At 39.4% G+C, this 72,089-nt stretch overlaps 2 protein-coding genes across 2 annotated transcripts; one reads left to right on the top strand and one right to left on the bottom strand.

Moving 5' to 3' along the window:
• Positions 1–40,940: 40,940 nt before the first annotated feature.
• On the top strand, positions 40,941–48,812 carry LOC131637672 (uncharacterized). Its single transcript, XM_058908273.1, has 2 exons — positions 40,941–41,119; positions 45,388–48,812. Exons 1-2 carry the CDS (start codon positions 41,005–41,007, stop codon positions 48,726–48,728), a joined length of 3,456 nt encoding a protein of 1,151 aa, XP_058764256.1. The 5' UTR covers positions 40,941–41,004; the 3' UTR covers positions 48,729–48,812.
• An 18,817-nt stretch (positions 48,813–67,629) lies between these two features.
• Positions 67,630–70,056, bottom strand: LOC131637674 (uncharacterized). The gene has a single exon (XM_058908276.1). The coding sequence runs from the start codon at positions 70,054–70,056 to the stop codon at positions 67,630–67,632; it is 2,427 nt and encodes an 808-aa protein (XP_058764259.1).
• Positions 70,057–72,089: the final 2,033 nt, after the last annotated feature.

Here is a 72,089-nt window from a genome sequence, read left to right as displayed (position 1 = left end):
TGGTACGGTGGTATATCTCCTTAATACCTTCAGTGGAACGTTGGTATGTGTTATCGTCAGTGGTACGGCGGTACATCTCTTTCATCGTCAGTGGTACGTCGATGAATTATCTCCTTATATCATCAGTGGTACGGTGGTATATCTCCTTAATACCTTCAGTGGAACGTGGGTATGTGTTATCGTCAGTGTTACGGCGATACATCTCTTTCATCGTCAGTGGTACGTCGATGAATCTTTTCCTTCTATATCATCAGTGGTACGGTGGTATATCTCCTTAATACCTTCAGTGGAACGTGGGTATGTGTTATCGTCAGTGGTACGGCGGTACATCTCTTTCATCGTCAGTGGTACGTCGATGAATTATCTCCTTATATCATCAGTGGTACGGTGGTATATCTCCTTAGTACCTTCAGTGGAACGTTGGTATGTGTTATCGTCAGTGGTACGGCGGTACATCTCTTTCATCGTCAGTGGTACGTCGATGAATTATCTCCTTATATCATCAGTGGTACGGTGGTATATCTCCTTAATACCTTCAGTGGAACGTTGGTATGTGTTATCGTCAGTGGTACGGCGGTACATCTCTTTCATCGTCAGTGGTACGTCGATGAATTATCTCCTTATATCATCAGTGGTACGGTGGTATATCTCCTTAATACCTTCAGTGGAACGTGGGTATGTGTTATCATCAGTGGTACGGTGGTATATCTCCTTAATACCTTCAGTGGAACGTGGGTATGTGTTATCGTCAGTGGTACGGCGATACATCTCTTTCATCGTCAGTGGTACGTCGATGAATTATCTCCTTATATCATCAGTGGTACGGTGGTATATCTCCTTAATACCTTCAGTGGAACGTTGGTATGTGTTATCGTCAGTGGTACGGCGGTACATCTCTTTCATCGTCAGTGGTACGTCGATGAATTATCTCCTTATATCATCAGTGGTACGGTGGTATATCTCCTTAATACCTTCAGTGGAACGTTGGTATGTGTTATCGTCAGTGGTACGGCGGTACATCTCTTTCATCGTCAGTGGTACGTCGATGAATTATCTCCTTATATCATCAGTGGTACGGTGGTATATCTCCTTAATACCTTCAGTGGAACGTGGGTATGTGTTATCGTCAGTGGTACGGCGGTACATCTCTTTCATCGTCAGTGGTACGTCGATGAATTATCTCCTTATATCATCAATGGTTTGGTGGTATATCTCCTTAGTACCTTCAGTGGAACGTTGGTATGTGTTATCGTCAGTGGTACGGCGGTACATCTCTTTCATCGTCAGTGGTACGTCGATGAATTATCTCCTTATATCATCAGTGGTACGGTGGTATATCTCCTTAATACCTTCAGTGGAACGTTGGTATGTGTTATCGTCAGTGGTACGGCGGTACATCTCTTTCATCGTCAGTGGTACGTCGATGAATTACATCTCCTTATATCATCAGTGGTACGGTGGTATATCTCCTTAATACCTTCAGTGGAACGTGGGTATGTGTTATCGTCAGTGTTACGGCGATACATCTCTTTCATCGTCAGTGGTACGTCGATGAATCTTTTCCTTCTATATCATCAGTGGTACGGTGGTATATCTCCTTAATACCTTCAGTGGAACGTGGGTATGTGTTATCGTCAGTGGTACGGCGGTACATCTCTTTCATCGTCAGTGGTACGTCGATGAATTATCTCCTTATATCATCAGTGGTACGGTGGTATATCTCCTTAGTACCTTCAGTGGAACGTTGGTATGTGTTATCGTCAGTGGTACGGCGGTACATCTCTTTCATCGTCAGTGGTACGTCGATGAATTATCTCCTTATATCATCAGTGGTACGGTGGTATATCTCCTTAATACCTTCAGTGGAACGTTGGTATGTGTTATCGTCAGTGGTACGGCGGTACATCTCTTTCATCGTCAGTGGTACGTCGATGAATTATCTCCTTATATCATCAGTGGTACGGTGGTATATCTCCTTAATACCTTCAGTGGAACGTGGGTATGTGTTATCATCAGTGGTACGGTGGTATATCTCCTTAATACCTTCAGTGGAACGTGGGTATGTGTTATCGTCAGTGGTACGGCGATACATCTCTTTCATCGTCAGTGGTACGTCGATGAATTATCTCCTTATATCATCAGTGGTACGGTGGTATATCTCCTTAATACCTTCAGTGGAACGTTGGTATGTGTTATCGTCAGTGGTACGGCGGTACATCTCTTTCATCGTCAGTGGTACGTCGATGAATTATCTCCTTATATCATCAGTGGTACGGTGGTATATCTCCTTAATACCTTCAGTGGAACGTTGGTATGTGTTATCGTCAGTGGTACGGCGGTACATCTCTTTCATCGTCAGTGGTACGTCGATGAATTATCTCCTTATATCATCAGTGGTACGGTGGTATATCTCCTTAATACCTTCAGTGGAACGTGGGTATGTGTTATCGTCAGTGGTACGGCGGTACATCTCTTTCATCGTCAGTGGTACGTCGATGAATTATCTCCTTATATCATCAGTGGTTTGGTGGTATATCTCCTTAGTACCTTCAGTGGAACGTTGGTATGTGTTATCGTCAGTGGTACGGCGGTACATCTCTTTCATCGTCAGTGGTACGTCGATGAATTATCTCCTTATATCATCAGTGGTACGGTGGTATATCTCCTTAATACCTTCAGTGGAACGTTGGTATGTGTTATCGTCAGTGGTACGGCGGTACATCTCTTTCATCGTCAGTGGTACGTCGATGAATTACATCTCCTTATATCATCAGTGGTACGGTGGTATATATCTCTTTCATGCCTCCAGTGGAACGTTGGTATGTGTTATCGTCAGTGGTACGTCGATGAATATCATCTCCTTATATCATCAGTGGTACGGTGGTATATATCTCTTTCATGCCTCCAGTGGAACGTTGGTATGTGTTATCGTCAGTGGTACGTCGATGAATCATTTCCTTCTATATCATCAGTGGTACGGTGGTATATATCTCTTCATGCCTTCATTGGAACGTTGGTATGTGTTGTCGTCAGTGGTACGGCGGTACATCTCTTCATCAGTGGTACGATGGTCTGATTTCTGTTAACAGATGATGGGTTTTCAGATACATACTTTCTCATCCCCAGTGAAAGAGGATGACCCCTTTTCTCATCCCCAGTGAAAGAGGATGCTATAACCTCTCTGACGCGAAGTGTTTCCCCCAGAGAAATTTCTTTTCCCACTAAAGTTTCGTCTCCAACAAAGTCTTGCCTTCCCCAGAGGAGTTCCTACTTGCAGGACATTTGTTTCCCCAGCGGAGTTATATCAAGACATTTGTTTTCCCCAGTGGATCACTTGTTACTCCCCAGTGTTGTCATGCTTTATTATCATCACATGCATTCATTAACATTGCATTGCATCTTAGGATCAAAAATTGTGTTTTATATATTTAAGTCTCTTCGATTTTTGTCAAAAACGAAGATTTCCAATCATCGTATTTCCAAATCGAAGAAACTTAAATAGGGGCATCTGTCATACCCCAATTTTTGACCCTAAGATCCTATATCATTCATATCACAATCACTAATCAAGAGCTTCACTTGGAAGTTTTGTTTACGGTGTTGTACTCACCTCATCAATGAGAGGGACCATCAAGCACCAATGATTGTGTATCTTGTATGCTTATTATACTAACCCAAATACCAAAAATATTGCTTTGTTTCTTTGTAGGCTTTTGTTTTGTAGGTACCAAGCCAAGACATGCAATAAACAAGGCATTTTTCACATTTTTGACTGATGAAATCGATTTCCCTACTGGGTAAATCGATTTCCCTGCAGCAATCTTCATCAAAATCACATTCTGGACAGCATGAAATCGATTTCCCTCCTGGGTAAATCGATTTCCCTAGTGTATTTTGCGCCAATTTCTCTTCTGGAACAGAGTGAAATCGATTTCACCCCTGGGGAAATCGATTTCCTTCAGGCAAAATTCAAAAAATATAAGGAGGGAAGCTTGACATCATTTTGGCACCTTTTTATTTGATCATTTTACCAATTTTCCACCTCATCAAAATTAATCCCTTCATTAAACCCACTTAAACCTCATTTTACCATTTCTTACCATTTAAACACCACTTTAATCATCAATTAAACACAAGCTAATTACCAAACACAAAATGACCAAATTGCCACTACTCTTGCTCCAATTCTATAAATAGAGGCCTTGCCTCTCTCATTTCTGAAGCTTTGAGAGCCAACAAATCCCTTGCAATTTCTCTCCTCATCCCTACCAAATTCACCAAAGCTCTTTTTCTTTCATAAAGTTTGTGAGTCACATCTTGAACCTCACAAACTTTGAGCTAAACCACCATCCATTTCACTCTTTTTTTCTTCAATTGTTGAGAGATCAAGATTTGTGTTGGTGATTCTTGAAGTAGATCCAAGTTTGTGCAAGAATTGGTAATTTTTCTTCATCCTTTTTGTGTATCATGATGTAGATCCTTTGTGATTTGTGTTCAATGCATCTTTGATGCTATATTGGTGCTATTTGTTGTTGATTTGATGGAAAATTCGTGCTCCAATTGATGTGTGATCATAAGGTGTTTGTATGTTTGTTCAAGTCAAGTTTTATGCCTCTAAATGCTGTTTTTGCTGGATTTTGCACTGAGGAAATCAATTTCCTTAAGGCTGAAATCGATTTCCTGTTGAGCGTGACTTGTTTTTTTTGAAAACTGCACTATGGAAATCGATTTCCCCCTGCATGAAATCGATTTCCTGCTGGCAGAATGTGGTTTTTTGCCTCTTTTATGCTTGTTTTGGTTTCCTACTTCCTCCACTTCATTAATATCATTGGATCTAGGATGTTGATAGGTTTGAAATGACCTAATCCATAATATTAGATGAATGATATTAATGATAGTGTGAGTTGATTATCTTTTATGTTTTCATTCTTATTTTCATCTTATCTTTCTTTTGATCGATGAAAGTCTTGACATCTTGAGAATTCTATGAATTCTTGATAAAGACTAGATCAATTTGTTTCTATTCTTATCTTTTTCATCTTGTTTTCTTTTGATCGATGAAAGTCTTAACATCTTGAGAATTCTATGGATTCTTGATGAAGACTAGATCAATTTGTGTTCATTCTTATCTCTTCATCTTATCTTTCTTTGATCATTGAAAGTCTTAACATCTTGAGAATTCTATGGATTCTTGATGAAGACTAGATCAATTTGTTTTCATTCTTATGATTATCTTTTGTGAATTTTATTCTTCTTCCTCCATTTCATTAATATCATTGGATCTAGGATGTTGATAGGTTTGAAAGAGCCAAATCCATAATATTAGATGAATGATATTAATGATAGTGTGAGTTGATTATCTTTATGCATTTTATCTTCTCCTTCTCCTTTTTTTCTTTTGATCGATGAAAGTCTTAATACTTTGAGAATTCTTATGGATTCTTAGTAAAGACTAGATCGTTACCTATTTTCTTTTCGTGCGGTATTGCTTTCGGAAGGCGATCTACATATCGTTCTTCTCGCATGCATTAGCACATAAAGTTTTGACCGGCCTCGTTGTAGGGTGATTTCTACATAAATCACTTGGCGATCTGCTTAACATAGCGCAATATTTCGTGTCCCGAATAAAAAGATCAAACATGGAAGAGAATTGTATGCGGTTGATTTAAGACTTGTGGAGGTTTTTATCGTGTAGTCGCTATGATTTTATCAAGCTTCTGATAAGCCCCATTGAATTTAAATCCGAGTACATCATTCACTCACCATAGATCTTCCTACTAACTTTGATAACATACTTGACAAGTTTCAAGATGGTTATCTTTAACATTTAACAACTAACTTTAATTTCCGCTCTTTACATTACCGCTCTTTATATTACCGCTCTTTATATTTCTCGCTTTATCATTTCATCATATTTACTTTCCGCCATTTTCCCTTTGTCCACTTGGACATATGTTTATGCTTCCGTCATTTTTTCTTTGTCCACTTGGACCATACTTTACTTTTATGCTAAAACACTAATAAATAACCAAAATCTAAAAAATACATAAGGCTCTCTTTGGACTATCGGTTACTATCCCTAGCATTGTGGAGATTCGGACTTATGGACCTAGTACCTCTGGACCCATTCTATTATTACTCTGTGAATGTTCTGTCTGTCTGGCATTGTTCTGTGGTATGTTTATGCGTGCAGGTATTTCCTTGAAAGCCCTTGATGGTTAATTCCAAGGCATTGATATAAGGATTTTACCCGAAAACAGCCGTTACTCTGCCCGATTTTCGTCAGAACCTTAATGTGCTTAATGCAAAGTGGTGCTAAGACAATAAGTTCATCTGGATCCCCAAGTGTTAATGTGTTGGTATTGATAAATCCAAAGGATGGGAAAACTACCTTGGCTCTTAATGTCAAGTGTTGGCTTCTTATTTGGTTAGACCGTTTCTTTCCTTAGCTTTTATTTTATGCACTAGGTTAGCCTCTTCATCTCCTCCCATTCTTAAATTTTCAAAATCTTCTCTCTTTTTCCAAAACATTCTTATGTTTGCAAACCTTTTCAAAACCTTTTTTCTCAAAAAATATCTTTCGCCCTTAGTGGCTTTTCTTCAAAAGTTTAGACACCGTTAACTGTCAAAACGAGTGGTTATACCCCACGATTTTGAAATTGATTGATAATAACGAGATCTTTTCCGCGTGAGAGAGCTAGTGGCATACTCGTTGATTTTATCCGAGTTGGAGCCCTTCTTTCATTTGCGATGCAAAGAACTTGTTTGTTCTCATGCTCAAGATCAATGGCTGAATATTTCTCTCTAACGACACCAAAGTGTTTATTCGTTTTTAAAAACGTTTTTCCCAAAAGCGGAACTACATTAGCTCTGACTTCTCCATTGCACCGAGGAGGTATGTAGGCCCAAAGCTTAACGCTTTGCCGAGCTTATTTTAAAAATAAAACAAACCGTTTTTTTAGCACACACACACACAGATTTTCAAAAAGGTTCCCGTGGAGTACCACGGATATGAGGGGTGCTTTAAACCTTCCCCTCATATAATCAACACCCGAACCTGAGTTCTCTTTCTTGTTTTTAAAACAAAACTTTGGGTTTTACGTTCTTTTCCCTTTTCCTTTGAAAAAATAAAGCGCGGTGGCGATTTCAAAACGGAATATTAATTCGAGTCAATCCCATGGCTTCGATGTCAGATTTTCCCCACTACAGCGTGGCAGGATTTATTGATGTTTGAACTAATCCTTATAGCAATCAAGCCAATGGGAATTCGAGTCTATACCCTAAAATTTAGCTGGGACATTGATTCATTTTTTCATAGATTAGAACCACCCACCTTGCACATCTCACGGTAAGTTGAGTAAATATTTAATCCGTATAAATACGGAAGTCTAAACAAATTTAGGTATACTTATGAGTTTTATGGCTGATTTTAAAATTATCTAAGAATTGAATTCATTAAAAAAATTTACAATATTTTGAAAGGTGCTAATTTACAATATTAAAAAAATTCATTAAATTCGTTGGGAAAAGTGTAGAATACTTTGAATTGAAATTTCATGAGATGTTAAGGGATTTACAAGATAATTGATGATATATATTTAAAGTTTTGAAAAACTTGAGTTTGTTTCGGATTAGGAGTAAATTTCAAAAATTAAGTATCCGCCCATTTATTTTTGGTGGAAACGCTTATTGATAGAGAAAAAAGTTAAGTAGTTGTCATTTCAATGAGAGTCACAATCATGACAGTTAATTTGTTAGGTTATTATCAACAAATCATATACTATACGTGGACACATGCTCAAAAATTATTCTTCGTTGCTTTTTTCTTGTAGAATGTAATATTTGATATTAGGCATGGCAACAAAACCCATACCCGCGGGTACCCACCCGAACCCGCCCCAAAGTTGACGGGGAAAACCCGCTTTGAATGGGTTTGGGTTCGGGTTTGGGTTTTCCCCGATTATAAAATATGGGGACGGGGCGGGTAATGGGGACACTAGTACCCACCCCGAACCCGTCCCCGAACCCGTCCCGTTTATTTCATTGTATATATTATTATATATTTTTCATAATTTAGAATATTAAATATGTGGCTAATGTATTTATGTCTTGATTTGTATTTATTATTTAGAATATTTGAAATGTATGTATGAATTTTTTTGAAATTGTTTTATTTTATTATTTATAAAGTAATTTAATTTTGAAAAAAAATAAGTATTTCTATTAAAAAAATTGATTTCACTAAATGGATGGTGGCGGGGCGGGGATACCCGAACCCACCCCGAACCCGTTTGGGTCGGGTTTGGGTTTTAATTCTCCATCCCCGATTGGGTTTGGGGCGGGGAACGGGGATTGTTTGGGGATTCGGGTTTGGGTTTGGGGAAGGTAATAACCGTCCCCGACCCGCCCCGTTGCCATCCCTATTTGATATGATACATGTTCGAAATTTCTTTTATATATATATTAATAGAAAATCGGTTGAGACTCTTGGTATTACACAAATGCGTCTTATAAGTTATCTTCTCTTTGATTTCACTATTATCTTCAAATTCATCTATGTTTTTTCTAAAAATTTAGATGCTATATTGACTTAGGACTCTCTTTGATAAAATTGAAATTTTGTTTGTAAGAATATATATTAAACAACGATAATATTGAACAACAAATTTATTTTTAAAAAAAAGTTTTGTGTAAAAATATAAATTTTAATAACAAATTTAATTATATTTCTAAATATATATAATGATGCACATTTTAGTATGATCTATGGCTGTATGTAGTGGTGCGGTCATCCTATATCAAATATCAAGGAAAATTCTTTGGCCACCTCCCAACCTTCTAGGCCACCTTTGGTGAAAAACTCAAACTACTCCTGACTTCGGAAATGCATTTCCGAAATGCAAGAAAAAGGTGTTTTCGGAGATGCATCTCCGAAAGCGCCATTTTTTTTTGAAAAAATTGTCTTATTTCGGAAGTTCATTTCCAAAAACAGTATTTCGGAAGTTCATTTCCGAAATACTGCGCGTTTTGCAGATTAAGCAAAACAACCCCCCTCCCCCATTCATTTACCCTAATCTTCTTCCAAACTCATCCTCTTTCAAAATTTCTGCAACAAGCAAGTGTGAAGTCAAATAGATTGCCAAAGTCTTCTTCCAATCTCAAGCTAAATAATCTCAAACACTAATTGGTAAGTTTATCATTTTATTTCAATTTTTAGATCCATTATTCATTACTCTATTAGGGTGTTTAGAAATTGAAAAAATCACATTAAGATAGGTTGGTACTGATATTAGGTTGTTTAGTAGGCATAAAAGTAGTTTTGATTTAGGATTTTGGGGTCTGCCATTGGAGGTTGCAGAGAACTTCTGCGCAGGGGTGTTTCGGAAGTTCATTTCCGAAAACACCTCCATTCCCAATTTCGGAAATGAACTTCCGAATTGTATCAGAAGTGTAATTTTTTTAGTTTTTTCTGTTGTCTCGCATATTAATCGATTTCAATTGTTTACAGGAACATGTCAGGCAACCAACCAGCACGCATCAGACAGGGTAGAGAGACCCAGACTGCATCGGCTAGACGCGAGCGGGCGGCGGCGCAGCTGGCATCGACACAGGGACAGGGGCAGGGCCGGAGACGACGTGTGCGATTTCCCGTGGAGATGGGCAAGGGTACCTCTACATCTGGATCTAGGAGTAGGCTGGCTCGGGTATCTTCTTCCCGCCAGTGAGAGGAGGAGGAGGAGAAGGTGGCAGTGCCATACCACGAGGCGGAGGGGGTACCGGATGTTGACCCTCCACCCGGAGAGGAGGATGAGCAGGAGGACAGCTACCCGGGAGGGCCCTTTGACACTTCCGTGCTGATTACCTACCACGATCACGTCGCTCGACGTATCTGGGAGGGAGAGGTATTTTTTATAATTTGTCCGACTACATTATTTAACCGTTTATAATTTAGACGTTTATTCGATATTTTCTTAACGGTCTATTTAACATACGCTTTTATTTGTTTTTTTTGTAACAGGAGAGAGAGCCGTTCAAAATGGTGAACCACGCCCGGAAGATTTTCAGTCTGTTTAAACCGACTGCTGAGTGGTTTAACGACTCGGTGAGAGCTTGAGGGCTTAGTGGGCTCTGCATGACGGGGTATACCACCATCAGCCACGACATGCAGGGGGCCTTTGTGGAGCGCTGGCACAAGGAGACGTCTTCTTTCCACTTGCCGGTTGGGGAGATGACGATCACCTTGTATGACGTGCAGTGTCTTCTCCACCTGCCGATCAGGGGTCCGCTGTTGACCCACTCCCGGATCCAGAGGGTCGAAGCCAGTCAGTGGATGGCGCTCTATTTGGGCATGGAGCCCGAAGCTGCTGACTACGAGTGCATCACGACATCTGGGCCTCATATCTGGTTCACCACACTGAGCCGCTATTTCGAGCACCACCTGGACGCGGCGGCCGATGCCGAGGAGGCGGGTGACGAGCTATTTACACAGTATCACCGTGGCTGCGCTCTCCGGTGTTGGTACATGCATGTGGTAGGCGCTGCAGTCTTTGTGGACAAGAGTGCGAGGTACGTCGACGTGACCTACCTCTGCTACTTCATGGACCTGACTACCGTTCACCAGTGGAACTGGGGGGCAGTTGCTCTAGCATACCTATACCAGAAGCTGAATGAGGCCGAGGCAGTTGGTCGAATCCTGCACACTACTTACGGTACTGTTAGCTGAAGATTTCGTTTTATGTTGTTTATCCTTCGAAGGAGTTGAGAATCGAAGAAAAGATGGTTACTGATGGCCATCCCTTAAAAAGTAAAAGAATGGCTACTGATGGTCATGCTTCGAAAAATAAAGACTTCTAAGTTCGATGAAGATAAGTAAACGCTGAAAGATTAATGAAAGCATATGTCTTCGGGACTTAGACAAAATTCATAGAATATGTATTCAAGTATTACTACTTAGCGTGTTTTTTAGTAGTGTTTGTTTAATACACTGCCACGCGTCGAAGATGGACTCAGGCGGGAAGATTTGAAATTCGAAGACGGTTTCGTAACCGTTCAACAACAGATGGCTTCGCTGGAGGTTCTGATGAGAAACGTGGCAGCAAATTAGTATCGGACCGTTAAGGTCGAAACTAGTATAAATAGGAGTCTTAGTGTTAGGATTCTGTGTGTTCATTTTGTACAAATCACTCACATATTTACTCAAGTATCAAGCGTTAAGAGAAAGAGTTCGCTGAGAAAATGTACGTATGACACCACCATTTTAATACATGTGTATTATCTTTTTGTTTTTATCTTTCAGAATTACTGCATTTCGTTTACTTCTTGCCATTTACGTTTCTGCATCTTTACTTTAACGTCATTTACTTTCGAATTACTTTCATGCTATTTACTTTCAAAGTCTTTTATATTTCTACAGTTTAAGATTCTTTACGTTTCAATTGTCCTTTTAATTTTTTATGTGATGTCACTTCGTTGAAGTCACATTTGTATGTAACAAAGTGATAATCAAGACTATTTGTCCTGTTAATCGAACAACGCTTATTGAAGAAGACAAATAATGAATATGGTTCAAACAAACATTGATAACAATCTTCTTGACTATGTGTCCTAGGATCAATCTAGTCGATCCTGCAAGTAACCAAATCATATTTTGGAAGACTAGCGGTTGTTTACCGGAAATCACCGTAAACAAATTGGCACGCCCAGTGGGACAGTGTCAAGCAGATTGTTTTAATCAATTGCTTTATTTTTGTCTAGACAATATCAAGATCTTGTATGAACCTTAGGAACGGTAAATTAAAGAACAGTGCACAACCGATTCCCAAACGAAGGTACAATAGGAAAATGGTCGTTACGGCCAGTGCAGGGGGTAATCAAGATCCCCCACACGGTTCAGGATCAGGAGCGGCAAATTCGACTTCTACTCAAGAAACACGAGATGCAACGGGTCCAAATGGATCGAGACCTGCAGATAATTCCCAGACTATGCCTGAAAATAATACTGCACCCTCAGGGACTGTTCCGGTTTCAGTGTCAACAACCGCACCCTCATCCACAAGCGCAGAGGACGTATTGTTTGCCTTGACGAATGCTGCAAACAATTTATTTGGTCAAGGCACGAACTCCGCTTTCGAATGGAGACCAAATAATCCATACGGAATGCCATACCCATATGGAACAGGCGTACGAGGGGCAGGACATATATATGCCCCAACTAACAATGCGACATTTTCACCAAATGTTAGTTCAGTGGGTCGAAGTGCACATAACACTAGTTTCTCTACCCAGATGCCTCACTTTACCACAAATAACCAAGCAGCATTTCGACAAGAAATGGATGCAAGCAACCATGATATGGTAGGGGTTTTGGCCAGAGAATTGACTTCAGTTTTAAGCCCACTAATGGCAAATGTTACTACTACGAATAGAGAAAACATGGAGACTTTCCAAAAGATATCATCTCAGATGAATCGAATGGCAGAATTCATGGGAGTAACGCCACCTAAAAGGAAAGACAAACAGCCTTCGAATCAGGAAGAGAGGCCCATTTTAGAACGTGTACAAGACATAGTTCCATCATCTAGGACGGCTACTAGGGATGTAGGCCCCTCACGAAGAACAGAGGTGTTCGAAGGAACTTCAATAATTAACTTAGAAGCTTCAAATCAAAGAACTGTCCCCGTCCGACAAGAAACGGAGGAGGAGCAACCCAGATTAAGGATTGTGGGTAGGAACGAACACCCAGATGAGATTGTTCAAAGAGTCAGAAGAGAAAATCTGGCTACAGAAAATAACTTAACTGCCATGATAGAAAGGGTTATGGCCAACAATGGCCTTAGTACTGGACTTAGACGTCCAAACTATACATCCCCTATATCAGATTATATCATGCAAACAGAATTGCCTAGGGGCACTAAGGTACCCAAATTTACAAAATTTTCAGGCGAAACGAACGAGTCAACGGTGGAACATATTGCTAGATATTTGACGGAAGCAGGAGACTTAGCGGGAAACGAGGATTTAAGGATCAAATATTTCCCTAGTTCACTGACAAAAAATGCCTTCATTTGGTTTACTACTTTGCCACCAAATTCGATAGATGCATGGGCATACTTGGAAAGACTTTTCCATGAGCAATTCTACATGGGCCAAACTAAGATAAGTTTGAAAGAATTGGCCAGTGTTAAAAGAAAATTCACAGAAACAATTGATGATTATTTAAATAGGTTCCGTCTGTTGAAATCAAGGTGTTTTACAACAGTCCCAGAGCATGAACTTGTTGAAATGGCTGCAGGTGGTCTAGATTATTCAATAAGAAAGAAACTAGATACCCAATACCTTAGGGACATGGCCCAATTAGCAGATAGGGTTCGACAAGTCGAACGCCTGAAGGCAGAAAAAGCTAGGGCAAATAAAAGTTATAAGAAAGAAAGAGTGGCATACGTCGAAGCCAAGGATGCTGAGAATGAGTCTTTCGATGACTCATATAGCCCTGAAGAAGTCGAAATAGACTTGGCTGAATTAAAAGAAGCGCCACCTTATGCTTGCAAACTGCTAAATCCTGCCAATGGAAAAAATCCAGTAGAAAACGATAAGAATGATAGGTTCCCTAAGAAAACTTATACATTCGACATTACCAAGTGTGATGAAATATTTGATTTATTGGTAAAAGATGGCCAAATGATACTACCTCCAAATTCAAAAATTCCTCCGTTGGAACAACGGAAGAAAAGAGGTTTTTGTAAATATCATGGGTTTTTAGGCCATAAAACTTCTCAATGTTTTTTTTTCAGGGATCTAATTCAAAATGCTCTCAATGATGGAAGGTTGAAGTTTGCTGACAAGACCAAGAGTCATATGAGGGTCGATACCAATCCCCTAAACATTGCTGACGCCAGCCTCTGCGAGGTAGAAGATATCAACATGGTGGAGGTTTCTGAAATCGAGGTTGGGGAGACTAAAGCAATGTTCAATGGAAAGCAGGCTACTGAAAGCCTAAATAGTGACATAATCTTCAATACTGATGTTGAAGAATCTTCCAAGGCAGAAATAACTGAAGCCTCGAAGGAAGAAAACAGCGAGGCCACTGAAGACCTCAGGATGAAACTCCAGAAAATCCAGATCTCTGAAGTCCCTCCAGCAGCGGTTAACATGGTTAGCGCCAGACGACCAGTGTCTGAATTTGGCGAACTAGAGACATGGCTGACGAGGAAAAATGGGGGCATCGAACTTCCTCCAAGAACCGAAAGCCACAAAGAATATCTCTGGAATTGCCACGAGAGAAATGGTGGTAAGCAATGGATGTGTCCAAGGTGTTCGATCATGCTGAATCGAAGGGTCGAAGCCAACTTCGAAAGGGTTCGACGCGAAAGGTGGGAACACCTAGGAAGAGAGTCAAATCCCCTACTACAACTGTACCCAAAGATGGAGGAAAGCTTGGTAGGATTTTTGGTCAGATGCCACAAAGAAAACACTGAAGTTGCTCTCTGCCCAAGATGTGGGGCAGTCTATGACGAAATGCTAGCACGATCATTCGAACGTGTGTATTGCTACATGAGTCAAGAAACTCAGGGGTTGCGTCCCAACCTGTACGGTTTCGACATTTGGACTCCAACAAAGAGGCCTGATAGCCCACATCCTAGGACTCGAAGGGTGACGTTCAAAGTCCCTGCAAATGCACCCAGGGATAGGTGGGTACAAGCTGATGCAAGAACCAACAAATGGCGAAGTTGGGACCAAGGTGGTAGAACTGCAATGGCATATAGAAAACAATTTCAAAGATCAAATCGAGAGGTGTATTGGTTGGAGAATTATAAAGGAAAAAATCCTATGTCTCGGTCCCAGTGGAGAAGGCATCAGAGAATAAAAAAGGCTCAGAAGGAATACAGGCCAAGAGAAGCTGGAGACTCTAGTAGCAACCAAGTCCCATACCAGGGGGCAAAGTCGAACAAACCTCTGGTGGAACGCAGACTATTCGAAGCTGAAAAACTCTTGGATAAAGAAGACAAGATGCATTCAAATTCTTGGAAAGAAGAGGATAGAATGACAAATGATTTTGACTCTGATGGAGTGTCATCTATAAACTTGAATTGCAATGTTGTCTCGGTACTCCCTCACGAGTTTAATCAGGAAACTAAAGTAGAAGACGGTGAAGAGGCTGATATCGAAGAAATGGCAAAACACAGACTCGTGTGTTACTATGTGCTGAATAACGGTGCAATAGAAGAACAGAATGCTTTCTTCGAAAGGCCTGATGAGGGTATGCGAAATCATTTGAAGCCACTCTATATCAGGGCTAAGATTGAGAACGTGGGCATAAATAAAGTCCTAGTTGATGGGGGAGCAGCAGTGAACCTAATGCCTCAATACATGCTAAAAAGAATTGGTATGTTCGATACGGATATAAGGCCACATAACATGGTTTTATCTAACTACGAAGGCAAAATAGGACAAACTCTGGGAGTTGTTCAAGTCAATTTGACAGTAGGCTCAGTTACCAGGCCAACCATGTTCATGGTTATACCAGCAAAAGCAAACTACAACCTTTTGCTTGGTAGGGAATGGATTCATGGAGTAGCGGCTGTACCCTCAACCATGCATCAGAGGGTGACAATTTGGAGAGAAGATGGTATAGTGGAGAATATCGAAGGTGATCAGAGTTATTACATGGCTGAGGTCAACCAGGTGAACAAAAACAACTTCGACAGGAACTTGGCAAACATAGGCCCTTGTCATGCTGCTGAAGAGATGTATACCCCAAACAAAAATGCAATGTACTATTTGACTTTACACCCAAATGGATTCCAATGGGATAGGGAGATCATGGATGGTCCACCAGATCCAGCACCATCGGAGAATTATCCAGCAGTACGGCCAACGGGCTGGGACGATGACATTAATCATGTCTGAGTCTGCGTTCTTCGAAAAGATTTCGGCCTATGTGGCCGAAAACAAAAGAAAAACGGCTCTCGAAGCCGAACTATCAAATACAAAGATAGATACAGTCCTAACCAAAGAAGGAATATCAGAATTGGAAATACGTACGAGTTTCGAACTCCCTGAAGATACGGGTCCAGTTGAAGAGATCCTAGGAGAAGAACCAAGTCAAAGGTTAGATGCAATATACGACGAAGAACCGTTGGGATTTGAAAAAGACCCAATGGCGTCGAACATAAAGATGTTGGCCCAAGATCCACTTGAAGAAGTCAATCTTGGAGATAATGATCAAAAGAGAATAACATATATCAGCGCGAAACTAGAACCAGAATTGAAAGCAACGGTCATCAAAATGTTGAAAGACAATAGAGATTGTTTTTCTTGGGATTATGATGAGATGCCTGGTCTCGAAAGAGACTTAGTCGAATTGAAATTACCAATAAAAGAAGGGAAGAAGCCAATAAAACAAACTCCCAGAAGATTCGCGCCAGAGATTCACTCGAAGATTAAAGCAGAGGTCAAAAGACTCTTACGGTGCAAATTTATCCGAACTACAAGGTATGTTGAGTGGATTGCTAATGTAGTACCTGTAATTAAAAAGAATGGCTCATTAAGAGTATGCATAGACTTTCGCGACCTTAATGCAGCTACTCCGAAAGACGAGTATCCCATGCCTATAGCAGAAATGCTAGTAGACTCGGCCGCAGGTTTTGAGTATTTGAGCATGTTGGATGGATATTCGGGATACAATCAAATTTTTATAGCAGAAGATGATGTATCCAAGACAGCATTTCGTTGCCCAGGAGCAATAGGCACTTACGAATGGGTTGTGATGCCTTTTGGTTTAAAAAACGCAGGGGCAACTTATCAAAGAGCAATGAATTCTATATTTCACGACTTCATAGAAACATTCATGCAAGTGTATATAGATGACATTGTGGTAAAATCTACCTCGGGTATGAGTCATCTCGATCATCTGAGCCAATCATTTGAAAGAATGAGGAAATATGGCTTAAAGATGAACCCCCTTAAATGTGCTTTCTTCGTGCAGGCAGGCGATTTCTTGGGTTTCGTAGTCCACAAAAAAGGGTTAGAAATCAACCAAAACAAGACAAAAGCCATTATGGAGACCAAGTCTCCCTCCACGAAGAAAGAACTACAATCATTGTTGGGTAAGATAAATTTCTTAAGAAGATTTATCTCTAACTTAAGTGGACACACGCAAGCCTTCTCACCTCTACTTCGGCTTAAGCAAGGAAAATTCGAATGGCGTGTTGAACATCAAGAAGCTTTCGATCAGATAAAGCAATACTTGACTTGTCCACCAATTCTATCTCCCCCAAATGGGAAGAAGCACATGCGCCTATATATTTCAGCATCAGATAAAACAATAGGCAGCATGCTTGCCCAGGAGGATGAGAATGGCATCGAAAGAGCCATTTATTATTTAAGTAGAGTACTCAATGATGCAGAGACTAGATATACTGATATAGAAAAACTCTGCCTTTGTTTGTATTTCTCCTGTATTAAACTCAAGTATTATATAAAGCCAGTTGATGTTTACGTTTCATCTCATTATGATGTTATTAAACATATGTTATCTAAGCCAATACTACATAGTCGAATTGGCAAATGGGCTTTAGCCCTTACTGAATATTCATTAATATTTCAGCCTCTCAAGGCAATGAAAGGTCAGATTGTGTCAGACTTCATTGTCGACCATGCGGTGGTTGAGAATCATCAGCATTGTGTAGATTTGAAACCTTGGAAGTTATATTTCGATGGTTCAACGCATAGAGAGGGAACTGGTATTGGAATGTTGATAATTTCTCCTGATGGAATTCCAACAAAGCTCAAGTATAAAATCGAAGGTCCATCATGCTCCAATAATGAAGCTGAATACGAGGCTTTAATTGCTGGACTTGAGGCTTTGTTAGAATTGGGGGCAACCAGAGTCGAAATTAAAGGAGACTCCGAATTGGTCATCAAACAATTGACAAAGGAGTACAAGTGCATCAAAGAAAATTTGATCATGTATTTTATCATCGCAAATAGGTTGCTCAAGAAATTCGAATACGTGGAATTAAAACATGTACCAAGGGTGAATAACCAGGAAGCAAACGACTTGGCTCAATTAGCTTCGGGATATAAAGTATCAAAAGAAAAGTTGATTGAAGTAAGAGGAAGAGCAATGTTTACTAAACTTTCGCCAAGTGATCTGGAAGATTCACAATTGGGTTATGCCAATAAAGAACAATTCGAGGTACTAAATATAGATTCATTGGCTGACACAGACTGGAGGAATCCAATTATTAACTATCTAAAAAATCCTTCGACGGATACAGACAGAAAAATCAAGTATAGAGCCCTGTCATATTTTCTGATGGGAAATGAATTGTTCAAGAAAACTCCTGAAGGGGTATTGTTGAAATGCTTGGGAGAAGCAGAAGCATACTTGGCTCTGTCGAACGTACATAGTGGGGCATGTGGTGCACATCAAGCAGGGCACAAAATGAAATGGCTCTTGTTTCGTTATGGGATGTATTGGCCTTCGATGCTAAAGGATTGCAATGAGTGATTGGACTGCGGTTGGTTTTCCAAAGAAAGAAGTTATGGCTTCCGCCGTTTCCCGCCCTTGGAAGTTGAGAAGTAATCATTAAACTGATGCACGCACGTCTGAAAACCGACGTTTTGGAGAAAGTGACGTCACTTTTAATAATGATTATGACTAGAAGAAGTGGAAACGTCAAGTCTAGAGGCAAGAGTGCTGCGAAGGATGTTCAGGTTCTACATGTTGCATTTAATAAAAGCACTGTAGGAAATCTAAAGATATATCTTGACAAGAAATTGAAATATTTGCTAAATCAACAATGGAAAATATGATAGAGATAAAAGGGAGTCAAGCGTACAAATATTATATGTCTACAGTGGCCTCGATTACAAAATAAAGGTGCAATAAGTAACAAGATCGAAAACATTTAGTTGAAATCCTCAGGGAGATCCCTTTTGATCTTCAAATATTGAGTCTCCCATGAAGACATGCGAAGTTCAATTAGTGCCCGGTGTTTCTTCAACCTTTCGATTTCTGGCACTAACTTTTGTGCAGCCTCGAAATGTTTCATTCCTGACTGCACCACTTCGAGCAAGTCTTGTTGATTAGACTTTTGTAGGACTGCTTGACAACTTTCAGCCTCCTTTATCTTGCCCTCGAGTACCTTGATTTCTTGTTTCCAAGAGCCGATTTTCTTCTCATAATCATCAATGGCCTTCTGATTTTCTGAATGTTTGAGCCTGAGGGCCTCACCTTGTTTCGTTGCGTCCATAGCAAAATTCCATGAAGAGTCATGAGAGGCCTTTGTCTCAGATAACTCTTTTTCGACATTTTGCCTTCGAAGGATGTTAGCTTGGAGTTGCTCGAGTAGAGAGCCCAGCAGAACAATTACCTCTGAAACTTCTGTGGAAACTTGAAGCAAATCTACTTTCTTTAGAAGTTGATTTAAGTTGTGGCTCTTAATAGGGTCCCGGTTGAGAACATCTACAAGATTGACCCCAAAGAATCTTTCTTTTATTTGTCGAAGAAGACTGGGAATATCTTCCTTGTCACTAGAGTCTGCAGTAACAGCTGTTGAGACATTAAGCTCCGGAGGCGAAGGAGTATTCACATTCATAATGGCCTTTAAGAAACTGAGAGGATCAGTTTGCTTAAGTTGTTCAAGCTCTGAAGGAGTAAGCTTTGCAGGGGCAGGCGTCGAAGTTGTCTCAGGAATGGTTTTTGCGTCAAGAGTTGAAGTTCCATGAGAAACTGGTTTTTCAGGCTGAGAAATCTCTTCCATAGCATCTTTCTCCGACGCAGAATCTTCGTTGTCATGTGATTGCTGGTTCACATTATCGCTGCCTGAGAATGGATGATCCTCTTCCAAATTTTTGCCTTGATGGGTAGGTGGGGATTCGTCAGTAGAGTGGCTTTCTTCGACTGGTTCATTAGGCAATATGGTAGCAATTGGCCTAACGTCTTCAAAGACTGGTGAAAGAACACGAGTTTGATTTTGAGAGCTACCATAAAGTTTGTCAACATCAATGGTGAGGCCAGGGTCTTTAAAACCGGAAGTAGCAGTGCCAGCATCATCCTGCAATAACAAGGTAAAGTGTCAGTACAATTATTTAGTTAAAATCACAAGATAATATGTGGGACAAACCCAAAGTACCTTGGGTAGAATATTGTCTGGGCTTGAATTATGGCTTTCCACAACGAAAGCATTACTAGCAGCTTTCAAAGGAGACTCTTCAGAGGACGCTTTATCACCAGGAGAAACAGCTTTGGAAGGACTTGCCTTTCTCCCTTTTCTCGAAGGGGTAACAGCTTTGTATTTTTTCTTCTGTCCTTGTCTAGTTTGAGGAGGGGATTTATCTTCGCCATCCGAACCAGTGGTCGAAGAAGCTTTACGCTTCGAACCCGTTGGGGGTTTCGAACTCTGGCAAGTGGAAAATGAGAAAGATGAGTACTAATCACATATTGTACAAGATTGAGAGTATGAGATAAGTATGTACCGTGGGCTTCTTGTCAGTGACGAGGGAGTCACTCCCACTTGGTTTATTGCTTTTAGATGTCCCAGAGTCTTTTGAGGCAGAAGCTTCCTTAATCTTCCTCCTTCGTGCAACAGCTGTAGTTGAGACTGAAATCAGTATATCAATAAAGAAAAGATAAGTCAGTCGAAAAGATTGCCTTAATCCAGACCTTCAGGTATTGGAGTCAAGACACGAACATGTTTAAGATCTATATGAAGATGTCCTTTGAAAGTATCCAAGGTATGCTTAGTCGGAACCACTCGTTCAGCGCATTTTTTGGTACTCTCTTGAAGAACTTTGAGAGCATTCCCACACACGAACCAGTCTGGGAAAGGAGGACTTAGAGCCACACCAAAATCAGCACTTGGTAGTGGGGGGAATTTTGGAGGATTGAATTTGAAAGCCACTTCATAACGTAGTTCTGGTCGAACATACGAGGGCAATTTCAACTTATTTAGTTTGGCGGAAAACTTTTCGCGCAAAGTAACTGCAACCTCACGAACAGTCCGACTAAGATCATCAGGCCTATAGATAGTTTCAAAGAATTTTTGAAAAGCTTGGATTTCTTTAATATGGGTGGAAGTACCTTTTTGGAAGTTCTCCTGCACATCATTGAAAGCTGCAGTTAGTTCCTGAGCAAGGCTATCAGCATCAAAAATTTGAGAGCTATAATACTCTGACCACCATTGATGAAAATCTGGTGTAGAGTAAAAAGAAGGTTCAAAAGGAATAGGAGAAAGATTGGTGACGTCAACGTATTTGTCGATTTTTTGTTCACATTCCTCTTCAGTCAAATAAAAAGTGTGGAAACACATATGGTTCCTTTTCTCATATAAGCACTTGGGTGTTATTTGAGTTAGCCCAAATTGTCTTGAGACCAAATTCGGTTGATAGCACATGAGGATACATTTACCCTTTGATGGTCGAAGACGGTGGGAAAACAATCTTGGAGTCAGAAAGGCTTCCCAAATTTCCATGGATTCGGTTTGTTGATCCTGAGATGTTGGTGGAAATTTTCGAGTAAACCATTCAGGACCTATTGTTCTGTGTACAAATGGGGCCATAGAAGGATCGAACTGGTCACGCCGAGCAAACATCATCGAATACGCCAGGAAATGTTCATGAAGCTTTCCCATTTCTTCTTTTGGAGTTAGGTAAGCTAACTGATAAGTGCCAAAATGTTGTTATTTTGAGTATATAATTGTGGCACTTATCGATTCTATTCATTCCGTTTTTGTAATAAAATCCCCACTTTTGTGTATATATTCACATTATTTAGTTTTCATATGTTTTATATACCGTTTAATAGTTTTTCCTTTGTTTTTATAGGTATTCATGCTTATTGGAGCCTCGAGGAATAAAGTGTCGAAGGCACGGCTCCGATTGCGCGATTTTGGATCAAATAAGCAATTTTTGTGCAGAGAGCGCCGCTGAGCGGCGTCTAAGCGCGCTTTCCAGGGGAGAACCAAATTTCCTTGGCCGCTAAGCGGTGGTTCTGGCCGCTAAGCGGAGGCCTGTTTACTGTTGTAGATATTTTGTGAATACGTGTAGCCCGCTAAGCGAGATTTGGCCGCTAAGCGGCCGTAGCAGAAATTTTCTTTATATTTCTTCATTTGTAACATTTCTAGGTTATGGTTTTGGAGAGTTTTTGGTTCCAACTCCATCATTTTCATTCTTAGATCAAGATTAGCTTAGAAAACAACACCGGGTCATGCACTTGGAAGATCGGAGGTGGATTTCTCATCAACCGGAGCTGACAACCCGCGAGATGTTTGGTTTATCTTCTCTATTCTCTGTGTATTTCTCTGTGTTGGGTTTGTTTGTATAGTTACTCGAATCTTATGTATATTTACCGATTATAATGTTATATTTAACTTGCTTTACGAATCTGTGTTGATATTGTTCTGGATTTTTGCTCTGTGCTGAAGATTTGAGTTGCTTTAGAGATAAACTTCTTGAATCTTTATCTAGGATGATATTCTGTTGGTTCTGAACTCTAGAGATAGATTTAGAGCTAGCATTCACCGATTGTATCTGTTCTTAATGCTTTCGTGTTTGAGCGGCGCGCGAGAGATCGCCGACGCGAGAATACGGATGTTCTCGCGACTTTGCGTTAGAGATAACCTTAGTTGTGAGATGATCTCGTTTGTGCTCCAGAGATGGACGCTTATGTGAGAGATACGTGATGACATAGATGAGTATCGTAGGTTGAGTATAACGGGTTGGTGAGTGTATGTTTGTGAAGAGTGAATATATTTACATTCCTGATAAGTTATTTCTCTTCTAAGAATGTGTTTGTTTATTCTTTCCTGTCTATATCTTTGTTTACTTTTTGCTCATTCAATCCAATGTTCGAAACCGTAGAAACTGTTGAATGGCATCTCTCCATCTCTGTGGACGATAATTCCCGGATCAATATTTCCAAAACTTTTCTTTTGTTGCTTGCCCTATACTGCATTCAACACTAACCTGGTCCCCTCTATAGTTCGATTTTTGATTATGCTATCCTCCTCATTGACATCTCCTCGAAAGGGAAGATGAGTTTCGAATGTAGCATTAAGCCACAGTTGCAATAGCCAGAAAGGACCAACGTAAAGTAAACTACCAGATTTGAAATTCTTGGTAAGGTTTGCAGCTTCACTAAGGTTTTCATAAAGAGACCCTAGAAGTAGTTGGCTAAGGTTGAGCTTTTTCCCAGCATGCAATTGATTAGCCATGCAAAGGTACCTTTTCGCAACTTGAATAGACCTTGAACAGAAGGCGCATCGTGAAAGCCATAATGCTAGAAAAGCAATATGCTCTTCATCAGATACTGTCGCTTCAGTGGTAATATGATGCTTCTGGATAAATGCCGTATAAGTGACTTGCGAATCGTTAAAACCAATAGTGTCATTATCCATTTCATTGGGGTCGAAGGTTTCACCAGTTGGTCGAAGTCCTGTAATAGCGGCCACGTCGAAAAGCGTGGGGGTAACCATTCCACATGGGAGATGGAAGGTGTTGTGAGAAGCATCCCAAAAATGAACCGCTGCTACTAACATGGGTTGGTTGTATTCTAAACCCTTTCTTGACAGTTGAATCAAATCGTATATTCCTAATGTTTTCCAGAAGGATCCTTTTTGTTTCTCTACCCTTTCTAGCCAGGCATAGTACAAGTCAGGATCTTTGGCTAAAGGGATTGACCTAAACACTTTTACAGAATTGGTCATATAGTTTAACCTAATTTTGTTTAAAGCTAAAGGGATTGCGGTTGAAGTTTCCTCAATATTAGCATATTTGCCTAAAGGAGAGCGACCGTCTTCATCTATCTTAACTTTGCTAACTAATGGTCTAGTCTTGTAGTAAGCAGGAAAAAACTTATTCATAGATTGGATACTTTCCCTCGGTAACGGACCCATAAAGGCAAGAGTTTTTTCAGAGAGTTCAAAGGGAATGATTACCTGGGAAGCGTAAATAGCGCGTATTTCTTCAGTGTTAGGGTTTGGAACGAACTCTCGTTCCCCAGAACGTGTTGTTGATTGGAGCTTCAAAGCGGGTTGAAGAACATTTGAAGATGAAGCCATGAAGAAATTTTTTGATTAAAGAACAAGATTCTAAAAAGAGTGAAGATGTTTCAATTTTTTGGTGAAGAAGATGAATGAAAGGCGGTATAGAGACACAAGATCAAGTATTTAAAGGTTTAACGGAAACCTTTTTAAATATTTTGGGTAAAGCCCGAGAGACACGTGGCGGCTGGTGATTTAATCCAACGGCGGTCGAATGAGTTAGCTTCACTCCTAGTATGTAGGAGTAATGATCAGGAAGTAAGGTTAAAACGTGGGAATGTAAGTTATGAGAAGACATCTTTGAAAATGACAAGACGTTTCGGAAACAGTGTTATCAGTGATTATGACGTTAGTCAGCAGTCTTGGAGCTTTCAAGGATCATAAAAACGAAATCTTATAATGACAAGAAACGCCTATTTCTGTTGATTCTCGAAACAGGCATTTATTGGGGGCAATTTGTTAGCTGAAGATTTCGTTTTATGTTGTTTATCCTTCGAAGGAGTTGAGAATCGAAGAAAAGATGGTTACTGATGGCCATCCCTTAAAAAGTAAAAGAATGGCTACTGATGGTCATGCTTCGAAAAATAAAGACTTCTAAGTTCGATGAAGATAAGTAAACGCTGAAAGATTAATGAAAGCATATGTCTTCGGGACTTAGACAAAATTCATAGAATATGTATTCAAGTATTACTACTTAGCGTGTTTTTTAGTAGTGTTTGTTTAATACACTGCCACGCGTCGAAGATGGACTCAGGCGGGAAGATTTGAAATTCGAAGACGGTTTCGTAACCGTTCAACAACAGATGGCTTCGCTGGAGGTTCTGATGAGAAACGTGGCAGCAAATTAGTATCAGACCGTTAAGGTCGAAACTAGTATAAATAGGAGTCTTAGTGTTAGGATTCTGTGTGTTCATTTTGTACAAATCACTCACATATTTACTCAAGTATCAAGCGTTAAGAGAAAGAGTTCGCTGAGAAAATGTACGTATGACACCACCATTTTAATACATGTGTATTATCTTTTTGTTTTTATCTTTCAGAATTACTGCATTTCGTTTACTTCTTGCCATTTACGTTTCTGCATCTTTACTTTAACGTCATTTACTTTCGAATTACTTTCATGCTATTTACTTTCAAAGTCTTTTATGTTTCTACAGTTTAAGATTCTTTACGTTTCAATTGTCCTTTTAATTTTTTATGTCATGTCACTTCGTTGAAGTCACATTTGTATGTAACAAAGTGATTGTCAAGACTATTTGTCCTGTTAATCGAACAACGCTTATTGAAGAAGACAAATAATGAATATGGTTCAAACAAACATTGATAACAATCTTCTTGACTATGTGTCCTAGGATCAATCTAGTCGATCCTGCAAGTAACCAAATCATATTTTGGAAGACTAGCGGTTGTTTACCGGAAATCACCGTAAACAGGTACGTTTCATTTTAATTGTTTTGTATTTATTTATGTTTCGTATTTATTTTTAATACATTATCGTGTTTGTGTTTCAGAGCTGGATCATCTCTTACTTCTCCCGCATCCACGGCTTTCACATCGATCCTGTGTACGTGGACGCCATGCCCAGGGCCGCCAGAAACGTTCTCCAGAGGGGGAACAATGCGGTGGGACCATACCGTGGGTACCTCGACCGCACGATGCACGACGACGTCACCTGGAGGCCGTTCAGCGACTACACTCAGGTTGTCCCCTTTGACGACATTGCTCTATATTCTGGCTGGTTGGCATGCGGGACTACCATCATGGCCCGGTATCTCCCTGAGCGGTGCATGCGGCAGTTCGGATTTGTGCAGATGATACCCAGGTCACCCTTTGAGGCTGCTCCCGACACAGTGACCCGAGTGCAGCTCACTGCCATATGGGAGGATTGGGAGCATCATGTGGTACCGGAGGAGTACCGTCGCACTCGGGTCACCCAGGACTGGCACAGTGTGGAGGGATACGTCACATGGTTCTACCGGGTGTCACATCCTCTGCTGAGACCCGACGTTCCCGGCGCTCCTAGGCCAGCACACGAGGAGATCCTGGAGAACCAGCAGGTCGAGGATGACCACGCCATTGATCTCCTGCCGATCTGCCAGCGGATAGAGATGCTTGGGCGGGACGCGTTGGATCGAGGTGTCGTTCATCAGGGCGGTCCAAAGGCAGTCGTCGTGATGGAGATGATCGTCACTGATGCGGGTCGTGCGGCGGCATACAGGCGGGAGAGGAGGTCCCAGAGAGAGAGGGTTAGGCATACCCAGTAGTGGTCGGGGTTTTTTTTTTGTTTTTGTTTTCGGATTGTATCTTTTTTACACTATTATTATTTGGATTCGGATCGGTTTGTATATATTACTATTTTTATCATATTAGTATTTTCTGTTTATATGTCGCTTATTTTATTTCCCGGTTTCCTTTAATTAAAAATACGAGACTGTTTCCAAAAACATAAAAAAAAAAACACATAATTCGGAAGTTCATTTCCGAAACCCCCAAAATATGAAAAAAGGTGTTTTCGGAAGTGCATCTCCGAAAACACCCCCCATTTGGTGTTTTCGGAGATGCACTTCCGAAATATGAAAAAAAAATTTAAAAAAAAAACTTCAGAAATGCATTTCCAAAGCAAGGGTAAATTGGGTTTTTCGCTGAACGTGACCCCATAGGGAGGTGGAATACCAACCCTTATAAAAGGTTCAATCTCTTTAAATATTTTGTTGTTACGTTCAATCTCTTCGTTGTCAAAGAACATTTTTCCTTAAATGGAAAAGTATTTTTGGAGTATATATTACGCTTTATAGTTAGATAATCAACTGAATAAACCGCCAGTGCAAGGCACTATTGAGAGTGAGGCTTTATTCCTTTAGCTTATCTTATAATTATAAAATAAAATAAAAATAATAATGATAGTAGTACCGACGGGTCCCCTATTAACAAATGAAGCCCCAGTTGCTATAGAACATATATATGGGTCTACATTTTGTTGCTTTTTTTGTGATGGTTATTGCGAGCCACAATGGAAGGGCAATGATTCACCTTGGACCCACAAATCATGTCCTAGTGCTAAGCCCACTTATTCCCACCATGCCCACTCATCTTTCAATTGCACTCGCAAGGGACAACCCTTAATTACCTCTTCATGCATATATGTGCCGGAAGATTTCGATGAAGTTTGGATCACCACGTCACATTTTCGTCCAAAATTTAACACATAGAATATAATTTATTTCTTATAAATCTAACATTCTACACATTCATTTATATATATATATATATATATATATATATATATATATATAACTTAACAACTCACACTTATATTTATGATAAAATAGACTATCTGATTTGCCTTAAGTCTGTCAAATAAAATTGAGCCTAAAATCTCTTGTCCGTCCCGTCAAGGTGACGGGTTGACAGGCGACAGAGTTTTCCACCTATTTTTTTAGTTTTTAAGTAAATTAATAAGTTTTTCTTTATATTTTAATTATATTTTTTATTTATTTTTTAGAATAATATTTTATAAAGTTTGTCAAAGAACATGTATAAGAACAAGAACTGATAGTTTCATGTTAAATTTTTTAAAATGGAATGACTTCAATTGTTGATGATCTTAAAATTTGTTTTATGCTTGTCAATATCAATAGTTTTTTCAAATTCAGATATCCCTAACTTTATTGTGTTTATAAACAAAATAAACAGAGAGTGGTGAATGCATCAAAAAGTAGCAATTTTAATAATATAATGATAATAAAATTATCATGCTTGCAAACAAAATTTCACTTCAAAATATAGACCTGTGTTACGACATTGGAGTAGGTTTACTATTACCGCAACACTATTGTTTCAATAAACAAGAGCAAAACAAGATAACAACTATTACAAAACTATTTATTCAAAAACATGGCAGTCGAAATTATGTAAATAGGAATACTATGCACTAAGAAGAATAACTTTGAATGATACACCTTCAAAACTATAAATATACACATGATATAGTTGAGAACTTATTTCAATTTTGACTACACATGACATAAGAAACTGATATGATATAATTGTTAACTCTAAAATAAAATCATGCATGGGTCGTGGTCCACGAGCTGGGCCCAACGGGTGCACTCAATAAGATGAACTAAGATTCTTTTAAAAATTAAAACTTTTTTGATTGAAATCTATATTAGTCTTTTTTTCATTATTACGAAACATGTTTTATTACTTCGATTGAAATGAGACTTTTACTTCAGTTTTGTTGAAACTTTTTTTTTTTTACTTCGGCTGGTTTTATCATCAAAATAAATTCTAAACTATATTATTAACAACTTTTCTCCTCAGTAGGTAATTCCACCAATGTGAAAACAAAACTACAAAATCATCTCTTGAATGGATTGCAAGAGAAGAAAAATAATTGTAACAATGTTGATTCCTTAATATGATTTCTTCTTTTATAATTGCTAAAATTATTTACTTTAATATGTGCTTGTAAAAAAAGAATTAGTGTTGTTAGGAAAACTTGACTGTAGTTGTTGTTGAGTTTTAATATTTCTAACAACACGATAACGTAACAATGACAATATTGTTAAGTTGCATCCATGTTTTTCCTAATTAATATCAAATATTTTTAACAAACACTCATGAAAAAAATAATTTATAAATTATAAGAGATGATGCATTAAGAAACCTACCTTTGATGCGGTGTTGTACTATATTTAATGGTTTTTATTATATATATATATATATATATATATATATATATATATATATATATATATATATATATATATATATATATATATATATATATATATATATATATATTAATGGTGTTTGCCTTTCACCACTCTCCATTTAAAATAAATATTTGTAGTATTTACATTCTAATATATTAATTGACGTGTGTTTTATGCTTATAAGTGATGTTTCATATGAATTGATGAGTAGATAATGTATTAACCGTTGTTACTTTATAAATAGACGACAAAGATACGTTGATAATATAAACTAACACACATCTTTTTCCTCGGTTGCTAGTCCAACCAAGAGAATAGGTATTAAATAAATAATTCAAAAAATAAAATGCACTAAAATAATGTTGTTGTGATTCGAAGGAGGATTAATTATAATTTTTCCATTCGATTGCTAGCTTAATCGAGAAAATAAATTAAAAATAAAAATAAAATAAAATGCGCTTAAATGTAGTTGGTGAGATTCAAAAGAATTGATCATATCATTTTACACATTGGTTTCGCTGGTTGATATGAAAACTTTATCATATTTTAAAAAATTAATAATAACATTTCTTCTCTGTTCTTAGCATAACCGAAGAAATACGTAGTAGTGTTTTAATGAAATTCATTTTTAAAATGTGAAATCAACATATATTTTAGTTAATGAAAAAAACCGACGGAATAGACAATTCATTTTTATCACCAAGTAGATTTTACTAACATTAAAAAGATATTAAAAAATGGCTGTGTCTAGCTTTTTTTTAAAAAAAAAAGAGAGGAGAGGATTGTAACCCCACTTATATATTCTATGAACCTATTATCTATCATGCTTAGTGGGTCATTAAGTTAGAAAAGTTTAAATGGATTCGCATGCCAAACCCTAAAAGTGGCTATTTGCTATTAACAAGGCCTTTAGAGCAACTTGTGTGCATTTTAGCTACAAATTCCATAGCCCATGGTTATATTTTTTCACTTTATATAAATGAATATGCAAAGATTTAGTGCTTAAAATCATATTAGGCACACAAAAAAGAATCAAGATATTAGTGAGTGACACCAACACCAATGATATTGTCAAAGAAGATTTGAAATTGGATAAAAAGATTATATTATACTTTATGCGTATAATTGATTATTTACTAACCCTTTTGCCCAAAGTAAAAATCCACTTGAGAGACCTTTGATTGCTTTGATCTTTAATTTATAAATTATTTCAAAGACAAGAATCCAACTAAATGTACTTAGTGAGAAGAATAAGAATATCATGGGAACAAAATTATTGTCATAATCTATTTTATTCCATTAAATTATGCTATGATATTGATATACAGAAAATGGATGGTTCTTTGAAACTTTGTCAATATCTTTTTAAGTTTTCTTGGTGATTTGTTTATAATTAGTATAGTGCATAGAGCATTAGTTGGAATGGTCCATGGTCTAAACTACAATTGATTGTCCTACAATGCTACCACATTTAGAAATACATTACGGCTTTGTTTGGTAAAAATAGCGGTCAGCTGATAAGCTAGCTCATAGCTTATAACTTATAACTGATGATTGATGATCGATAATTTATAGCTTATAGTTAATAGCTGATGACTTATAATTTATAAACTAATTAAATTTGATAAAATTAGCGGTTCAATTAGTTGATAAATTAAAATGATCTAAAAAACATTTAATATATAATTATTTTATTTTAAATTATAAAGAATTACAGTGAATTTTATTCAAAATAATAAGGACAAAAAAAAAGGAAAAATGATAAGTTATAAGCTAAAACGCTATTTGAAACAGTGTCCGAAAAATAAGTTATAAGTCACTAAAATAAGTTATAGGGTCTGTTTGGTAAAAATAGAGGTTGACTATTAAGCTAGCTTATAGCTTATAGCTGATGAGTGATGACTGATAGCTTATAGCTTATGGCTGATGGTTGAGACTGATAACTAATTAGCTAATTGAAGTGTTTGGTAAAGTTAGCGATTCAAGTAACTTATAAATGCAAAATGACATAAAAGATATTTAATACATAATTATTCAATTTGAAATTAAAATAAATTATAAAGGATAAAAATGAGTTTATGTTAAAATAATAAGGATAAAAAATGAAGAAAAATGATAAGCTATAAGCTATAAACTATAAGCTAAAACGCTATCTGAAATAGCGTTTGGAAAATAAGCTATAAGCTAGTAAAATAAGTTATAAACTAGTGATGAAAAAACCGTTACGAAACAGATCTAAATTGTCAGATGAATTTATAAACTATAAATTATAAGACATAAACTCAAAATTATGTTTTATCAAACAAATCCATAAACTCAAAAATTTCTTAACAAACAAAGCCTATATATCTTAGATGATAGTAAGGTACCTTAAAAGTATATGTTACGAAATTTAAAATAAAAGTTTGTATTAAAAAAACTTGTATTTAATTAAAGAATTGAATACACGATTTTTAAGACATTTTATATATTTAATTATTTATATTACTTTATTTTTCCATTATATTACTTTTAAAGAAGTCATGTGAATTATCAATGCTATCTTTTGTATATCAATCACAAACTGAAGTACTGGGTTTAGCCACTACATCATTACCCATAGTTTAAAAGTAATTCATAATTGCATAGTGCATGTATCATCTTTGCAAGTGGAAGATTCAGAAAGGAAAACAAAAATAATACATTCAAGAAAAGACAATTAGTGTACTTTTTATTTTTTTTATAAGCAAGATTTAAAATTAAACGAGTGCTAGGGGTACTCGAACCCGCTTACAAAAACCGAGGCCGAAACTCGGAAAAGGAAGATTCCAACCAACTGAAACTTATCCTAGCTTATCATTTTTTTTAATGAAGATTCCAACCAACTAACTTTTACAATTAGTGTACTTTTGAATATGAAAGAAACCTCCCTTCTACCTTAAGAAATTTCAAAATTTGACAAATTAAAGGGTGATGTTAACATTTCTGTCTTATTATCATCTGTTTCAAATTAAAAAAAATGAATTTACTTAAAATTTATTTGAGAATGTTTTGTTAATCCAATTCAATTTAGTAGAAGCAAAAGACATATGAATATAGAAGTGCGAGTTTAAACCGACAATATTTTAAATATTCATCTTTATGAGATATAAATTTTAACTCATTAACTAATAGACAAACAAAGATCAATAATTAAATAATGAGTGAAGACCCATTTTGGTCCCTCATAAATATCATAAGAGTTAAATCAGTCTCTCACAAAAAAATTGATCCAACTTTTTTTTTTTGTGTAAGCAAGATATATTAATAAATGGAGAACTAAGGGTTCTCCAACCTGATTACACGAAGAAAACGGGAAAAACCCGACAAAAAGAGAATTACAAACCAATTACGGCTACGACAAAAAATGCAAGAGATCCTTACAAAACTCGTAGAAAGAGTAATTGGGGTGTGTAATTTTCCCGCAAAAAGACCACCTCCAGACCAAATGCTTAATATTCCACACGGTATTATTCACATTCCAAGCTTCCTTCCGAAAACAAGCTCCATTCCTCACCAACCAAATAGTCCAAGTGGTGGCAAGCCAAACCACTCCCAATTTCCTAACTTTAACTTTTTTACTACCGAAAAACAAGTGCCAATCCATAAAATTCGACAAACACTCGACATCTATATTATCCCCTTTACCAACCCAATTAGCTATCTCACTCCAAATATTTTGCACCACCAAACAACTAAAAAATTGATCCAACTTAATCCCTTATAAAATTTAACTGGATCATATTAATCCTTCTACTAATATTTTTTTCAAATCGGTTTTTGCCTACTTCTAAACCGGTTTTTTTCATACTTTTAAACCGTAACTGAACTGACACGTTGGATTATATTTTTATTTTTTATTTTTTAAATACTAAATTAATTTTTATTTTTAATTTTATTTTAAAACAGTTATCAATGAATAATATCAAAAAAACCAAAATTGTTTCTTATATAGTAATTTTTAAACAAGTAATTTCCATGATTTCTACTAATATTAACCAATTCTATGCATAGATTTTTGCCTATGAGGTCTCACATTCAAGTTAAATGATTTTTACTTTACAACTAGACAAATCAATTTCTATCGTTAATAAAGTGACTTTCATTTACAACTAGAAAAATCAATTTCTATTGTTAGTAAAGTGACTATTACTTACAACAAGATAAATCAATTTCTATTTTTAATAAAGTAACTATCATTTACAACTAGACAAATCAATTTCTATTGTTAGTAAAGTGACTATCATTTACAACTAGATAAATCAATTTCTATTGTTAATAAAGTGACTAGTAAGAAACCCGTACTCCCGCACGGGTAATTTATTTATGATATTGTGTAAATAATTAAAAAAATTATACTATTTGAGATTCTTCAAATAATAATCATATAATAATACAATAATTGATACGGTATAAAATATATTAAGAAATACATATAAGATTGAATGAGATATTTAATTATAAAATGAACAATTATTATAAAATTCAATTGTATTAAATAACTATATAAAATGAAAAGAAAAAAGAGGCCAATGAGATGGAGAAATTAAAAAAAGGAATATTTTGACATTTGAAAATAAATATTTTGCTTTTCAAATAAAAGTTATTGTTGATTAAAATAAAACAAAATAGGCATTGTGTTGATAATGACCCGTATTTACGTACTAATTTTTGACACCAAATTGTCCAATAGGTCTCAATATAATGTAAATACTAAATATTACAGTCAACCAAGTATAAGAATCCAAGTTTAAATCTTAAAAGAGTTAAAAGGTAGTGCACTAACAGTGTAAAATAATTTTACACTGTCATCCAATAGAAAATCATAAATGTATCATGTCATTAAGTTTTTTTTTAAATAAAAAAATAATTTAATTGGATACATGGGTGGTGATTGGTTGACAGTGTAAAAATATTTGATATTTTACACTGTCAGTGCATCATCCCTTTTCTAATCTTAAAATATTGTACAAATAAACTCATCAAATATTACAGTTTTCAAAAATCTTGCAGAAATAGCTTGTTGAAATAGCTTGTTGGCTCTTCACTTGGATTCCCCAACTAAAGAAATAAAGCTTCTTTTTTTTTGTTCTGGCTGTAAGTAGATACATAATATAAATTGAAATCATATGTGTAATTGAAATGATATACATAATAGTATTCAAAATCATGTATGTAAACAAATATATAATAGTAATTGCCCAATATTACAGCCTAACAATGTTTTAAAATTCTAAGCCAAAAGTACATGCCCTATACTTTATCAAAGAGCTTGCATGTCTCACAAAAGTACATGCAAATGCATATTGAAAAATTTATCCCTTTCAAATGATAAATGAAAAGAAACATAATCACTTCTGAAATTAATTATCAATCATGAATTCAATAATGCTCCTACAGTTGAAATTTGAAAGTTGATCTTTCGAATACGGTGGAAATAAAGTGTAATCATTTTTTACTCTATACAGCAGTACTAAAATTAAGTTGTACCTCATTTCCCTCCAACAAAAAGTGGTTGTCTTTCCAACTCAAATAAATAGAAGTAACATTAACAAAAACATAGAAAACATAAAATGAAAATATGGACATGAAATGAAAATAAAATTAGCAAAGATATTATTAGCAAAGATGGACATGAAATGAAAATAAAAAATACATTAATGGCAACAAAAATATATATAATATCAGGATATGGACTACATACAGTTTTATCAAAGTTTGCTATGCTACATAATTCATCTTATCTTTGTCAGATAAAGAATTTAAATTTTTTTCAAGTAGTATAAATTGAGAGTTACAATATAGTTGAATAGTTGATATAGTTTTTTGCATTTAAATTAAAAGTTTATTGCACATTTTTTTCAAACTTCCAGTAGTATAATTCAAAGAAAATGTTAGTGTTTTGCAATTTTAAATTGAAAATTTACCATCAGTTCACAGTTCCAGGAGTATAATTCATAGAAATGCTATAGTATATATTCTACGGTATCATCACAGTTAACGGTTCACGGTATCAGTATATATGCTATAGTATCATCACAGTTCACAGTTCACAATATATATGCTATAGTTCTCCGCAAACTTAAAATGTCAAGTGAGCAGTAAAATTAGCCGGGCATTAATTTTAGCGGCACAATTAAATACCGACATTAATCTTCAGTGGGCACTAATCCTACTAATATACTGGCTTGAATTACACAATAGGAAGAGAAACAGTTACCGGTATACATGTTTGTATCTGTTTTCAAGACACTCATTCAAGAGTACAGTTAGTGCATACAATGTAACTAAGTTGTTTTTGTAGTCTTTGTATGGTCGCTTCAGAAAACATGTAGTCTAAAATATCACGATCATAACTTCAAAATCTTTTTCAGCAAATCTTTATCCTGAAAGGAAATGATTATCCTTCGGTATTCACTTGTGGCAGTAGGAGAAGTAAATTCATTTAACTCAACAACCTCCAACTGGTGCACTACAAAAATAAGTTGTGACTGCTTTCAATTTTCCATTTAAATGAACTTTCTCCACTTGCAAATATGATTGAAGAATTAGTTTGCTAAGGGAAAATCTACCAACCAAAATAATGATGTTATGCTGCCATATAAAACATGTAATAACTAAAACAAATTAAAATATTTAATTTTAATCAATTTTATAAAAAAAAAATCTTAGTGGAGTACCAGACCCGGACAATTGATATTCAAATAAGCTTACATCATTTTCAAAGTGATATTAAGACATTGGCTGGATATGATTTCCAAATGTTTACAGTTTTAGTTACAAAAATTTTCTTCATCTTCAAATTGCGTATGGTTTTCAAAGATATGTCCAAGAAATAGTGAAATGTTTCTTGTTTCCAAAGTTAGCACATTATGCACCTATATTCTGATAACGCATGTACATGTTAGCACATTATGCACAGTTAATGGAAGACGGACTGAGTTAGCACATTATGCACCTTTGTGATAATACGTTTATGCGTTATTATGTTATAGCTCTTAATCATATGGAAGAAGCATATTGATTCTATTAAAGCTCTTAACCATGTAAGAAACACACTGATTCAATATTTTAAGAAACTATATCAGAACACCCTTCATACAAATTCTGACAATAAATTATTCATATTCAAATCAGACATTGTCGGTCTCCCCAACAACCTCCTTTTTATTCTAAAATGGTAGAGGACTTTTATTGATTAAATCAAACTTCCAAAATAAAGCATATCAAATAAACAAAAAGTTGAAAATACCTCTAGCGACCACGACATAAGTCAAAACACTGTCTTCATATCATTGGTCAAAACCTTAACATAATCAGGTTTAAGCATTTTTAGGAAAGGAACATCACATGGTCTAAGCATTATCTTCATATCATAGGTCAAAACCTTAGCATAATCCGGTCCACCCCAAAGTGGAGATAGGAAAACGATGTTAGCCTGCAAGACAATGTAGTTTGTTATAGTTTGTCATCAACTATCACAGAAGTATAATTAAAAAACTACATCAAGGAATCCAACTTGAAGAATGATTTCAGTCATGAACTATCCCTCGAGAACACAAATATACTTAGACAAGTTGATATAATCATTCTGGATCAAAAGCAACTTAGAACACAAGGAGGTATTGTGTAAAAATGCAAGCATAACAACAAACCCAAGAACATGTTTACCGTTTCTCCCTAGCTATGTTATTATAAAAATGTGACCTAACATTTTTAAAAGAAGCAGAGAGATGGAATGATAAGAAAATCACAGAAGCCACTCACTTTTACTTGTCAAGGATCTTTTACAAACTCCAGAGATGAATCCATATGCTTCTTCGAATCTAAGTCCAGATGCAATCGCTTCTCACTATGCATTACATCTTGCAACCTGTCAGCCACACAAACAACCACCAAGCATATTTAGAGAAAAAAACCATTACAATCTCCTTCAAAGATTCCATTTAAGCTTCCATTTTACATATTCACTAATAAGAGGAAGGAATAAGCTTGTGATGATGAAAACTGATTTTACAAATACTGAAATTTACACCAAATTAGTCTTCTGAAGAAAATAAATATTAATGATTAAAACAACTATGATTTCATTGTGTAACTTATTGGATCTTCACACCAAAAAACTGGATTTGAAAAAATACAACCCAGTAAGCAACATCTTCACACAAAAAAGATGAAAGACTAATAATATTCTTATGCAGTTGAATAAAAGAAACTACACAATACCTTTGCTTCGATTAATTGATAGTTTCTTCAAAACTTCACAGCCATTTTTGACGATAGGAGATGATGAATCTAAGATTGGACTAACACAACAATAAGGAAAATGGGAAATCTCAACCAAAGGCCTGCCTAAATAAGATCTGAAAGAGTAGAAAATTAGGGTTTTAATAGAAAATTGTGAGTTTTCAAATCTTTAACCATAACGCAGCAATTTAAGGAAGAATACTTACCCATAAAACTCAAAGAAAGAGAAACGGAAATCGACGCCAAAGTTGCTCGGAACAAAATTCGAACTGGTTCATTTGGAAGGCCATGATATGGGGATTGTGAATATGCCATTGATTTTCTACTGGGTGGTGATAGTCGTAGGTTGAGTGGAGAAAGAGACGACGGTATTAGGGTTTGAGGGGGGAAATAGACAAAAGAAATATAACAGGAGAGAGAGAGAAGTATGAAAAGTGAGGAAAGAGAAATAACAGGAGAAAGAGAAGTATGGAAATGAAGAAAGAGAAAACAGAGAGAGATAGAAAATGGGGGAGTAGTTATTTGGGGGGAAATAAGTTTTTCAATTTAGACCAATAAAAATGAAACATTTGGCGCAAGAAGTTAGAAAAGATGAAAAAGTGAAGTGTTATTTTGTTAATTACCAAAATATCCAATTTGTAGTGTAAACTATTTTTTAGGGAAGAGCACTTTAGGGAGTTTGGTCAATCTATTACTAATGGGTAGATAGTAGATTATCATTTACAACTAGGCAAATCAATTTCTACGGTTAGTAAAGTGACTATCAAAAACAACTAGACAAATCAATTTATATTGTTAGTGATCGTACCTGATCAGAAGAATCATCGCTGGCTGCTCGGAACTGAGTCTTCGAGGAGTGAGGAGGGGGTGTACCTGCAAGGTACTCCGATGCCAAAGTAAGGAAACGAGCAAGGGAGTGCAAGTACAAGCTAAGAGTAAGAAAGAAGTGAATACCTGACCCTCTAGTGAAAGAGGGTATTTATAGCCCCCAGCGCTGGGCCATGATCTCGCTATTGGGTTGGACTTCCAAGCCCAACTAGGAGACTGCCAAGTTTTCTGAGCGGAAATATCGGAGGTGCGTGAGTGCCCTCTGTCCTGGTTAACCGCTCCGAAGTTTAAGGGAGACGCGGTCTTTTAGGGACCACGTGGACTCCGCATCATTCGCAGGGTCCTCGGCAGAGAGGATGTTCGCGGGGAGCATCCTTACCGGGCGACCGACGGCTCACGAGGAGGATTATACCGAGCATAGTGGAGACGAGCATCCTCGGTCCAGTTAGGAGCACAATGGTTTGGGCTTCTAAGGCAAAGTGGGCCGTAAGTAGACTGGGCCCAATCTTGGCCCAGTCCAGAACAAGAGCCCCCCAAGTCGGAGTTTCCTGGTCAAGAAGCTGTGACTTTGATGATGCTCGGCCCTGGCGATGACGCTCAGCCCCTGTGGGATGTATCCTTGTCGAGTAGATGTGCTCGGACGGAGTGGTTCGTAGGTTGAAACGAAAAGTCGCGCGTGTATAGCACACGCTGACGTGGCATAGGCAATGATTGCCTAGGGTCTAGATGGCAGCGCTTGTCAGGGGACGCGACGTTTCGCCTTCCGAGCTTTTTCCCTATAAAAAGGGGTGAGTCCCCACATTTAGGCATTTTTTCCCTCTCTGCTCGTGCGCTCGGCTTCAGATAAACGATCCCCGGAAGCAGCTGATCGTTCCACCGCTCGTAGAAATCACCGTTGTTTGCCGAGGAGCTCATTCCAGCCATCATTTTCCATGTCTTCAGGTATGCTTGCGAATCTTTTCGAAGTTTTATGTCTTTTTCGTATGGTTTTGAGAGCTCGCGATTGCGCACTTTCGTTGTTCTCGCCGTCTTCTTCGGCTGTGCCTCGTGCACAGTCGTCACTTTCTCCTCGGGTTATTCAAGCGATGCCCGGGGGTCAGTTTGTGGACTAGACGATGTTTCTGGTCAGGTCTTCGTGAGTTCTTAGGTTCGACTGCCGTAATCACGTCTCTTTTTTGCTAAGTTTGGCGCGAGTCCTCGGCTGACAGACGGGTTTGTACTCGATGAGGGGTTTAGCCGGGGGCTCCGCTGCTCCTGCTCTACCCTTTCGCTTGTATTGCGGTGGAAGGGTAGATTTGATGAACCGTCGAATTCATTTTTTCTTCTGCATGCAGGTGAATCTAATTCGAGTGCCAGTTCGGAATCTGGCTCGTGGGCTAGTGGCTCGGAGAACACGACGGCGAGCAGCTCTGATGTTGAAGTTGTTGAGATTCAAAACACGCCCGCCACGACCGAGGAGGACCATGAGGATTCCCCCGGTTCGGATGCCGAGGGAGGGGTTTCTCCAATGCCGCTCTTTAGTTATGAATGCACGGTCGACCTAGACTGGGTAGCCGACGAACCTATGTTGGTCGTTTCCCGGTACACCGAATCCTTAAACGGAGGTTGTAGGGAGATCGAGGTTCGGGGAGATGGTGATGAGTTGAACTACCAAGTAGGTTGCGCGTCTCGAGATGAGCGCGTATGTTCTCGTTTTGACGGGGACAGTTTTGCTATGTATGAATATGTGTTCAAGGAGCTTGGTTTTCGTATGCCCTTCTCCGGCTTCCAGACTTCTTTGTTGGCGTTTCTTGCCTGTTGCACCCCAAAATTTGCCCTCTTTATTTGAGCTATAAGTTAATAATGACGTTTATTTCGTCATTCAAAAATTGAAGAAAAATAATAAAGAGTTTTCATGGGTTTAAGAAGATACGGTGTGAAAAATGGTTTAAACAGTGTAAGTACGAGAAAATTCACAAATACTATTTGGAAGGTGATATGAGTTAAGTTCCCGCGTTGTCTCCACTGTTTCGACGATATCTACAACTTTCGTGTTCGGCTCGGAAGCCAATTCTTTGAGGAAGGTTGTCAAATTTGCAAATTAATTGAGGTTTCGTAGTGAAAAACAGTGCTGAATGTAGGGTTTCGTGCCTCGGAAAATTCATATCTCCTAATCCGCTTGTCGGATTCGCTTGAAAATTTAACTGGAGCTCCGTGTCATCATTACCAAGATTTCATATGTTCGGACCGAAGACCAATTATGCATTGAAAACTCCCAGCATTTTGAAGAACATTGTAATCTTTCGGTGAAAAGTGTGTTTTCGGGTATGTCGCGCCGAGTTCAAAAATTCATAACTTCTTCGATTTTTATCGTATGGAGTCCATTCCGGCGGCATTTTCTCGGAAATTTCGTTATCTTCGATTCTTCGTCACACATGCTAAGTGAGATTTCGAGCTGAAGTTTGAGTTTTATCACGTTCTTTGAGCGGTACTCGCAAAATTCTGCACAGTCGCACCAGATGAACCAATTTTTCTCGTCATTCAAACGCGCATAATTTCCTCACCGTTTGTCGGTTTGAGACGATTCTCGCGGCTACGAGTCACAAATTTGGTCATCTTCGCAGTGACATTCGTTTTATTTCCAAATTTCGCACCGAGTCATATTTTCCCGTAAACGAGCAAAAAAGAGATACGTCGGGGACATTTTTGACATTTCATCATTCACACTATATAAGTCGTTTTCCCTCCTTTTCTTTCATAATTCCACTTTTACCAAAAATCACACAAACAAAAAACCAATTCTTTCTCACTTCTCTCTAAAATCAAAAATACCAAAAAATAGAAAAAAGGTTCAAGAACATGAGAAAGATGATGAAGAACACGTAGTAGAGAAAATCCTCCAAACTTCCACATTCTTTTCCGATCACTCCTTTCCGACGCCGGCAGTAGCGCGAGTCACCACCATCACCGAACACACTACTTTTTCCGACCGGCGGCCACTACGGAAACGCGGACGCGTCTCCTTCGTCTCTTCCAATCGTGCGATCTCCTCCTTCCGGTTTCCAACTCCGATTCAAACTCCTCTTCGCACTTCCGGTGTCGCACGATGGTGCTGATATATGACTATACGCGACGTGTGATTTATTTTCGCGACGTCGCAGTGCTTTGATATGTTGCTTTTACGGATTCCTGATGTTGCTTATTGCTTGTGGACAGTTGCTACGCGATATTCCCGGATTTCTCTGCTTACGCTTGCTAGCTCATTACGGACTTGCTATCCGTACGGTACGGTTCCTTCCCTTTTACTTATTCGAGTACCATATCTTGCCATGAGAAGTAGGGTAGGCATGCAGCATCATATTTGCCATGAGAAGTAGGACCTAGGCATTCATCTGGCCAAGCCCTCGAAAGAGGCTCTGTTTTTGTTTGTTTACCGTTTTCAGTTTATTTCCAGTTATTGTCTTGTTCAACCGTCTCGGAGGACTTTCCCCGTGGACGGTGGCTTCGGAGGACTTTCCCCGTTAGCTGGAACGTTTATTTCTAGTTATTCTCTTGTTCAACCGTCTCGGAGGACTTTCCCCGTGGACGGTGGCTTCGGAGGACTTTCCCCGTTAGCTAGAACGTCTTCCCTTGTCCCCAGGTCACTACTTCAGTAGTTTGCTTGCTTTACGAGCTGAGCTCGTTTGTGTGTTGCATTTGCATTGTTTACTACTTCGGTAGTTTGTTTGTTTCTCGAGCGGAGCTCGATTGTGTGCCATATGCTTGTGATGCTTGTTCACTATCTTTGTATCTGCTATGCCTGTTAGTATGATATCCCTGTGATGCTTGTTCACATACTTGCACATGTATGCTTGTTACATGTTGATTGCGATGCATGTTCGCATTATCACTTGTGATGCCTGATCACACACTCACATTCGTGTATGCCTGTTACATGTTTGTTTTTTTTTGTTTGCGATGCTTGTTCGCATGTTCTTATCTGTGATGCCTGTTCACATGCCATGTTTGCTAGGATCTTTGTGACGCTCCTTGTATGCATGCTCCCTTAGGGTGCTCGGTTCCGTTTCTCTAGGAGACGCGAATCGAGATAGAAACAGAAACTTTTGGGCCGAACTACGGCACTCTGATTTCTCCATTGCACATTGGAGGTACGTAGGCATAGGGTACGAACACCCTAGCGAGCGATCTTTTCTCTTTTCCTTTATTTTGTTCGGCCTTTTCTTATCTTATTTTCCTATTATTTGCATGTTTCCTCTTATTTGTACATCTTCCATTGCATGTTTCCTTTTACACATAGCATGATACACACACACACATACTCTTAGATTAGAAAATTAGCAAGAATGGATCCTGTGGAGTACCACAGACGTGAGGGGTGCTAATACCTTCCCCTCACGTAACAGACACCCTTACCCTTTCTCTGAGACCATTGCATGTTTTTTTGGTTTTCTTCGATATTTTCCATTCCTTATTGTAGGATAAATATATGTTCGATGGCGACTTCATTGTATTTGTTTCGATGAGTTTTCCAGTTGCTTCAGCTGGCGACTTCACTGGGGACTATCCGAGTGTCGTTCCTAGTTCTTGCTTGATTTCCTTTCTGTGGGTGTTTGTGTGTTTACGGTTATCATCATTGTATATACTGCTTGCATGCATTTGCATTTATGTGTTTACCTCTTTCTCTTCTGTGGTTGTTTGTGTGTTTATTACTCGCATCATTTGTATATACTGCTTGCATGCATTTGCATCTATGTGTTTACCGCTTTCCATATTCTGGATATACTGCTGTGCTGGCTGGTTGTTTTTTGGCGGGCGGGATGTTACTATGAGGTAAAAGGTCCATTACACAGACCAAGTATACACTTAGATTAGCGTGGATAGTTATGTTGGCTCTCGTGGCGCATGGCACGTAGAGTTAGCATAGCATACCACAACCAGGAGAGAACTCGGTGAGGCGATCTCTGTCCGGCATGCTTATTGCCGTAGGCAGGCGCTCTCATTGTTTGTTCGAAATTCCTGGCGACCATTAGGGACATCCTGTGTGTGTTTAGGATTCCTACCTGCGAGATTTGGGATGGGACAGGAAACCTTGGCTCCTACCTACCATTTGCTTCTTCAGACTTGAGGTCGGACCTTTATTTGGTCTGTTCTCATTGTGTGTGATATGTCGTTGGTTCAGATTTGAGGTCGGACCTTTATTTGGTCTGTTCTCATTAGGCTCAATGTTTTGGTATTCTGAAGCGACGGCGGAACTTTGATCCTGTTACTTTTGGGATTCTATTCAAACATGGTACAACAAGGGTGGTTTTTTCGGTGGATATTTGGTTCTTGGTGTTCTGTTGCAGTGTTAAACCTTTGATCCTGATACTTTCGTGTCGGTACTGGTAAATCAGCGCAGCATTGGCCAGATATATGATATGCATAACATGTTTTTTTTTGTCTTTTGCATCATTTTAACATTCATGTTTATTATTTCCAGGTTTCCATCATATTGATTCTAATTTCGAGCAAAGGTTTACCCACCATGAGTCCGCACAGGAGTCGCAATGTTGGATACAAATTCGCGAAGATTTCCTTGGGGGCATTGCCAGCTTTAACTGAGAGGTCTCCGCTTGCAAACAAAGTTGACTTTGAGAAAAAGTATGGGAAGATATTAAATATTCTGGACTTTCCTCTGACAGAATACCAGGAAAGGGGAATTCACACACTCTTGCAGTTTTACGAGCCTTCTTTACGTTGCTTCACTTTTGTGGACTTCCAATTGTTGCCTACCTTAGAGGAATACTCATATCTGATGGGAGTTCCAGTCAAGCGTCAGGCTCCGTTTTACAATACTATGGAGGTTCCGTCGTCTGAACAATTGGCGTCTGCTCTTTATTTGAGCCAGTCGTGGGTGAAAGCTAATTTTGAATCTAAGGTTAAACGCTCTGGTTTCCCCTTGGAGTGTTTGTTGCAGGAAGCTCATGATGCTGCTGACAAGGGAGCGTGGAGAGGGTTCAATGCTTTATTGGCCTTATGTGTCTATGGGATAGTCTTGTTTCCTAACATACCTAAATTTGTGGATATAAATGCCATCCGCATTTTCATGACAGGAAACCCAGTTCCTACTCTCTTGGGGGACGTGTATCATTCAGTGCATTCTAGAAACCATAAGGGAAAAGGAGGTGTCGTGAACTGTTGCATTCCATTGTTATACTTGTGGTTTAATAGTCATATGCCTTGCAAAGGAGCTTTCGTAGCTACTCAAGATTCCTTGACCTGGGCGGAAAGATTGATGGGATTAAGGGCTAAGGACATTCGCTGGTATACTCCAAAGTTAGATTGGAAAGATGACGAGATGGTGTCTGAATGTGGGGCATTTCATAATGTTCCTCTCATAGGAGTTAGAGGTGGTATTAATTATAACCCACGTCTCGCTGTGCGTCAGTTGGGTTTTGCTCTGGTTAGTCCTCCCGAAGACAGGTTTGTGAAAGAATCCTTGTACTATGATGTATCGCAAGACACCACTGAATTGCTGAGAGCTGTCAGAGCATGGTTTAATGTCAGAGTGAGAATCAAAGCGGATTTGGGGAAAAAAGATTGCATTGCTCATCCTGATTATACGGAGTGGGTGGAGAAGAGAGCAAAAGACAATGGGCTGCCTTTCCCTTTTGAGAACCCTTTGTACACGCATGGTCCTGATTTTCCTGTTGATATGTCGGTAGGAAAGTTTCTGAAGAAAGCGGATGCAAATGAACAACTTCGTAAAGAGAACTTGGATTTGAGTATGAAGTTGTTTGACGTCAATCAAGAGAAGAAGGACTTGAGTCGTAAATTGAGAATGATCGATGAAGGTTCTGGCAGGAAGGCCAAGGCACAAAAGAGACAACACGGTGGTATCACTGTTGCTGATGAGGTTACTGAACTAAAGAAGGCGTTAGAAGAAGCTGAAGCCAGGTATTTAGAGAAACAACGGGAACTTGATGAAATGGCGGTTTCCAAAGAGGAGTTGCAAATCCAACACGAGGCGGAAATAGCGAGTTTAACGCCATTGCTTCAACGCAGTGATGACAGAATCGATGAAGGCTATGCACAGAGAAAGAGGCTACAATGTCACCTCCAAGGAAGTCAAGCCCGGTTAGACAAAGTGTTGAAAGAGAATCAGATTCTAAGAGATCAACTTCAAGAGAAAGATGAGATCATTCGAGGGCTCACTCAGAAGCCAAATCAGTGATGTTCGGGAGTTTCGTTCGATGTTTGTTTTCTGGTTATTTTGTTATTGATCACCATCAGGCTTGTTGATGGGATCGATTATTGGGCTGGATCTTTGTTTGAAAATTTGTAATGAACTTCTTGTATGTCGTACTTTGATGAATATATGATATGTTTGTTCTTGTGCGGAATCCATTGCTTGGTCTTATATTTTGCTGGAAATTACGAATCAATGTGTTGAACACTTGGAAATATTAAACATGTCGCTTGCATTCATATTCATGCACTTCATATATTATCATGCATGCATAACAGGTATTCCAGATGTTTTCTTGGTAACTGATTGGGCTTTTGTTCAACAGCAATTGCTTCTTCACACAGTTACGGTACTCGAGGCAATCAGAGGCGACAAATGGAACAGATACAGGAACAGATGGCTGAAATGCGAGCTCAACTTATGGAACAGATGAACACGCAGATGACTCAATTTATGGAGGCGTTGGCTAACGTCACCAGAGGTCAAGAGGATTTGAGAGTTCTCGTCGAGAATTCTAGGAGAACTGAGAATGTTGGAGGACAATATGGGTTATATGATGACGTATCCGGACGGATTGAGAACAACCATGATGAGAACGAGTTCAGGCAGCCTGCCCACGTGCCTTATAATCCTTTCAACCAGAATCAGGGGTTTCCGCCGCCGCCTCCGTCTCGTCTCCTTGGAGGAAGAGGTCATCATAATCGGGGAAATCAAGACTTTGATTTCGAGAATGTGGATCAACTGTCGAGGCACAGTGCTGAAGGTGTGCAGGATGATGGTGGTAAGATTCGTCTGATTGAGGAACGTCTCCGAGCTGTTGAGGGTAAGGGTGTGCTTGGTATGGACATCACTGATCTAGGATTGGTTCCTGGCGTAAGGGTTCCTCCAAAGTTCAAAGTGCCGATTTTTGATAAGTACAATGGGGCTACCTGTCCCATGACGCATGTCAAAGCGTACTATCGCAAGATGTCAGTTTATTCAGAGGACGAAGGTTTCTTGATGCACTTCTTCCAAGATAGTCTTGCTGGGGCTTCCTTGGAGTGGTACGTTCAACTCGAGCGCACTCATATCCATTCTTGGAGAGATCTTGTCGAAGCTTTCATTAAGCACTATCAGTACAATGTTGATATGGCGCCCAACAGGACTCAGTTGCAAAGTTTGGTTCAGGGGTCTAAAGACTCTTTCAAAAAGTACGCTCAGAAATGGCGTGAGTTAGCCGCAAGAGTTCAACCACCTATGACTGAGCGTGAGATGATCGATATGTTCACAAGTACTCTATCTGGACACTATTATTTGGCTTGCAGTGCTTCAGCCAACTTTTCTGAGATGATGAGATATGGCGAACGTGTTGAAATGGGTCTAAAGATGGGGAAAATTCAGTTAGGAGCTTCTTCTAATACTCCTAGTGGTAAGAAACAAACTGAGGGTTATGCCAGAAGGAAGAAAGAAAATGCGGATGCCATATATGGGAGAAGGGGTTCAGGAAGAAACAATTCACAGGTTAATGCTGTCATGATCCCAGTGCCGCAACAACAACAGCATCTGCAGGGACATCGTTCCAATAATGATCGCTATCCTCCCAGGACCAGGCCTCACCGAAAGATTGATCCGATTCCTATGACCTATGCTCAGGTGTTGCAACATTTGCTCAAGATTGAGAAGATTACTTTGAGAGATGCTCCGAATGCTCCGGACACACAATCTCCGAATTACAATGTGAATGCGTGGTGTGCTTTTCATTCCGGTGCTGCTGGACATGATACAGAGAGGTGTATTGCGTTGAAGAATAAATTCCAGGACTTGTTGGATCAAAAGATAATTCAGTTCACTCCTACACCCAATATTGTCAATAATCCGATGCCTACTCATGGAGGTTCGGGTGTGAATGCCATTGAGAGTGAAGAGACAAGTGTTGTATCTGATGTGGGCTGTTTGACTTTTCCTCTGGTGTCTGTGAAGCAACATCTGGTCAATAGCGGCATCTTCCCGGGTTGTGGTGTGGATTGTGAGAATTGCAAGAGTCGGCCTGAAGGTTGTGCTGATTTAAAAAGTATGGTACAAAAACTGATTGATGAGGGTCCTCTTCAATTTTATCGAAGGTCGAGAGGTGCGAAAAGTGAGAGTGGTGAAGTGTCTGTGATTTCAATTCCTTATGAGCCGGTTGTTCCAATCTGTATCCAAGTGCCTATTCAGATACCTGTTAGTATCCCATATGAGGAGCAACCAGCGGCGTTGATGATTACCGTGCCAGGGCCTATTCCATATGAGAGTGAGAAAGCCATCCCTTGGCATTATGGTTCAGATGTGTATTACTATGGCACGAAGGAGGAGGGCGAGCTCTCCGAAGAGAAGTCTGTGGAAGCCGCAGTTGCAAACACTGATAATTTTGCCGGTACTGGTAGAATCACTCGCAGTGGTAGGGTGTTCTCCCCTCAGCCAATACAAAACAATGCAGATGCTTTGGCTAAGGCCAAAGGCAAACAAGTGGTGACTGATGTCCAGAATTCTCCGATTCATAATGGGCCACCTGATAGTGCTGTGCCTTCCAAGGATGTGGAAGAGTTGTTGAGAATCATCAAGAAGTCTGATTACAAAGTTGTTGAGCAGTTGGGTCAGACCCAGTCAAAGATTTCCATCTTGCAACTGTTGATGTGTTCAGAAGGTCATAGAGATGCTCTCTTAAGAATTCTGAATGGTGCTTACGTCCCGCATGAAATATCTGTGAATCAGCTAGAGGCGGTAGCCAATAATATCTCCGCTGGAAATGGTTTGGGATTTACGGATCATGATCTTCCTCCAGAAGGGAGAAACCATAACAAGGCTTTGCATATTTCGATTGAGTGTAAGGGGACGACCTTGTCCCGTGTTTTGGTTGATACTGGGTCTTCTTTAAACGTGCTTCCCAAATCAGCTCTAATGAGAATTGACTATGCTGGTGTGGAGTTAAGGCCTAGTGAATTGGTGGTGCGCGCGTTTGACGGTTCAAGGAGGTCTGTGTTCGGAGAGGTAGATCTACCAATCCAAGTGGGTCCTCAGATCTTTACCACAACCTTTTATGTGATGGATATTCAACCCGCTTACTGCTGTCTGTTGGGACGACCATGGATTCACAAGGCTGGTGCTGTGACATCCACTCTTCATCAGAAGTTGAAGTATCCGGTTGACGGTAAAGTGGTGACGGTTTGTGGTGAAGAAGATTATATCGTGAGTCACTTGTCCTCTTTCCAATATGTAGAGATCGAAGGTGAAATACATGAGACGCCGTTCCAAGCGTTTGAGGCTGTGAATGCTGTGAAAACCCCTCTTTGTGAGTTAAAGAAGCCGGAAACGATTATGTCTTCCTTGAAGGATGCACAGGTGGTTGTGGAAACTGGTAAAAGTGAGGGGTGGGGACAGATGATTGATGTGCGCCCTAAGTTCAATAAAAATGGTCTCGGTTTCAACCCTGGTAGGCAAAGCTTTACGTCTCCAACATCAAGTTTCACTCCAGTCAGGTTTGTGAGGGGTGGCGTCATCCAAGATGGTAAGGTCAATGCCATTGTCAAGGGTGAAGAGGTGGATAGTGACTGTGATTTTGATAGCTGGATCCGCCCAAGTATTCCTGGAACAAAGCTCAACAACTGGACAATTGAAGATGTCATTCAAGTCACGCAGGCTCAGGAGTAATTTTCTTGTTTTTACTTTTCTTATCATGCAATAATTCCTACGCTCTGCCCAAGGCGTAGTGAATCATTTGTAGGGCCATGCAGTTCGCATTTTCAAAGTATTCATGAACTAAAAGGACGTTTTTGCATTCAAATGTTTTGTTCCTTGTCTTTCTTTTAAATGTTTTTATTTAAATGGCAATGTTTCCTTTTACACCCACTTGCACATAGCTTAATAAATAAAAAAAACTAAAATAAAAGCATCAATCATGCAGATGCTCCACCTTCACGGATTCCATTGGTAACAGTTCCGCTATTGCTTATTATGATTTTGACAATCCGATCTACCAAGCCGAGGAGGAAGCTTATGAAGATTGTGACCTTCCCGATGAGTTGGCCAGATTGTTGAAACAAGAAGAAAAGAAAGCGATACAGCCGCATCAGGAAGCAATCGAGATGGTAAATGTTGGCACTAAAGAGCAAGTCCGAGAAGTCAAGATAGGGGCTGCGCTGGAGAATAGTGTGAAACGGAGGCTTATTGCTATGTTGAAAGAGTATGCAGATATCTTTGCTTGGTCCTATGAGGATATGCCTGGTCTCGATACAAATATTGTGGTACACCGTCTACCTCTCAAGGAAGATAGTCCTCCTGTCAAGCAGAAGCTTCGAAGGACTCGCCCAGATATGTCGGAGAAGATTAAGAAAGAGGTTGAGAAACAGTTTGATGCTGGCTTCTTGCAAGTGGTGAATTACCCGCCATGGGTTGCGAATATTGTTCCTGTACCTAAGAAGGACGGAAAGGTCAGGATGTGTGTTGACTATAGAGATTTGAATAGGGCGAGTCCGAAAGATGATTTTCCTCTTCCTCACATTGATGTGTTGGTGGATAATACTGCTCATTTCAAAGTGTTTTCCTTTATGGATGGCTTCTCTGGGTACAATCAAATCAAGATGGCACCAGAAGACATGGAGAAAACAACGTTTATCACACCGTGGGGAACTTTCTGCTATAAAGTCATGCCTTTTGGGTTGAAAAACGCAGGGGCAACGTATCAGCGCGCCATGGTGACTCTTTTTCACGACATGATTCACAAAGAGATTGAAGTGTATGTGGATGACATGATTGCAAAATCTCATACTGAAGAAGAGCACTTGGTTCACTTGCAGAAGTTGTTTGAAAGGCTTCGGGAATTCAGACTGAGGTTGAATCCAAATAAATGCACTTTCGGAGTGCGATCCGGAAAGTTGTTGGGCTTTGTTGTTAGTGGAAAAGGTATTGAGGTCGATCCTGCGAAAATAAAAGCTATACAAGAGATGCCTGAGCCGAGAACAGAAAAAGAGGTTCGTGGTTTCTTAGGGAGATTGAACTACATTGCTAGATTCATCTCTCATCTTACGGCCACTTGTGAACCAATATTCAAATTACTAAGAAATGATCAGACGGCCAGGTGGAATAATGATTGTCAAAAAGCATTTGAAAAAGTGAAAGAGTATCTGCAAGAACCTCCGATACTAATGCCTCCAGTTCCAGGAAGGCCTTTGATTATGTACCTCACAGTTCTTGAAAATTCAATGGGATGTGTGCTGGGTCAACATGACGAGTCTGGCCGAAAAGAGCATGCAATATACTACCTTAGCAAAAAGTTTACCGACTGTGAATCCCGATACTCACTGCTCGAGAAAACTTGCTGTGCTTTGGTGTGGGCTGCTCGCCGGCTGAGGCAGTATATGTTGGTTCACACCACCTTATTGATTTCCAAGATGGATCCTATCAAGTATGTTTTTGAGAAGCCCGCTCTTTCCGGAAGAGTAGCCAGGTGGCAAATGATTTTGACTGAATATGATATCCAGTATACTACCCAGAAAGCCATCAAAGGTAGTGTGTTGGCAGATTATCTGGCGCATCAGCCGGTCGAAGATTATGAACCGATGAAGTTTGAATTCCCCGATGAGGATGTTCTGTACATCAGAGATTGTAACATTCCCGGACCAGAGGAAGGACCCGAACCAGGATCGCGATGGACGCTCGTGTTCGATGGTGCCTCTAATGCACTCAGGAATGGTGTTGGAGCTGTAATTACTTCTCCTTCAGGTTTTCATATTCCGTTTACAGCCAGAATCTGTTTTGATTGCACTAATAATATGGCTGAGTATGAAGCCTGCATTTATGGTATCGAAGCTGCGATCGATTTGCGAATCAAATACTTGAAAGTTTATGGGGATTCCAATATTGTCATTAGCCAGATCAATGGAGATTGGGAAACTCGCCATCAGAATCTGATCCCGTACAGGGAGCATGTGATGAGACTCATTCCGTATTTTGATGAGATCACATTCGAGCATATTTCTAGAGAAGAGAACAATCTTGCTGATGCTCTCGCTACTTTGGCTTCCATGTTCAAAGTGAAATGGGCCAATGAAGCACCTAACATCACCATCAACAGGTTGGATGAGCCGGCATTCTGCTTTGAGGCTGATGTTGAACTGGATGGAAATCCATGGTATCATGATATCAAAAAGTTCCTCGAAACTCAAGAGTATCCTCCCGAAGCGTCGGTGACTGATAAGAAGTTTCTGAGAAGGTTTGCAGCTAAGTTTTACCTCAACGGTGGGGTATTGTACAAAAGGCATCATGACGGTGTGTTGCTCCGATGTGTTGTGAAGGAGGAAGCTTCAAAAATCATAGAAGAAATGCACGAAGGCGAGTTTGGTACCCATTCTAGTGGGCATACAATGGCTAAGAAGATCTTGAGGGCTGGTTACTATTGGTCCACTATGGAAACTGATTGTCATAACCATGTCAGAATTTGTCACAAGTGCCAGATCTATGCTGATAAAGTGCACGTGCCGCCTGTGCCTTTGAATGTCTTGACTTCTCCGTGGCCTTTTGCAATGTGGGGCATTGACATGATTGGAGAGATTAAGCCTACTGCTTCTAATGGACATCGCTTCATTTTGGTTGCCATCGATTACTTCACCAAGTGGGTTGAAGCCGCATCTTATGCGAATGTTACCAAACAAGTGATTACTCGCTTTATCAAACACAACATAATCTGTCGTTATGGGATTCCTGAGAAGATCATTACTGATAATGGATCGAATCTTAATAATAAGTTGATGAAGGAGCTTTGTGAGTCCTTCAAGATCAAGCATCACAATTCTTCCCCGTATCGTCCGAAGATGAATGGCGCTGTTGAAGCGGCCAACAAGAACATTAAGAAGATTGTACAGAAGATGGTAGTGTCCTACCGAGATTGGCATGAGATGCTCCCTTTCGCCTTGCATGGTTATCGCACCTCTGTGCGTACATCGACTGGGGCAACTCCTTTCTCACTTGTTTACGGCATGGAAGCAGTACTGCCTGTTGAAGTTGAGATTCCTTCCCTGAGGGTTATGAAAGACGTCGAGCTTGACGAGTCAGAATGGGTGCAAAATCGTTTGGATCAGTTAAACCTCATTGATGAGAAGCGCTTAGCGGCTATTGGTCATGGTCAGGTATACCAAAAGAAGATGAGAAAAGCTTTTGACAAGCGGGTGCGACCCCAAAGCTACAAACCAGGTGATCTGGTACTCAAAAGAATCATTCTCCCTCAAGGCGATCCTCGAGGCAAGTGGACTCCGACGTATGAAGGCCCCTTTGTTGTGCAGAAAGTGTTCTCTGGCGGTGCCATGATGCTTGCAACGATGGATGGCGAGAACTTTCCGCACCCTGTGAACGCAGATGTAGTCAAAAAATACTTCGCATAGACCTGAAAAAGAAAAAAAGAAAAAGAAAGAAAAAAAAGAAAGAACAACAAAAAAAAAAAAAAGAAAAAAAAAAAAAAAAGGGAAAATAAAATGAATCAGGCAAAAGAATGAAAAAGAAACAAATACACCCGCTAAGTTGAAAACCCGAAAGGGCGGCTTAGGCAAAAAAGGGACAAAAGCGAACGACTACATCTCGCATGCCACCTTGGCAATCACTCTTCATACATGCTTAGGGCTCCCGACCGAGGGATAAGCAAGACTCCGTGTTCTTGAGTTTGCACCTGGCAGCTCAAATCCCTAAAGCATTTTCTAATTCCAATCGTCGTGTTTAGGGCTCCCGACCGAGGGATAAGCAAGACTCCGTGTTCTTGAGTTTGCACCGGGCAGCTCAAATCCCTAAAGCATGCACAACATCCACTCACTTTGTTTAGGGCTCCCGACCGAGGGATAAGCAAGACTCCGTGTTCTTGAGTTTGCATCGCTGGCAACTCAAATCCCTAAAGGCGCTCACAAACCCCGTCGGGTCCACAAGTTTGGTGATGTCATATCAATCAGTTGTTAAATCGGGCAGTGATCAATCCTAATGAGTACGGTCTTCCAAAGCAAGGAGATGAGAGCGTCGGAGTTATAAAAGTGATAGCGGGATCGAAACCAATGGATATCCGTTTCACATTGCCATTTCTCTTGTACTCAATAAATGTGTGGTTACCTCTTACTAGGAACTACTTCTGAAAAGTGTTCGCTCTTTTATGAGCATTCCTTTTGCAATTAATAAAGATCCTTTTTATCTTAAACAACTGTTTTCTTTTACCGTTTTGTTTGCATAAAACGTCCTAAGTTTGTGTTAAACTTTGCATATGAAAACTGCATTGCTTTTACAATACATGATTAGAAATGAAACCTTTGAATCTACTTCGAAGTTTTGTGTAACTGGGATGGCAGGCTAAGATACCATGCTATATCCTGGGGCATTTGCATTTGTTTGTCTCGCAGGTACATGCTTGCAAGCGCTTCGTATCAGCATATCGGCGGACTTAATCATGAGAGATTCTCACTCCCCAGCCGAGTGTTTCTTAATGAAAGATTCTCATTCCCCAGCTGAGTACTTTCAGATGGGACTTTCTTTGCTCCAGGATTCTCATATCCTCAGTAAAGCACATCTTAATGCATTCTCTATGCTCCAGAAGCCTTATTCCCGACGGAATGCTTTCTCCCCAGTTGAATCATGATGGAATGGTGTCTGATTCCCCAGCTAGCTCTTAATGAGGTTCCTTGCCCGAGTTCCTCGTTCTCCCCAGTAGAGCGTTTCTCTCCCCAACGGATTGACCCGTTTTCCCCAGGAGAGTCATCTTATTCCCCAGTGGAGTGATCTTAGCAAAAGATTCTTATGCCGGATTCCTTATCCCCAACGGATTCCTCATCTCATCAGTGGATCTTTGTGCAGAAGTATTCATCTTCCCCACCGAGTCTTTCCTCAGCAGAGATTCGCATGCATCCTCAGCAGAATCTGTTTCCTTCAAGGATTTTCCCAGCGGAATGCGTCATACGCAAGCTAGTTTGTCACTCCCCATCAGAGTTATCTTCATGACTTGCTCTTATCTCCGCATCCCCAGAATGTTGAGAATTTGCTTCTCCAATGAAGTTGCCAAGGTATTCCCCAAGCAGTCATTTGGGATGTTCATATCCCCAAGCAGGATTTATTCCCCAACCAGAGCTCGCGCCTAGATTTGATCGTCTCCAGCAGATTTCTGATCCATCTTTGCCAGCTCGCAGTCGTGACCCTTGATCACTCATCTTGTCATCCCCGCAGAGTTCTATACTCTCCCCAGAACTTCTTCAGCAATTCAGTGCTCATCTGTTGCCTCCCTAAGCAACGTTCGGATCATGCATCATTTGCATAGCATTCTCAAAAGCGTGTAGCGTCTTCCTTCTCGGGAGCGTTATTCTATAAACATTCATACATGCATCATGCATAAATCATATCATATATGTTTCTTTCTGCAGGACAGTTATCCAGATTCAAATGCTCCCTAGAGAGCAATATTCGCCTAGTCATTACAGGCGCTTATCCTGATGTTTTGAATCAGAAGAGGATTGTTCTACTTATTTTCTGGCATAGCTCAGATCAGTTCAAAGACATTCCTATTCCCGATGCCCCCAGATCGGTGGAAGATATTTGTTCCTATCCTGATATCCAGCTCAGTTGAAGGAACCGCCTCCGGATCTCTATAGATCTTCCGAAGGAGCAAGCCCTCTGATACATCAGATCAGTTGGAAATATCTACTCCCTGGCGATTTAGTTTGTTCAGAAGAAGAAACTCGCCTGCCCAGTCCTGATGCCTAACCATTAGTTGAAGACGTTTTCTTTACCCGGCATACACAGTTCGGAAGAGATATCTGTTCCTATCCTAATATTCAGATTCAGATTAGTTGAAGGAACCGCCTCCGGATCTCCCAAGATCTTACGAAGGAGCAAGCCACTGATATCATCAGATCAGATGGAGATGTCTGCCTGATCGAATTTGTCTTTCAGATGAAGATTGTCCTACTTATTTTCTGGCATCATGTCCAGATCAGTTTAAAGGCATTCTTTCCCCGGCGTACACAGTTCGGAAGAGATATTGTTCCTATCCTGATTTCCAGTTCAGTTGAAGGAACCGCCTCCGGATCCCCGTGGTCTTACGAAGGAGCTAGCCGCTAATTCCCAGATTAGTAGGAATATCTACCTGATGATTTAATTGCATCAGAAGAGATGTCTGCCCAGATTCCCAGATCATGATTCCCAGATCAAAGATACTTATTACCCGTTGATGTTCAGATCAACCGATGTATCTCCTTCGATTCCCAGATCGACCTAAGACATCTATCCCGATGCATGTTCGGAGACATCTGCTACGTCTGATATTCAGATCAGTCGAGATGTTCCTTCTCTTGATGCCCAGATCATTGGAAGTGTTTTTCCCCTGCCTGTGGGTGCCCGTTCCTTCTTATCACAAGTTGGAGCTTATTTAATTATCCAGGTCAATTGAAGTTTTTTCTCCCTGCTTGCGGGGTGGTACATTCCGTCTTATTATAAGACAGGATCTTCTATTGATCAAGAGTGCAAATTTTCGAGTTCATTCTGGTATTCAATCTCCTTCCACCTCAACGGTTCGAAACTTTCGTTTCTCGCTCGTCAGGTTCAAGAAGTGTGAATAGGGGCAGCTGTTGCACCCCAAAATTTGCCCTCTTTATTTGAGCTATAAGTTAATAATGACGTTTATTTCGTCATTCAAAAATTGAAGAAAAATAATAAAGAGTTTTCATGGGTTTAAGAAGATACGGTGTGAAAAATGGTTTAAACAGTGTAAGTACGAGAAAATTCACAAATACTATTTGGAAGGTGATATGAGTTAAGTTCCCGCGTTGTCTCCACTGTTTCGACGATATCTACAACTTTCGTGTTCGGCTCGGAAGCCAATTCTTTGAGGAAGGTTGTCAAATTTGCAAATTAATTGAGGTTTCGTAGTGAAAAACAGTGCTGAATGTAGGGTTTCGTGCCTCGGAAAATTCATATCTCCTAATCCGCTTGTCGGATTCGCTTGAAAATTTAACTGGAGCTCCGTGTCATCATTACCAAGATTTCATATGTTCGGACCGAAGACCAATTATGCATTGAAAACTCCCAGCATTTTGAAGAACATTGTAATCTTTCGGTGAAAAGTGTGTTTTCGGGTATGTCGCGCCGAGTTCAAAAATTCATAACTTCTTCGATTTTTATCGTATGGAGTCCATTCCGGCGGCATTTTCTCGGAAATTTCGTTATCTTCGATTCTTCGTCACACATGCTAAGTGAGATTTCGAGCCGAAGTTTGAGTTTTATCACGTTCTTTGAGCGGTACTCGCAAAATTCTGCACAGTCGCACCAGATGAACCAATTTTTCTCGTCATTCAAACGCGCATAATTTCCTCACCGTTTGTCGGTTTGAGACGATTCTCGCGGCTACGAGTCACAAATTTGGTCATCTTCGCAGTGACATTCGTTTTATTTCCAAATTTCGCACCGAGTCATATTTTCCCGTAAACGAGCAAAAAAGAGATACGTCGGGGACATTTTTGACATTTCATCATTCACACTATATAAGTCGTTTTCCCTCCTTTTCTTTCATAATTCCACTTTTACCAAAAATCACACAAACAAAAAACCAATTCTTTCTCACTTCTCTCTAAAATCAAAAATACCAAAAAATAGAAAAAAGGTTCAAGAACATGAGAAAGATGATGAAGAACACGTAGTAGAGAAAATCCTCCAAACTTCCACATTCTTTTCCGATCACTCCTTTCCGACGCCGGCAGTAGCGCGAGTCACCACCATCACCGAACACACTACTTTTTCCGACCGGCGGCCACTACGGAAACGCGGACGCGTCTCCTTCGTCTCTTCCAATCGTGCGATCTCCTCCTTCCAGTTTCCAACTCCGATTCAAACTCCTCTTCGCACTTCCGGTGTCGCACGATGGTGCTGATATATGACTATACGCGACGTGCGATTTATTTTCGTGACGTCGCAGTGCTTTGATATGTTGCTTTTACGGATTCCTGATGTTGCTTATTGCTTGTGGACAGTTGCTACGCGATATTCCCGGATTTCTCTGCTTACGCTTGCTAGCTCATTACGGACTTGCTATCCGTACGGTACGGTTCCTTCCCTTTTACTTATTCGAGTACCATATCTTGCCATGAGAAGTAGGGTAGGCATGCAGCATCATATTTGCCATGAGAAGTAGGACCTAGGCATTCATCTGGCCAAGCCCTCGAAAGAGGCTCTGTTTTTGTTTGTTTACCGTTTTCAGTTTATTTCCAGTTATTGTCTTGTTCAACCGTCTCGGAGGACTTTCCCCGTGGACGGTGGCTTCGGAGGACTTTCCCCGTTAGCTGGAACGTTTATTTCTAGTTATTCTCTTGTTCAACCGTCTCGGAGGACTTTCCCCGTGGACGGTGGCTTCGGAGGACTTTCCCCGTTAGCTAGAACGTCTTCCCCTGTCCCCAGGTCACTACTTCAGTAGTTTGCTTGCTTTACGAGCTGAGCTTGTTTGTGTGTTGCATTTGCATTGTTTACTACTTCGGTAGTTTGTTTGTTTCTCGAGCGGAGCTCGATTGTGTGCCATATGCTTGTGATGCTTGTTCACTATCTTTGTATCTGCTATGCCTGTTAGTATGATATCCCTGTGATGCTTGTTCACATACTTGCACATGTATGCTTGTTACATGTTGATTGCGATGCATGTTCGCATTATCACTTGTGATGCCTGATCACACACTCACATTCGTGTATGCCTGTTACATGTTTGTTTTTTTGTTTGTTTGTGATGCTTGTTCGCATGTTCTTATCTGTGATGCCTGTTCACATGCCATGTTTGCTAGGATCTTTGTGACGCTCCTTGTATGCATGCTCCCTTAGGGTGCTCGGTTCCGTTTCTCTAGGAGACGCGAATCGAGATAGAAACAGAAACTTTTGGGCCGAACTACGGCGCTCTGATTTCTCCATTGCACATTGGAGGTACGTAGGCATAGGGTACGAACACCCTAGCGAGCGATCTTTTCTCTTTTCCTTTATTTTGTTCGGCCTTTTCTTATCTTATTTTCCTATTATTTGCATGTTTCCTCTTATTTGTACATCTTCCATTGCATGTTTCCTTTTACACATAGCATGATACACACACACACACATACCCTTAGATTAGAAAATTAGCAAGAATGGATCCTGTGGAGTACCACAGACGTGAGGGGTGCTAATACCTCCCCCTCACGTAACAGACACCCTTACCCTTTCTCTGAGACCATTGCATGTTTTTTTGGTTTTCTTCGATATTTTCCATTCCTTATTGTAGGATAAATATATGTTCGATGGCGACTTCATTGTATTTGTTTCGATGAGTTTTCCAGTTGCTTCATTGCCCTGTCACCATCTCAACTGCATCCGAACGCCTTCCCCTTTATGCGGGCCTTTGAGATTGTCTGCGACTACTTGGGTATCGGCGCTACGACCGCCTTGTTCGGCCGCTGCTTCCGTGTCCAAAGACAGACGGCGGACGGGCGTTATAGCTGGGTCTCCTTTAGGAATGCTGACAGAAAACTTTTTGGGATGTATACCGACTCAGTGAAGGGTTTTAAGGATCGCTATTTCCTTGTTCGTCCGCACAGCTCGGCAGCTTATTCTGCTCTGTCTCATATCGTGGAGGTGCGGGATGAGGCCGACAACTTGGAGAGGGATGAGGACGGGCAGGTAGTGAAGGAGTTCTGCACAGCGTTCCCGTTCTTTTGGTGGAAAGGCCACTTCTCGTCTCCCCCTAAAAATTACGCCTGGGAAGACGGAGAGCTGGACGAGCAGGATACGGCGTATTCGGTCCTCTGCAAGTATGTAGATGGTTTCACCATGTCGCAGTGGGTGACGAGGAAGGGGGATCCTGTCTTGGACGAGAATGGTGTGTCGAAGGTGGAGCCGCAGGCTATTAATACTAAGGCCCTGTTATCTTGTCAGACTCCCGAGGAGACCCGTGCGTTGTTAGGTCGTATTTGGGCTATTTAATTTGTTTTGTCTCTTCTGTTTGGTATTTTCGCTAACCTGTTTGCTTTCCTTTTCAGATGCTATGCCGGAGAAGGAGGACAAGCTCTTGAAGATGGTAATTCAAGATGCGAGGAAGCTTCGGGAGAAAAAGGCCCGGGCGGCGAGTGCCGGTGACAACGCAGGTTCGGCTGGTTCGCCCCGGGTAGTCTTGGATGGTGAAAGGACTCCAAAAAGGTCTTGTCCTGCCGAGGGGGCTCGTGAAGAGACGTCGAGCCTTGGGCTCGACCGTGCTTTTGTGCTGCCCCCTTGCTTCAAAGATGGGGGTTACTTTGAGAAGTTTCCTCTGGCAACCTTTCCGGATGAAGCCCGTCGGGTAGAGAAGATGGGATCCCCCTCCCTCCTCAAGCAGCTAGCGAGTGATGGTGCTGCTGTGATGAGGGTTTTAGGGATGGCCCAAGTGTTGGCTAGGAAGCATGCCGAGGACGAGGCGAAAACCTTAAAGGCCGACCGTGAGAAGTTGAAGAAGAAGATTGATAGGGTGCTGAAGAAGAAGGACGGGGAGATTGCGGCGGAGAAGAAGAAGCTTGCCGATCTTTAACTGGAATGGGCACCCTCGGCTGACGAGTTCCCGGATGTGGCTGCTCTGAAGTCCAGAGCCGAGCTCGTCGAGAAGATAGACGGGCTGAAGATGAGTCTTGCCGAGATGGCCGAAGCTGGGTTCAACTGTGCAGTTCGGCAGTTGAAGCTTTTGAATCATGGTTTGAAGGAGGACAACATCGGGCTCTCTTTGAAGATCATGGATGGGGTGTTGGTGCCCGAATCTCCCGACGGCGAAGAATAGTCAGTTTTTTACTTTGGGCCTGCGTGTTTGTCTTTATCGGCCTGCGCGCCATTTTTTGTATGTTGGGCTATGCCCGGATAATTTTTGGGGCCTGTATGCCCATCATGTTTGTAACATTTGAACATCGCCGCCCAATTTGGTCGGCTTTTAATGTTTTATTGATTTCTTGTTTTAATTGTCTCTATGGGTGTTTTTAGAATGCTTACTGTTGCATGTTTTTGAGCTCGGATTGTGTTTGAACGCCGAGGAGATATCTCAACACTTGGTAATATTTTTCATTTGGATTGCGCCCGGCCGAGGTTGATTTCCCGGGCGTGTGGCATCACACTTAGAATTAGTTTTTAGACTTCGCTCGGCCTAGATTTTCTTTCGGGCGTGTGGGGTACGACCCCGTTGCGCAGAGCAGGTGTGCGCTATAAGCGAGCGCGAGACCGCGGTTAGGGCCAAGTGCTCGCGGCGTGAAGGGTCCCATCGCGAGCTGGGGTTCTGCCATGCAGGTACTGCCACGGTGGGTCTAGGTGTAAGGTCCCCCGCGTAGCCGGTTCTGTTCCTTGGTAGGGAATCTCGACTGCCGTTGTCGTGGAGTGTTCGCGCTCGTACCATGACGCGAGTCCGTGCCCGGCGGGCTCCTCGTGTTCGAGCAAGTTTTTCACCGAGAAGGTTCTCGAGGTAATAGGCGCCATTCTCGGTTTTATCGTAAACTCGGTATGGGCCTTCCCAGTTCGGGGCGAGTTTTCCCTCGCGCGAGTCTTTCATGTTTCTGCGGAGCACTAGGGCGCCGACTTCGAACTCGCGTTTGATAACTTTGGCGTTATGGCGCAGAGCTATCTGTTGTTTTAATTTTGCTTCTCGGAGGGAAGACCCTGTTCGGATCTCTTCGACCATGTCGAGTTCTTCCCTCATAGCCTCGTCGTTGAGCTCTTCCTCGAGAGGCGATTCGGTTCGCCGAGAAGGTTCTCGGATCTCCACGGGGATCTTGGCTTCGGTGTCGTAAGTCAGCCTAAACGGGGTTTTGCCCGTGCTCGAATGGGGCGTCGTTCTGTATGCCCAAAGTACACTGTGTAGCTCCTCGACCCAAGCCTTCTTGGCCTCGCCGAGTCTTCTTTTCAATCCTCGGAGGATGACTCGGTTGGCCGCTTCGGCTTGCCCGTTTGTCTAGGGGTGTTCAACCGAGGTGAAGTGTTGTTTCGTGCCGAGCTTGGCTATAAATTCTTGGAAGTTCTTATCTGTGAATTGGGTGCCATTGTCGGTTATTATCTCCCGTGGAACTCCGAACCGAGCGAGTATGTTCCGTTTATAAAAACGGAGCACGTTTTGGGACGTGATTTTGGCGAGCGCTTCGGCTTCTATCCATTTAGTGAAGTAATCTACGGCGACCACCAGATATTTGTTTTGGTATGAACCGACTGGGAATGGTTTGAGGAGGTCCATTCCCCTAGGCTTTACCAAAAAAAATATTCATAAATTTATTATATTAAAATTCTAGGTTAAAACATAATATTCAATTCAAATTCAAATGATTGTTGTTGACCTAATATATAAGATTCAATGAACTTCTCTCACACTTTAATATATTTGAGATTTTGACTAACTGGAAGATAAAATCATTGACATGGATAGTTGTGCTGACAATTTAGAGGTGGAACCTTGAATTATACACGTCTATGTTGGATGAGGAAGATCTGTTGGACCTCGACGGATTGTTAGATATTTTGGATGGACTGGTGCAAAGACATTTTGGCCTACATTCCTTAAGCTTTCCTTTACCTTCTGTCTATTTTCTTCCTTTTGTTTCTTATTTCGGTTTGCCTTTATCTAAGTGATTTTCAGTTCAATTGTTTTTCTGTTGTATTCGGGTGGAGTATCCCTTACACTCGATTTCTAATACATAACTGCTTATAAAAATCTAGAAGATAAAATCTAATAATACAACAATGCTAGAAGTTAAAATAATTAATTATACACGAAAATATTGATATCTAGTTGGGGTATACAAGTTATGTGTTAAATCAAATTTGACTCCAAGCAAAATCACGTCTTAACTAAAATATTAGTGGACCAACTATCAAGCTCAAAAGAAAAATCAAAAATTTGGTTGGCCTAAGAATTGTTATCAGTAGTACTAATGGGGTGCATTAGAAATTATTTCTACCTTTATTAAATTAATCTACATTGTTTTTATTATTGAAAAGGTGACATTGGCTCGTTAAGTTTAGGAAATCCTAACTATTTAAAGTGTATTATTTGTTAAAGTTGGGTAATGAAAGACCAAAGTTTGTTTTATGTATAAAATATTTTTTGCAACCTAAATATATCTTAGCCCATCAGCTAGAAGAAGATAACTCTTAGATAAAGTGTTGAATCAATAATGAATCAAGTAAGAGACCTTGAAGCTTTAGAGATTGTGAATGAGAGGAGGTGTGAAAGCTTGTTTAGTTTGTATCTGAGTGATCAGAGTATTATAAATATATTAGACTAATTCTTAAATTACTAGGAAATGTGCACACTCACCTAAAATTGTTTTAAACTCTCTAAATTTTCTAAAACACTTTAAAGCATAAAGAGGAACCATAAAGGTGCATGTGGGGTTGATCAAGGATGTTCCTAACCATTTAGGAAGCTAGTATACACTTCCTAATTGATTAGAGAATATTCGATTAGAGCGAAGCATAAAGCTTCTCAATTCACAAATAACACTCATAATCAATTAAGATACTAGTCGTTATAGGGTTTCCTTTTTAGGAATTAGGATTGTCATGTTTTGAAGCTCATAATCAATTAACCATATGATTAAATCATTTATGTTATTTAAAGGCCAATGTATGTTTTTCCTTTTTGAGCCAAAACTTTCTCCCATAAATAGAGGGTTTCTCCTCACTTTCAAAACACTTCAGAAAACATATTTCTACATACTTTATCACTTTCTACTCTCTCAATTTCGTTTCTTTCTCTTTTTTCACAAATTTTCCTTAGTGTTTTTAGAGTAAAAAAAATGTCAAATGAGGTTTTTGTTTCTTCTACTGCTGGGGTTTTGAAATTTACTCAAGAGGACTTTTGTCTCTTGTGTAATATATCTTGTGAGAAGTTTTTGTTAAGTCTGTGACATAAATAGTCAAATATCTTGTTAGGTTTGCAAGATTAGCCAATTAAAATCTTTGTTTGGTTCTTAAGATTGTCTGTTAAAATATATGTTTGGTTCCTAAGCTCAACCTCATTACAAATTCTAAAAGGTTTACCAGAAATGGAATATTTTAATTATAAACCTTCACCAACATTACTGTCAAATTTTCCAAGGTTATTGATGACATGTTGTCATTGCACATCATTTAGCAGGAAAAATAGTGAAAAAAGATGGAAAAAACACTTTTGGGTAGACTCTAGAAAAAACACTCCTAGAAATAGCTGGAAAAGCACTTATTGTGAAAACTAGTGCAAAAAAGGAACAAAACCGCGCTGCTTCGCCTCTAGAAAAAATGCGAGCGTGTTGTCCCATAATGCGCCCGCGGTGATCTCATCATTACTCAATGCACCCTCGATGACATATGGTGCGCTCGTGTTGCATCTTTTTTGCTGACACACAAAAAAGATGAGGACTTTCAACATAAGTTGATCTTTTTAGCATAATTTTCAACATGAGGACTTTCCAATAATTTGATCAAAGACCAAGTTTCGTAACTCGTATTGAGGTGGAACTTTTTGAAGATGAAGCTAAGATCCAGGGCTAGAAATTTTATGAACAATTCAAAGTCTAAATACGAATATAAATTAACAAAAAATAGAGACAAAAATTCTGATAATGCAAAATTGTGTATTGGGTTTTTCTCTCAAACCGTTAAGCCCAATATCAAATTTTATTTAAAGAGAAGTAAGAGAAGGGTTTGGGGGATCAATTATGGAGAGAGAAATGTGCAGTTTAAGGGTGATTTTGGAGCTTTTGGATGCCATTGTAGAGCTTCTTCTTCGATGATTCTTCATGTTCTTCGAGTCTACAACTATGGCACTGAATCATTTCAAAATGAGTAGCTAGATTCCTCTTAGGTTATGTTTTATTTGATGAATAATGTAACACCCCGAAATTTAGATTTAATTGTTTAATTTATTATTTGATGTTTTAATCTGATTACATGAATTATCGATGAGATTATGTGACGTGTGATACTAATGTTGATATATGTGTGGGGTAGTGGAATTAAGGTGTTAGTTAGGATAATAAAATAATATAGTTCTAATTAGAATTGATATTTAATTAAAATAAAATAAGGAGATAATGTGAGGTGGAGTTAGTAACGGCATAATTGGAATATCATATTAGGGGTCCTAAGGCTAACTAAGTAAAAAGAGGAAAAAGGGAGAGAATATTCATTCGACGTAGAATTTTGGAGAAAACATGAAAAGAAGAGAGAGCTAGGGCAAGAAGGGAGAAAAAGAATCAACCGTAGAATTTGAGAAGAAGATCAATCAGGCAAACAACCTAAGGTAAGGGGGTTATCCTAATTATTATGTTTGCCCTAAGGGATCGATAATTGTATGTTGGTTTTGGGTTTGGGGTTTTATGATAAATTTGATGATCTTGATGAACTACCATGATGATTGTTTGGATTATGTTGTTTGTATGACGTGTGATGTTGTTAGTTAATGAATTGGTGAATAATAATGTGAACTAGAGTCAAATCCACCATGTTTATGGATTGGAAGGTCTAGGGTTTGATGAAGATTGTTGGAGGTATGGTGAACATTTGTATTTTTGTGATTAGAATAATAAATCCCTGTTAGAACTAGGTTAATAGACCTTAAATCGCAGGAAAATAATTAAAATAACATTTCGGGTAAAAGTTTGGGTCAGGTATGATGCAGGTCGCGCATGAATTTTCTTCAGAATCCCAGAGCTCGCTTAGCACGGTGGAGCTTACTTAGCGTACTTCTGAGAATAAAAAGAGGGTCAAGTCAGTAGGTATCGCGCTTAGCGCGGGTCCCTGGGATGAAATTTATTATTTTTGAAAAATGATTTCAGAATATGGAAGCTTATATTTTACTTTAATTTCAGGGAATTTTCTGGAATTTACTGTGCATATTTGGGTAGGTTTAGAGGTCAATTTGTATGGAACTTGATTTTGTGAATTCATGTATTTCTATACTTAATTGTGATGTACGTTGTTGTGATGATTGATAATATGATAATTGATGATTATGTGTTGATTTTGACCAAGATGTTAATGAAGGTTGTGTGTTTGAGACCATGACATGATTTTGATGATCAAATGGATGATGGTGCTATTTTGACTAGATGTGGTCGTTGATTTGCGATGTTGAGCATCATGCGTTCATAGCATAATTGTAGGACGATAGTCCAGTGATTTTTGTAGGACCTTTGGTAGAGTGACGACCCTTAATCCCATTGTGTGGATTGAGTGCAATATTTTGATGTGCACCGGTTCCAAGCGGGATCAATCCTGTGGTGGGGATCTTTGGAGAACGATGACTGGGTCATCAGGAAAGTGTTGGTACCAAATGCATGAGTCTATTGATGTTGCATTACATTGTTTGTGACATTGCATGATTTAAATGATGTTTGACTTATTTGTGATGTGCATGTGTGAGTAAGCAAGTGAAGCATGAGGATGCATGGTATCGGTATATGTGTGGTTGATGAATTATTGCGTACCACTACTTTATTTATTCCTTATGTCTTATATAATAATTACGAAATACTCACCTTTTCTGTTTGAATGTTGCCTCCACGTGGGTAACGCGCATGTATTCAGGAGTAGTCCGCCGAAGTTAGAGGATAGCTTTGTGGAGTTCTTTTTACCGTTTGTTTAGAATAAAGGAAGTCTTGCTCAGATACGTAACGTCGGGGTCGAGATCGTTGTGTTTTGGAACTATTATATTCACTTTTAGTTATTTGAATTTGATTTGAATTTGAAGAATTACCTTTCATGGGATTATGATGTTTTGAGTTATGACTCATGAACTATAAAGTTCGATTGATTTTTTATGGATGTTTATTAAATATGTTTTAAAATTGTGAATTTCTTGATGGAATAAGGTGCGACACAACAAGGGGGGTTGGATTGTGTCCCTTTTAAAATTTATCTTAGTATTTAAAAGGTTGCCTTTAATAAGAAGAAAGTGATTAGTAATGTCTTTAGAGATTTAAATAATTAGTGTTAATGTGTGTGATAAATATAGTGTATGAATAATATAAGAACAAGACAATAACTAAAGAACACAAGAAAACTTATCCTGGTTCACCAACTCGGCTAGTCCAGTCCCCACACCCTGTGAGATTATCCTTTATCAAATACTTCTTACAATAGCTTTTTCTTCTATGTATTCTTAGCCTCACCAGGCTTACACTTCTGAATGGTATAGCTTACAGATAGCTTACAAAATGATTGGTTTGTATATCTATGATATACTTTGTGATCTTAGAAGGTTTACAATAAGTTCCTAAATACTCTCCATATGGCAGTGAGTATTTTACTTATAGAATATGTATGATAACTCTAATATATATTTGATCACTATATGGTAGTGAGAGCTAAAGATAATATATAGAGAGTATGATTGCTTTGAGAATAAAGACTTTGGTTTTTCTTTGAATGCTTGTGGATATTTTCGGTGCTTGAGAATGAAGCATAAGTCTTGTATTTATAGAGCAATGCAAAGTGAGAAGGAAGTGCCGAGAGTTTCTCATGAGAAGTGCTGGCAGCTTTGGACTTGGTCTTGGCTTGACTTGGTACTGCTGACAATCTGCAAGTTCTGACATTTGACCATTTCAACAAAGACTTATTCTTGGAAAAGTAAATCTGGAGGAGTAACTCTGGGACGAGTAACTCTGGGACAAGTAACTCTGGGACGAGTAACTCTGGGACGAGTAACTCTGGGACGAGTAACTCTGGAACACGTAACTCTGGAACTAGTAACTCTGGGACGAGTAACTCTGGAACACGTAATTCTGGAGAGTAACTCTGGGACTGTCATTCTGAAGAGTAACTCTGGGACCATAATTCTGGAGAGTAACTCTGGGACTGTCATTCTGAAGAGTAACTCTGGGACCATAATTCTGGAGAGTAACTCTGGGACTGTCATTCTGAAGAGTAACTCTGGGACCATAATTCTGGAGAGTAACTCTGGGACTGTCATTATGAGGAGTAACTCTGGGATCATAATTCTGGAGAGTAACTTGTTTAACTTCTGAGAATCCATATGTTCTTAAAGCTTTGTTCTTTGTCAGCTCAATCTTGAATCATCATTTTAACTCTTTGTTTGATAGAGACCATAAATTATTTAGATGATTAATTGATGAAATCACTTTGGAGTTTCTTTAGATAAAATAGTTTGTAATATTCAAAACATTAACAGAATATGTTTCAACATTCTCCCCCTTTTTGAATGGTGACAAACTTTTTATTTTAATTTCTTTGAGTAAGGACTTTGAAACTCCCCCTGAAAAGATGCATACTTTGAAAGGGCAAATGCTCCCCCTCAATGTTAGTTCATATATAGTAAATAAATTTATCAGCATTTGAAACACATGTTGATTAGATAGCAGATTTTGATTAGTGTTTGAGGAACAATATATTAATTTTACATCAATATTTTGATACACAAACACAAAAAGATCCTAGAGGATTACTGCTAAATATAATGCAAAGTCCTAGTGAACTAAAGATAAATAAGGTACAAAGAACTTAAACAAGACAAAGCTTTGGTCAAAGCTTGTTCTCCCCCTTTTGTCAAACATACAAAAAGAAAGGGGGCACCAAAAGATAGAGGACGAGAAGATTAGGAACCAGATTGTTCATCATCAGATGTTGCCTCAGAAGACAATGGCAGAAATGGAAACTGAATCTGAGAGGGATCCGGAGGAGGCATTCCTGGAAACCTCGGGCATACTTGTTCAGTGACATAATCAATCCAGAATTTTTGGTAAGCCATTAACTGCTTTTGGAGAGCTGTGTAGGATCGAAGGTTGATGCCTTGATGGGGGTTAACCGTTTCAGATGAGGTTGCAGATCGAGGATAAACGGGAGGACGATTACCAATGCTGGGGAAGTTGTTAAAAAATGAGGATGTGATGGAAGTGATGGGAACCTGAGGAAGGGTATTGGAATTATCGGTGGTGTTTCTAGGAGGTGATGAGTCATACCTCGGAGCAAGCAGTGTTTGAACATTGAAGGAGTTATCATCATCTTCCTTAGGAGAAGAAAATATTGGAGAGTTTGTTTGAAAGACATAAGGATCAGGTGGTGGAACAGAAGGCATGACAAGTGATTCTGTAGGATCACTTTGTTCAGATAGCTGAGCAGAGTTGTTAAAAAATGCTTCAATCTGAGCAGTGAGATCATTGGAGTCTGTGTGATTGATGGAGGAGAGTTGAATTCTTCTAGGAGAAGGTTCTTTGAATGAATTAGGAGAGTTCAGAGGTGAGGTCGTGGGGAGAGGATTTGTTGTCATGGTAGGGGAAGTGTATGTTGCAACATGGGGAATAATTGAGTTTTGTTGATTTGAAGTGGGTGGAGTTAACAATTCAGCCTCAAGCATGGATATGAGTGAGGACAGCTGAGCTGAAGCAGGAGTGTGAGGAGACATTGGTGAGGGTGGTTGATGAGCTGAAGCACTAGGAGGACTCGAGAGTAGGTTTTCAAGAGCGAAAATGTTGATCATGTCAGTGTTAGAAGTCTCTAGGTTTGGAGGACTTGAAACATTTGAGATAGTTTCAGTTGGGAGAGAAACTGGAGCTTGAGTGATGACAACTGTTTGTGGTGAAGATTCTACTGGGATTGGTGATGTAGAGGTGAGGTCAATGCATTGTGTGATTTCAGGAGATTGTTGATTTGTTTCCTTTGGAGATGTGGATTTAGAGGCATGAGGAGAGATTGATGAGGGTTCTTGTGGGGATTCTAGGGCAGCAGTGTTTGGAAGAGCCACAGATAATGGAATGGGGGAATTTGTGTTCAGGCTGTTTGGAGAGTTAGGAGAGTTGGTACCTGTTTCTAAAGGCTCGGTTGGAGCAAATTGTTTGACAAGACGCCTGCGCTTGGATTTGGCCTCAGGTTTAGGCGATGGTGCTCGCTTGAGTGAAGGAATTTTCATGCGCTTCAACTTGGAGGCATCCAGGATTTTGTTTATCTCGAAGGAGTCCTCATCATCCAGAGGAACATTGAAGTGCTTGAATATTTTGGTAAGAAGCATACCATAGGGGGCGCTTCTTGCTCTCAGGCCAGTGTATTTGAGATAGTTGAGCACTAAATATCCAATATTTAGAGGGGTTTTCTTTGAGAAATGGTAGATGACAAGGAGGTCTTTATCAGTGATTCGTTCCATACTGCCTTTTCTTGGAAGGATAGTATGAATGCAGAAGTTATGAATGATATGGCTGAGGGGTTCAAGGTTGGCAGACACAAAACGGTCATTTGGATGTTTTGTGATAGAGAGTCTGTAGGATTCAATGTCTAGGTCATAAGATGAGGGCCAGTCCTCATTAAAGAGGTGAAGTCCATTATTTGGGACATGCAAAATATCACAAAGGAGCTCTGGGGTTAGGGTTATTTGACAACCTTTTACAGAAGAGATGAGCTGTGTATCACTGTCAGAGGGTTTAATGGCAGCAAAAAAGTTTCTAACTAGTCTAGGGTAGAAGACATCAGAGAGTTGGAGAAAATTGGTCCAACCTGTGGCTATTGCGAGCTCGTTGATGTCGTAACCCCAGATAGAGTAACTACCCAGGTTGACGGTTTTGCCGGCCACGATAGGAAGGGAGCGCCATTTTTCATTGTAGAGAGCACGAACATCATCGTCAGATATGAATTCGTTGGTTGAGATTTCAGATGGATGGTCATAGGCTTGGAAAGACGATGAAACGAGAGAGGTTCCTTCGCTTGATTGAGTGGAAACGTGTGAGGAGGATGGTTTGGTGGGTGGAGGAGCAGTGACGATCTGGGTTGTGGGAAGAAGATTAGGGTTTTGTGATTCGGTTGTAGTTTGCTCAGAGGGAGTTGGATTGTGAGAGATGTTTGCATGTCGAGCTGAGCGACGGGTGGGAGTGGTGGGTGTTGGTCGAGAGTCAGTGGTTTTCATGGAGGTTTTTTGTCGAGTGGTGGTGGTGCGGCGCTTAGTAGGTGGTTTTTCCATGGAAAGGGTTTTTTGTGTTTTGGACGGAAGAGAGAATGTGGAATCAGCAAATGGAACAATGATAACTTTGAATACCATTTGAAAGGTTTAAGAGAAAATAAATTGAATCATTTGAGATTATTGGGAAGAGCAAGGATTTGATGGGAAGTTGGTAGAGTGTGTACTGATTTGATTGGTATAGGAAGAGGCAGCTTTTTAGTTATGATGAAGAGATAGAGAAACGAGAGAGAAGGAGAAACACACGTGAAAGAAAAAACTAATGTAGGCTTTAATAAAAAAATATATTTTACTAAGAGCAAAAAGAAAAAAGTATATGTACTTAGGGAAAACAAACGTGATATAATTTTTTGTTTTATATTTGTTATTTTATTACCTAATATATAAAGAAATTACTTAGGTATTTTGATAATTGATAGTTTTGATTTTAGAAAATTAAATCTATCTTCCACTAGAGGTTTGGTAAAAATATCTGCTAATTGATTTTCTGTATCTACAAAAATGAGTTCTATATTTTCTTTCTGAACATGATCTCTAATAAAATGATGTTTTATTTCAATGTGTTTAGATCTTGAGTGTTGAATGGGATTTTTTGACAAGTTTATAGCACTAGTATTATCACAAAAAATTGATACCTTGGAGTATTGAAGTGAGTAGTCTTCTAGTTGATTTTTTATCCATAAAATTTGTGAGCAGCAATTTGCGGCAGACACATATTCTGCTTCAGTTGTTGATAGAGCAATTGTGTTTTGTTTTCTGCAAGACCATGTAATAAGAGCTTGTCCTAGAAATTGACAGGCTCCACTTGTACTTTTTCTTTCTATTTTGTCTCCAGCATAGTCAGCATCACAGTAAGCTATCAAGTTGATGTGATTTCCTTTTTCATACCATAGACCAATGTCAGTGGTACCAACGAGATATCGAAAAATGCGTTTGACGGCCGTTAAGTGTGATTCCTTAGGGTCAGTTTGAAAACGTGCACAAAGACCTACTGAAAAGACAATGTCAGGTCTACTGGCAGTTAAATATAATAATGAACCAATAATACCTCGATATTCCTTTTCTGATACAGATAGTCCTTGTTCATCTTTATCAAGATTTGAAGATGGATGCATAGGGGTTACCATAATTTTTGCTTCGTTCATTCCAAATTTTTTTAACAGATCTTTAATGTATTTTTCTTGACATATAAAAATGCCATTTTTGAGTTGTTTTATTTGTAAACCCAGAAAGAAGTTGAGTTCACCCATCATACTCATTTCAAATTCACTTTGCATCAGTTTTGAAAAATCATCACACATTTTTTCATTTGTTGACCCAAATATGATATCATCAACATAAACTTGAACTATTAGTAAGTCATTTTTGTGTGATTTTTTGAAAAGAGTTGTATCAATTTTTCCTCTGAGAAAATCATTTTTAATGAGGAAAATACTAAGTCTTTCATACCAAGCTCTAGGGGCTTGTTTAAGACCATATAAGGCTTTTGTTAGTTTAAACACGTGATTAGGATAAGAATGTTTTTCAAAACCAGGTGGTTGATGAACATATACTTCTTCGTTTAGGAATCCATTTAAAAATGCACTTTTTACATCCATTTGAAAAAGTTTAATATTTTTATGAGCAGCATATGCTAAAAGAATTCGAATAGCTTCTAACCTTGCCACGGGTGCATATGTTTCATCATAATCTATACCTTCTTGTTGATTATAACCTTGAGCTACGAGTCTAGCTTTGTTTCTGATTACTTTTCCATTTTCATCAAGTTTATTTCTGAACACCCATCTTGTACCAATAATAGTTTTATCTTGAGGGTAAGGAACTAGTTTCCAAACTTGGTTTTTCTCAAATTGAGATAATTCTTCTGTCATGGCTTCCATCCAAGATTCATCTTTTAATGCATCATTGATATTCTTTGGTTCTACCTGAGATATCATTGCCATGTTATTAGAGTTATCTTTAAAGAAATTTCTAGTTCTTACCTGATCAGAGGTGTCTCCTATTATTTGTTCATGAGGATGATCAGTTACACTTTTCCATCCTTTTGGAGGATTTGCTGTAGGTTGTTCAGAGTTGTTTTTAGCTTCTTGGATAATGTTCATAGTGTTACTTGC

Source organism: Vicia villosa, unplaced genomic scaffold, assembly GCF_029867415.1.
Source record: "Vicia villosa cultivar HV-30 ecotype Madison, WI unplaced genomic scaffold, Vvil1.0 ctg.002064F_1_1, whole genome shotgun sequence".
Taxonomy (NCBI): domain Eukaryota; kingdom Viridiplantae; phylum Streptophyta; class Magnoliopsida; order Fabales; family Fabaceae; genus Vicia; species Vicia villosa.
This window is presented reverse-complemented; position numbering and strand designations above follow the sequence as displayed.

Bases quoted from the DNA above. Each gene is read 5' to 3' on its own strand.
- LOC131637672 (XM_058908273.1), top strand. From the start codon at position 41,005: ATGTTGCTTTTACGGATTCCTGATGTTGCTTATTGCTTGTGGACAGTT. The intron at 41,120-45,387 runs GTACGGTTCCTT...TTTGTTCAACAG, and splicing joins ACGGACTTGCTATCCGTACG to CAATTGCTTCTTCACACAGT.
- LOC131637674 (XM_058908276.1), bottom strand. From the start codon at position 70,056: ATGGTATTCAAAGTTATCATTGTTCCATTTGCTGATTCCACATTCTCT.